A 72,089-nucleotide genomic window follows, 5' to 3' on the forward strand; every position below is an offset into this window, starting at 1 on the left:
TCAAAAGATATGTTACTTTGGAGAAGAGGTTTTGCTTTTCTTTTCACAGGAAGTAAGAGGCTGTGGATTCATTCTGGGGTGAAAAAAATGTGGTTTGATCAAGGAAGACCTGCTGAAAAATCTTCAATGGGAGCAGATGACCTAGATGAACCAACGTTTCAGAGTACAATTGTTGAAATTTCCTCTGAGTTCTACATCCAGAATAGCTTCAAGACTGCTGACTGAAACGATCCAGCATCACATAATGCACAAGTAAGTTCTTAACCATAATCCTAAATTTTCTTTGGGTCCCCATATGATGTAGGAGGGTCATTTGTCTATGTGTTGCTTTCATTGGTTAATAAAGATACTGCCTTGGCCTTTTAATAGGGCAGAAAATTAGGTGGGCAGAGTAGACCAAACAGAATGCTGTGAGAAAGAAGCAGAGTCAGGCAGATGACATGAAGCTCCAGACCGAGGTGGATGTGGGTTAGAATCTTCCCAGTAAGCCAGGACCCCGTGGTGATACACAGATTATTAGATATGGATTAAAACAAGATGTGAGAGTTAGCCAAGAAGAGGCTAAATATAATGGACTAGGCAGTGTTTAAATGAATACAGTTCCTGTGTAATTATTTTGGGTGTAAACTAGTTGGGGAGCTGGGATCCTGGCGGGAACACAACCCGCTGCTCCATATGCAACACCCATATAACTATCAACACCTCCAATTAGCAGGAAGTAGCATAGAAAACTAGGTCTACACCCTCAATGGATTATGGATGTTTGTCTTTGTTTAGTGTATTGGTTACAAGTTGTTACAGATAATGGTCAGGAAAAAAGCTAAACAAAGAAAATTAGGTTTTAGATTTTTTTTTGGCCATGCTGTGGTAGTACATGCCTTTAATCCCAGCACTCAGGAGGCAGAAACAGGCAGATCTCTGTGAGTTCAAGGTCAGCCTGATCTACAGGGCAAGTTCCAGGATGAGTTACATAGCTACTGAAAAATCCTGTCTTGAAAAATCAAAATAAGTAAGGAAAGAAAAAAAGAAAGAAAGAAAGAAAGAAAGAAAGAAAGAAAGAAAGGAGGAAGGAAGAAAGGAAGGAAGGAAGGATGGAAGGAAGGAAGGGAGGGAGGAAGGGAAAGGAAAAAGGGGATATAAATATGATAACATAGAAAGGTAGATTATTGAATCTACTTTTAAAATTCAACTTTTAGTTTTAAATATTTTACATTGGTTTTACTTTTGTGTATTGTATATAAATTTTGTATATTGATACAAATTTGAGATTAATTTTGCTAAGACATACTGTATATAAATTTCTAATCTTATTCAAGGTATCACACCTATACAGCTCATTTAACAATGTAACTTAAATTTTTAGTCCTTGAAAATTATTATTATCAACTGTTTAGTGGTGTGGGACCATGGTCTGTATTCTGTCAATTATATTTTAAATAAATGCTGATTGACCAGTAGCCAGGTAGGAAGTATAGGTGGGACAACCAGATAGGAAGTAGATGTGGGTCAATGAGAACAGGAGAATTCTGCAAAGGAGAAAGCCCATTCCTCTGTAGTTCTAACCCAATCACAGAAGAAGCAAGATGTGACTGCCCACTGAATACGGTACTGAACCACATGGCTAACACAGATAAGAATAATGGGCTAATAATCGACTATGTAAGTTGTGAGTTAATAAGAAGTCTGAGCTAATGGGTCAATCAGTTTATAACTAGTGTAGACCTCTGTGTGATTTCTTTGGAACATAATGATTGTGGAAACCAGGCAGCACAAGGACCGGACAGGACAAAAACCTTAGACAACAGTTTAGGATAATAAAGAAATATAGGTTAGCAGTTAATCACCTAGTATAATCAAACTTGTAGTCACATTAGATATGTTTTCAAGGTCAAGCAAAGATATACTTAAGATAGATAGGCCATCTTAAAATGTTTCAGAGATCTACAGAATATGGCATTTAAGATGTTTGATAACCTAGGTTCTTTTTTTTATGACAATGAGACATGTCTGCTCCTGGCACCAACAGTTTACTTCAGAGAAGATACTGAACATCAAAGAGACCCCACATGGAGTTTGTTCACTGTGGCAAAAGTAAGCTACTAGGCAAGAAAATACCCCTGTCTCAACTGCTGATAAACAAGCCTTATTAGAAAGTACTATAGTTTAATCTGTTGTTTCAGCTCTTAGTTTTCTATGCCACAGAGTAAATTGTGTTTATTTGTTAATCTCTTTAGCATTTATGTATCGTACATATATGTAACATGAGGGGCTGGCTTGTTGGGGTTTCTGTCCTTCCAAGTACCCCACAACTAGCAATTCCCAAAGAAAATAGCACAGAGTCTACATTAGGTTATAAACTGATTGGCCCATTAGGTCAGGCTACTTATTAGTTCTTATGACTTATCTTAACCCATTATCCTTATCTATGTTAGCCACACGGCTCAGTACCTTTCTCAGTGTGACAGTTCACATGTTGCCTCTTCGGTGATCTGCGCAGGAGTGTGGAGGGAGCTTCCTGCATCCCAGAATACTCCCAGTCTCTTTGCTCAACCCCTACTTCCTGTCTGGCTTTCCCGCCTATACTGCCTGCCTGGCCAATCAGTGTTTTATTAAAATATGATTGACAGAATACAGACAATTATCCCACACCACATATGTCAAAAGGATAACTACTGGTATTTTCAAGTAAGTATTTCACATATACATTTTAATATACATTATTAGGGACAATGGATGCATATGGAGGACTGAACATATGACAGAATGCATTTGAAATACATTTGCCATATTAACCTTTAAATTAATAGAAACTCAATGGAAGCTAAAAAAAGAAAGCAACATCAGGCTTTAAATACACTAATGAGTATGATAAATGACTATGAAACAGAAGCATAAAATTTACCTAGTCCTACCACACAAAGGAAATCCCTTGGAAGATACAGAATTAGTCAGTGTCATATAGATTTATTGCTTACAACATTTCTAGTAGCATAATGCAAGTGATCCCATTTAATGAATTCTGCAGATATTTGCTGTGCTCTTTACACAAAACACCCACCTGGGCACTGTGGAGAATACAGCTATGACTTGGTACAGTTCTGTGATTTCTTGGCTCACCTCACATGATTGTCATAATAGAAAAATGGGGGAAGTGTTTTAGGTCCACTAGTTAGAAAATTTATTGTAAGTTCTGCTTGTTTTTTATTATAAATTCTAGTAGATTTGGTTTTTAGTCATTTTATACAGGTCTATATTGCATTATGGTTATTATTATGTATATTGCATTATGGTTAGTCTCATTTCCCACCCTAGACACACTTTCCTCAGACCCTCTCCAATCCTTGACAACCCTGCTCTTCTCAACAAGCCACTATCTCACATCAATGTCTTTAGCTTTGATTAATGACACACTGAATTTAACTAGGATCACCTGTGTGACCACGGGCTTGTGTTCATCCAATTCTCCTGGATTTAACTGTGACCCTGAAACAGAAGACAGTGAGTGCACTCCTTCAGAACTCATCAGTACCCAGTAATCCAACCCTAAGAAGTAGGTCACTGTAAACAACTGCACTGTAAATCTAAGACCTGATTATATAGGCCAGCGTGGTAATTCTGGTGAGGTTATGTATTGTGGGAAGAGATAGGCCCAAGAAAAGCATCTCAGACATTATTCCACATGAAGAAAAGAGACAATGAGAGACTACCTTGAGAAAAACGGCTTTGTGAAAGAAAAACACGCGATAGTCAGTTGAGGTTGATATTAGGTGTAGCTTCTTAAATGACAGAACTCTTTAACTTACAGTGAAGCTGAAACGTTCACAGTCATGTTACTTGAAAGAAACAAGACAAGGAGAATATGGCCAATGTCTATTAAAAGAAATTGGGTAGGTTCCATAATGACAGGAAAGCATATATTTTTTCTTTTTGAATTGTAATTTTATTACTTCTTTGAATTTTAGATTCTATAATTAAAGCACTTCCTCTATCCCTCTCCTTTCTCTAACTCTACCACATACCCCCTTTTATTCTCTTTCAAGTTCAAGGCTACTTTCTTCATTAAATTTTGTTATGTACAAATATGTTTAAGTATAGACATATATTTCCAAATGTAATGTGCTAAGTCTATATAATGTTGTTTATATGTATGCTTTCAGGGCTGATCATTAACTAGATATGAGCCTATAAAGTGTACACATGCATTTTATACTTATGAATTGGGTTAATGGATTCAATTTTGAAAATCATAGCTTTGCACCAGATATATTTTAAAAGAAAGGATTATACATAGTTCAAAAAGGTGAACACTCCAAAGTTAGCTTGTTTGCTTGTAAGTCCTAGCATGATGATATTCAAATCTCATATATATATATTTCAGATATGTCTTTGAGGGGGTTCACAGATATGGTGTGCTTTGTTCATTTGATAAAGGTAAAATTATGATAAAAAAGCTCAGATCATTGCTCAGTTATCATCAGAGAAACTACCTTCCAATAGTAAGATGGTAACAAATACAGAGACCATAGTCAGACAGTATGAAGAGGGGAATATAGTCCTTGAAACAGCCCTAAATGGGACATGTCCATCACATCCCTCCCCGCAGGGCTCAGGAAACCCCATGGAATGGGAGGCAATAAAACAGTAAGAGCCAAAAGGATGGAGGACACCAAAGAAATCAGTCCCTCTATACCAACAGGCTCAGTACAGATATGAACTCACTAAGACAGAATGCACAGGGCCTGCACGAGTCTGCAAATTATAGGATTCCATAACAGAAAGGAGAAATAACCCCATCCTTAACTAAGAAGTTAGTTATCTCCTATTGACAACTACTTGAAAATGAATTTTTAGTTTACTCCAAGAAAGTTTTACTGGGGAAACAGACTACACTTGAGGGTAAGCCTCATGTCCACTAATCGACGGCCAACAGAAAATGAATTCAGTATCATCTTTGGAAGTACCTTGTCTCATAATATGATGTCGTCTTTTTTATTTTTTTGTTTTTAACTTCTTTTTTAATTCAGTTTTTGGTTTTATTTTCTCTCTTTTTTTTTTATACTACACACCCTTTGGGAATTTATCATGGCTTCCAGTTTTGTGTCTTTATGGAACTCCTGGGTGTGTGAGCAACCGAGTCTCTGCATCGATGCCCATTTCGTGTAGCTTTTCTTGGGTTCTTTTCATTCTGTCTGATGTTTTTAGTTCTTAGGTATTAGTTTATGTTTTATCCTATTTTATTTTATTATCTCTTAAAAACGTTTGTTTTCTGATGAGAGACAGAAAGGGGATGGATCTGGATGGCATGCTGCGTGGAGGAAGAGGGAGGAGTAGAAATAGAGGAAACCATAATTAGATTATATTATATGCAAAAAACCCCATTTTAAAAAAAGAAAAACAAATTTGCTAATTGAATTAATAAATAAAGTGGTTGATATTAGACAAAAAGAAAATTAACGAGATGGCCTTGTTGAAATGAGAATTATGCAAGACTCAAGGAAGACTGGATAACACAGTAGGCCTACAAAAACAACTAAAAAGAATGCTCAGCTCTGCTTAGGAATTTGATGAGTTAACCAGAGGTCTGAAGAAGACCTAATTATTTGGAGATAAAACTATTCTCGGTCCTGTCAGACAAATGAAATTGTAAATTCGTGTGAATGATTTGGTAACACCTGGGTGAGGAGTTCAGATAACATTCCATTTTATACAAAGTAAGACCCGAAGAGTACATTTGAATTTATGTAGGCATAGCCTGATGTTTAATTGTAAAGACAATTCAGAATTAAAGAGAAGGGAAGTTCACTCTTACATCTTATTTCTAGCAGTTGCTAAAGTGGCTGCTTATATGTGAACAGAGTTCAGTAATCTTTACTTCAGTACGGATTACTCCTAAATAGTGGCAAGGATGTTCTAAAAGGGAGATGCCTAGTGTCGTTGTTTGACTATTAGAAGCATCATCTTATGGGTTTTTTGAAAAATCTCAGGAAGTAAGTACAGATTTGTTTTCTAGATAGTGATTCTGTTCACCAGTGGTGTAGGCATGAACTCTCACCCATCACATACACTGTAGATTAAAAACCAAGTATATAGTTTAAAAACTGTAGTTGGAAAAACCAAGTATATAGAAAAAAGTCTTAGACTTTGTCACCTGCTGTTAGCTAGTCCCTTCACACTGAAACATTCCATTTTCATCCCACAGGGAGAGTCATTAAGAATGAAGAAGTAATCAAACCTCTTAAGCCTGGGAGAGCTGAAACACCTTGGAATTCCAAGGCACCCTCCCCGAGGTTACATAAGTAGTAAACAGTTGCTGGGAAGAGGACTCTGATTTGCACACAGATGCAAGGAGCTCCAGGGAGGCAGCTTGTGAGTTACCATGTGACTCATCAGTCAGAAAGAGGAGGGCTTTTGGTGATGCAGCTGTTGTTTTTAATTGTTTTTATTTGGGAAATTTTCTGACATGTCAGAGGAGGACAGGGATGGGCCTGTGTCTCTAATCTTGGAGGAAGCATATGTAAAAATGGAAAGATATGATCTTGAGTTTTGAATCCTTTAAATAACTCATGCTGACAGAGGAAAGAAGAGACAGTTGGGCCCATCAGAGAAGACATTTCTAGTGCAATCGAATGACTGAATCTAAGTAACAATGATTGGCAGAGAGAATGGCTTTGTGAGTCACTAAGTGCTGTACACAGTGCTTTATTACTTGTTTCCTGCCCTATCTGGTTTGTTTTGTTTTTGACGATCTTCAAAATGACTTATTTCTGCTATTTCTATTCCTTTATTCCAGAGATGTTTGTTAAAGACCTAAGAGGGAGACAAAGATGATGCAGAGAAATGGGGGAGGGGAGTTGATCCATATATCATGTCATATCTAAAGCACAGATCTCAATAATAAGGACATGATATTCAACAAGACAGAAATGAGGAGGAGGAAGAATGGTTATTGAAGTCTTCTCCATTAATTCGAGTCCTTCAGAGTTAACATTCACTGTGTTGGAAGAATGTCTGTTTATAGATTTTTTGCTGATGATTTGTTTATGAAACTTGATGAAGGGTGGGTAGATTAGAAAAAGAAAATACAAAACAAATGAGAAGAGTACTTATCAAGAGCAGGAATAATTTTCAAGTTCAGCAAAGCATACAAAATTCTGAAGTTGTACAATAGTTAGGTTTGCGTGAACTTCCCTGCTGTTATCATATAATTAAACACAAGACAGCTAGAAGAGAATTCTGAGGTGAACAGGCATATATTCCACTTGGCTGACTTTCCTGCTGAGCAAATGCTTCTCTTGGCTTGAACACAGACCTTCATTCATTTTCATCATGGATCGTTTTCCTGGAAGTTACTGTTGCATAAAGGCTGCTTCTCAGATTCCTGATCAACCCAGGCAGCTACAGTCAGTAGGTGGGAAATAAACTTGACGTGAAAAGTTATTAATCTTCAGATATTTCCTGAAAGTTTCTCACTGTGACATGGACTTTCTGTCCACACACGGTCATCTTGGATCTGAGTCTGATCATCTTTGTGAATTTGGTTTATGCTTCACATAACATTTGCAGTCCATCTCCCTGTAATCTGGTAGCAAGAGCTCATTCAACCATCACAGGTAATACAGGTGTTTCCACCTCCAGTCTTCACAAGCTACAAATATGCCAAAGGATTCCTCTAGACAGGCAGAAAATACAATCTTGGAGAGCTAATAGAAATATTTATACAGTGAGATACTGTGTCATTTTATTATAAGAGTGTAAATTATATTCAAATAATTCATCACTTCTTATGAATGGTGAGGAACAGGAAAATGCTCAAATGTTGAATGAGGTGTATTATTGGAAGCAATTTTTCCTTCCTCTGCACATATTCATATTATTTAAACTTTTCACAATAATGCAGAATTTGATCACACAGTTTCAAAAATGTTTAAACTGCGTAGAAAGTTGCAAACACTTCTTGATAATCAATATACTTTGGATTAATTTGAAACATGCAGTGCTAGATATGGAATGAGCTTCAGAAATCATCCCCAAGCTGAGATCACAGAAAATGAAATTTTGTCCCATCGGAAGGTGGGAAATCATTTATTCCTGTCAAGTAATCACACTATGGGAGTTATGTATGTATCTCTCCCCTTAGTGGGTAACCTAAGATACAAAATGTCTTCCTGGTTGAGCCTCAGTCCCATTCGTGCATTGCTAATTGGCTAATCCGCTAGTCTGTAGGATTTCTTCTTAGATAAATATCTACTACAATTTACCAGGCTACCTGACCTGCCATTACAGCCCTAGGTTGGTGTTATTAGTGAATACGGCAAGAATGACAGCAAAAGCCATGTCTAGGGATCTTGCCATGGGATGAGTCTATTGAAGCACTCATTCTTGTCACAGTAATGTGGCTGGGGAAGAGTAAATTTGGAAACTAAGAATAAGCATTTTCCTTTTGACGGCTGCCGGAAAAAAAAATAATTTTATCTAAAAAATATGTATTTCCACTTTAATTAAAAATATATTTTAAAAATAAATAACATACTAAAAAAATTGGGCTGGAAAATCACATCATAAACACAAAAGGCTGCTATTTAATTAGTAATGATGTCAAACAAATCAAACTGTCCATTAAGGTATGTTAGCCTCAAATGAGCCACTTAGAAAATTAAAGCAAAAATAAAAGCCAGGATGAGAGAGTATGTTACTCAGGAGGGTCATTTATAGCTCTGAATGTTCTTTTACCTCATTTTTCACAAAGTGTTCAACATGAATTGTCTCTTTTAGCATATTGGAGGATGAAATCACCGGCAAATGCCAATAATTTGGGTCTGAGTTTCGAAATTTATGTGTGCAAATGTAAAAATATTTGCATAGAGCCCCAAATGGAGGAACAGGTGGGACGCAAAACTTAGTTATAATGGTGGCCATTTATACCTTCATTTACATTGTGAGATGCAATTTGGATATAAAACAATTCGATTGTTGATTATTCAAGTGATACATTAGAGAATGATTTGCCTTGAAAGACAGCAATTATCCTGAGAATGAGACCCTGGCTGTGTGTCTTTTACATACTAATTTATTCCCACTCATATCTTTTGGTTTAACATGTATTGTGTGTGTGTGTGTGTGTGTGTGTGTGTGTGTTCCACAGCATATGCATGAAGTTCAAAAGACAACTTGCTGTAATCAGTTCTCTTTTACTACCATGTGATTTCTTGGTATTAAACTCATGCTCTTGGGCTTGGTGGCAGGCTTCCTTAGTGGACTATTCACTGTCCCCTACATGTGTTTTCTTAAAGACTTGAAGTGTATTCTGTTTACTGATTATGACTCAACTTTAAGTGGGTATATGCACATGCTATTCTTCTACTGTTTTAGTGACCTATAGACCATGCTACAAGAATGATAACTGTGAAATTAAATTGTAAGCATAGTTGTAACATCAATTTAAAATATAAATACTTTTAAACCCTCAAGTTAGATCATGGTTCTAGGTATGTGTCCTTCAGCAACTCACTGTTTTACATGATAGAACTTAACAAATGTAAAGGGTCCATTGCTCACTGTTGACAGTAAAGACTTAGGTGTCACGCATTTCAAAGTAAGAATTATTACCTAATTCTATTATGTTGATCTACTGGCATTGAGCAAACAATAGAACTGATATGTGATTTGTAGCTGCCTGTGCAAAAGGCTGACTCTTCCAATTGCACAAACAACTAGCATGTGCAACGTACAGGAACACAACCTCGACATTCTGAGAGACAGACACTTCTGGAAACATTGTACAAAAAGACTCTACTGAGACCTAGACTCTGTCTTAAAACCATCAGATCAGACAATGTTTTTGAATTTGTTGCTTCTTAATCTATTTTTTTCTTTATGTATATACCAGGAATTTCATCTAGATTTGTCCTTTGTCTAAGCTCCACACACTATGAATTTGGGTAAATAAAAATTAGGGTTCTTTTTCTTAAAGGAGGCATTTATGTTATGACAAATTCTAAGAGGTTTTTTTCATGCCTAGATCCAGAGTTTTCATACTTCCATAGAAGAACCAATCATAAAAAGAGAGAGACATCGTCATGCTCTTTCTCCACTAACCACTGTGTCCCAGGTCTCTGAAAAGCCTTCAGTAATCAGCCGTCAATCAATTGAGATGGCACTGGGTGCTGGGGGAGTACTGGTGGCTAGAAAGCAATTGGTGGGGAAGAGGGGACAGGGGCAATACAGGGGAGGACAGAGTGGACACTGAGGAAATGCTGAAGAATGGAAGGCCCTGTAGTGGTTCAGACTGTGCAATCAGCAAGCTCTCACTTTCTGTGGATAGGGCATTGTCTTACTTAGGGTTTCTATTGCTGTGAAGGAACAGTAGGACCACAGTGACTCTTATGAAGAACACATTTAATTGGAGATGGCTTACAGTTTCACACGTTTAGTCCATTATTCTCATGGCAGGATGCATTGTTGCACACAGGCAAACACGGTGCTGGAGAGGTAACTGGGAGTTCTATATTTGGATCAGTTGGCAGCAGGGAGAGATAGTGAACTCTCAGACCTGGCTTGAGCTTCTGAAACCTCAAAACCCATCCCCAGTGACATACTTTCAGTAGGCTCCACCAACTGGGGAAACAAGCTTTCAAATAACTGAGCTTATGGGGTCATTTCTCATTCAAACCACTACAGTGATGCTTGGTAGACTGGGACAGCTAACAACAGTGACTGAATAACACACAGAAGAGGGACTAAAAAATACTACAGGTGGCTTTTGCTACTCAGTTTCAGCAAGGCTAAAGTGGAATTGAGTATCCTATCTTTTTCCCTCTTTCTCATATGCATTATTTGCAATCTTATTTTGTTATTTCTACTATTAAACTGTTATATTGCTGTTTCTACAATAAAATTGTATATGCATACACATATACAATTAGTTACACATATATAACAAATATACATATATAATTAATAAAATAGTATTTCCTATAGGCATAATACAAAATAAATTTCAAATATCTATTATAAAACTGTAGTTATATAACTTAAAGGGAAGACATTTCCTATTTTTCCTTGTGTTATTATAATATGTGTGTCCATGTATGTTTATGTGTGTGTACATTATACAATTGTGTGTGTATGTGTGCACATGAGGTATTGCTTTGCTGTACATCTGTATTATTTTTCTCCATATGCTTATCCTGACCCAAAACATGGCTCTCTGTAGTCTCCTATTACATGTAGCTTCCTATTGAATTGGCACAGTTCAAAGCTCCCAAAGGAGGTTAGAAAGAATGAATGACAGTTGTTGGGTTTATGTCTCTAGTTTCCTTCCTGTTGTGTGGCAGAACTCTTTGCAAATCTCACTTCTGTGTCATGATTGTTGTGACCTGCTACTTTCTTTAGAACTACACACTGTAGGGACTTTGAAGTAATTAGCCTTTGGAGATACACCACATTTTATTTCCTTCAGTTAGCTATCTTCACTTTATCCTAACTGAGATATGACACCTCTTTCCTAATGGGAGTCCTATGGGAAATTCCTCATTCACTGCACACACATATGTGTACACACATAAGCAAACATGCGCTCACACATTCAATTTTACTTTCTTAGAAAGCTACTGTTATGTAATTACTTTTAGTCTCATTTTGTATTTTGTATGTGAGAGAGCTCATATTATAGTCAATGGCATTATTCACTTTTTTATCTACTTATTTCACCAAATTTTCATAAATATTTTTATAAGCTAGATTTATACACTAGATTGTAACATCAAAGAGTATGTGTGTTTTATTTCCTATTTTAGTGACACTGGTAATTATTTTGTTTTTCGTTAGTGTTTTTAATTTGCATTCCTACTGTCTAAGAAAGTTTAAGTGACCATAACAAAAACATCATTGAACTGATGGTTTAAAGATTGTATGTTTTTGTTTTGGTCTCTTTTTTTGTTTGTTTTTAAAAATATCTTATTCATTTTGCATACCAACCACAGTTCTCCCTCCCTGCTTTCCTTCCCCTCCTCCTCCCTCCCATCCCCATCTAATCCTCAAAGACCATAAAGTCCCCATGGGGAGTCATCAAAGCCTTGCATATAAAGTTGAAGCAGGACCAAGCCCTTCCTCTGTATCAAGGCTAAGCAAAGTATCCCACATAGGGAATAGGTTCCAAACTGCCAGCTCATGAACCAGGGATAAATCCTGGTCCCACTGTTGGGGCCCCACAAAAAGACCAAGCCACACAACTGTCACCCATATTCAGAGGGTCTACTTCAGTCCCAAGCTGATGGGGGATTCCCCTCTGTATGCTGTTAATACCATTGGTTAATAAAGAAACTGTCTGAACAGAGTAGAATAGAGGTGGCAAGGAAAACTAAACTGAATGCTGGGAGAAAGGAGGCAGAGAGAGGGTGAAGAGATGGAGCTGCTGCCAGAGACAGACATTTTGGAACCTTGTCAGTAGTCACGAGACTCGTAGTAAAATATAAAATGATGGAGATGGGTTAAATTAAGATGTAAGAGTTAGCCAATAAGAAGTTAGAGCTAATAGGTCAAACAGTGATTTAATTAATATTGCTTCTGTGTGATTATATCGGGAGTTTGGGCAGCTGGGAAATAAACAAGTGACCTCCTTACTACACCAAGCAGGTTCCCCAGTTGTCAGTCCAGAGTCCATGAGCTCCCATTAGCTCAGGTCAGATGTCTCTGTGGGTTTCCCCATCACAATCTTGACCCCTCTTGCTCATATAATTCCTCCTACCTCTCTTCAATTGAACTCCAGGAGTTCGACCCAGTGCTTGACTGTGAATCTCTGCATGTGCTTCCATCAGTTACTAGATGAAGGTTCTTTGATAACAATAGGGCAGTCACCAGTCTGATTATAGGAGAAGGCCAATCCTGGCACCTTCTCCACTATTGCTAGGAGGCTTAGCTGGGATTATCTTTGTGGATTCCTGGGTGTTTCCTTAGCCCCAGGTTTCTCTCTAATCCCATAATGGCTCCCTCTATCAAGATATCTCTTTTGTTTCTTTCCTTCTCCATCCCTCCCCCAACTCGTTCACAGTTGTCCCTCATGTTCTTATCCCCGTTCCTCCACTCTTTCACACTTATTCTCCTAGGTTATCTTGATGATATTATCTATTTCTTATTATTAGGATGATCCATACATATCCCACCACTAATATAGAAAAATTTTTAAATTGATACCTACTGAGAAATGGAAAATCCGCTTTGTCCAGCGGAATGTCAATGGGTATAAAAACTACATTTCAGGACAGCACTATGCCCAGGAGTAGATGGTCAACAAAAATGGATTAAGCATTTTTGGATTTTCTTATTTTATGTCCTTTTCTAATATTTATTTTTATACTCATTTTTTTATGAGAGAAAGAAAACAAACATGGATTTAGGTGGGTTGGAAGGCAGACACCATCTGTGAAGTGTCGAGGGAGGGAAAATAATAAAATCAAAATATATAAACTATTTTGGAAGTCAGGATGTCAGTTTCTCAGAAAATTGGAATCAATCTACCTCAAGATCCAGTGATACCATTCTTGGGCATGTACTCAAAGAAAGCTCAAACATATCACAAGGACGTTTGCTCAACTATATTCATAGCAGCGTTATTTGTAATAGCCAGGACCTGGAAAACACCTAGATGTCCCTCAACTGAAAAAATAGATAAAGAAAATATGGTACATTTACACAATGGAGTATTACTCAGCAGTAAAAAACAATGGCATCATGAAATTTGCAGTCAAATGGGTGGAACTAGAAAAAAGACATTCTAGGTGAGATAAAATAGACCCAGAAAGACAAACCATGTATGCACTCACTCATATGCAGATATTAGACATAAAGCAAAGAATAACTCACAATACCTAAAAAGCAAATATGTCTTTTAGTTTTGGAGTCTTAAAGGTCAATATCCAATCAATACATTCCCTCATGTGCATCTAGATTGCTAGCTCTTGCCATAACCTCACACAGTAGAAAAGGCAGAAAAATTCAAAGAAACTGCTGTAAAACAATACTCATCAAATTCATAAAAAGCTCAATCCTTGTGCCCTAAATGCCTTGCCAAAGCTCCAAGTATTACCACTATCACATTGAGATTTAGAACTTCAGCATGTGTGCCTCACAGAAACATAGTCAGTCCGTAGCTATTGAGAGGCTGAGTAGTTTATCACATACATTCACCAATATTTCAACAAACATTTTAACCTCTGCAAGTTCAAAATATAAGAAATATTTTTGCATGACTGAATGTGACCTATTGGGCATGATTCATATGTTTATTGAGCTATTTGTATTAATTTTCACCAGATGCTCTTATCCACAGTATTCATTTGGCGGATCTTGATGTTCATTTTCTAATCAAAGAATAGTTTATCAGTGGCTTTTGAGTCAGCCCCCATTGTCAGCCACATTCAGAGAGTCCGGTTTGATCACATGCTTATTCAGTCCCGGTCCAGCTGAATTTGGTAAACTCCCATTAGAACAGGCACACTGTCTCAGTGGGTGGACCAACCCCTTGCAGTCCAGACTTTCTTGCTCGTCTTCTCCCTCCTTCTGCTCTTCAACTGGACCTTGAGAGCTCAGTCCGTTGCTCTGATGAGAGTCTCTGTCTCTACCTCCATCTGTAGCTGGACGAAGATTCTATGGTGATATTCAACATAATCATCAGTGTGATAGTGGGGCAAGGCCAGTTCAGGCACCCTCTGTTCTGCTGCCCAAGGACCTATCTGGGGACATCCCCATGGACACCTGGGATCCCCTCTAGAGCCAAGTCTCTTGTCAACCCTAAAATGACTCCCTTAATGTAGATATCTTCTTCCCTGCTCCTATATCTGCCCTTCCTCCATCTCCACCCTCCCACTCCCCGAAGCGCTCTCCACTCTCCAGTCTTTCCTTTCTCCCTTCTCTTTCTCCCTCTCCCCTTCCCCCACCCCACACCTACCCCCATACCCATGCTCCCAACTTTTGACCAGGAATCTTGTTTGTTTCCAATTTCCAGTAGGATCTGAGAAGCCACTGATAAAGGCACTGGTACTTGTTTCTACTGGATGTACCGGCTTTTGGGACCCTAGTCTATTTGGATGCAAAGCTTCCTAGGCCTGGATGTAGTGGGGAGGGCCTTGAACTTCCCACAAGGCAGGGTTCCCTGCCCTCTCTTAAGGAGGGAGGGGGAGGGAAGAGGGAGGAAGATGAGTGGGGTAGTGAGAGGGGAATGGGAGAAGGGGAGGAAGTGTAAATTTTTGAATGGGAAAAAAAAAACCAGGTTAGCTGAGAAAAAAAAGAAACTTCCAAAAGAAACAAAAAAGAATAGTTTATACAGACAGCGTTATTAATCTTGAAAGCTTGCTGACATTTTCTAAAGACATATAAACCAAGGGTACTTTTCCTTCAAGTTTCTTGGTTATGCTTGTAAACTGGATGTTATTGAAATTCTATGTCTGTGGTCACAATAGCTGGGTCTTTTGATTCTGGAACCACCTCGATGATTAAAAAATGCTAATCAGAGCTCTACTTAAACTATTTCTCTCATCTCATTCTCGAGACAACTGTGCTAAACAAACTTTCTTTAATTACATTTTCAATTGTTCTTTGAAAATTGTGTGTGTTATATGCACATATATACATATGTGTGCATATATTTATTTTGGTCCTACCCATCATCTACCTCGATATTTTCCCAACTACCTTTTCCCTTGATCTATTTTTAATATTAGTAGAGAGAGTGTATAATATGTGTGCAGTATATATGTTTTATATATAATATGTAATAGCCAGGTAGATAGATAGAAGGATAAAGTAGGATTCCCCTTTGTATGCTGTGAATGCCATTGGTTAATAAATTGGCTTGACTTGATAGGGTAGAGAAGAGCTAGGTGGGGAACACTAAAGTGAATGCTGGGAGAATGGAGGCAGTGTCAAGAAAAAGCCATGGAGCCATTGCCGGAGACAGACATGCTGAAACTTTGCTGGTAGGCCACAACCTCATGGTGATGCACAGATTAATGGAGATGGGTTAAATTAATATGTAAAACCTAGCAAACAAGAAGCTAGAGCTAATGAGCCAAGAAGTGATTTAATTAATACAGTTTCTGTGTTATTTCAGGTCTGAGCTGCCGGGAAACAAACAGACGGCTCTTTTCACAACAGAAGGATAGATACATAGATATTTTTTCTGAAAATTTCATAGAGTGTATTATAATGATGTTCACCGCCAATTCTCTTCTTATTCCTCCCAGATCAAGCCTTATCTTTCTATTTACCCCACCTTCATGTCCCTTTTATTCTGTTTTATTTTTATTTAATAATTCATCAGCTCCAATTAGGGCTGTCTACACAGTCCTGGTACAGAGCCATTCAAGGAAGCATGGGCAACCTACCAGAAATCATGTCCTTAAAATAAACTCACTCTCCGTTGGAAGCCATCTGCTATCCACAGCTTCTTTTTTAGGCGTTGGGTCTCATGAACCTCTTCCCACTCACTGTTAGAACACTGAGGAGCCTGCTCTCGTGCATATCTTGTACATTCAACTACAGTTGCTGGAGCTCATGAATACAGTGTTCCTCTCAAGTCTAGAAGACACTGTTTGCCTCAGGTCCTCACCAACCTCTGGCTCATACAATCTTTCTGACCCTTTTGTGAGATGACCCTTCAGTCTTGGGGAGGTGATCCTATAACAATGTCCCAATTTTGGCTATGAACTACGTAATCCCTTATTTTCTGACCTTTGATAGTTTCTATGTTACTTCATTTACTGCACAGTACAACTTCTCTGGTGAGGTTAAGAGGTACCCTAATCTCAATTCAGGTTGGTCTACCCTCTCTCTTGAACTTCTCAAATGAGATTTCAGACATGATATATTTCTTTCAATTAGATGAGACCATGTTGTAGAAAGTAGTTACATCTTCATGGCACAACAAAAACAGGTCTTGAAATTATTGGTGTTGTGAAGCATTGGTGAGTCACTTTGTTAGCAGCAGTGAGTGCATCCTACTTAAAGTTCTCAGAAAGTGCCACTCTCTGACATAATTGCCATCTCCATTATTTATTAAATGAATTAGCATTCAATGTATAACAAGGGCCTGGAAGCATACTTACAAATCTGAATAAAACTCTGACTCTAAATTTGATAATATTTCAACTATATCACTGTTTTTCCAACTTACTGTGATAGAGAACAAGGTTTTGATTTTCTCTCATTTAAACATGGGTAATTGATCTAATTACCCATGATGAGCACATTGCTCATGCTGTATAAGACTCATCATTCAGCCTCAACAACATGAATTGGCTTGAAAAGAATGTGAATGTCATCACATGAATGTGAAATTTCTAGAAAAAAATATTTGCAATTTTTATGACTTCATTCTGGGAAAAAAAATTGTAAAGTGGTTTCTGTGTGCAAACCACATTCTGGGTTGCATTGCTCTACAAAATACTGCCAAAGATGACCTTAGCATCTGCATTAGTGAAAGATCCCATGTAACGATTGAATTAAAAGTGAGGCAGTCAGAATTCTGCCCTTGTGGTGAAGCAGACTGAAACACAGACAAAATGACCATTTAAAAATTTACTTGGAAAAAGTGTTTTCTTGAGAAATGTGATTGCTGATAAATATGGAAGATGATATTTGCTATCCATTAAGCAGAGGAAATCTATTTTTAGTTTGTTTTAGCCAGAAGTTTGACGTTTGTTGTCTTCTTTTTATTCCATGTTGCAGATGTTTAATCTTTACCTTGGAAAATTACTTTTTCTTTAATGACCTATTTTGTTCAGTCCATTTGTAAATAAAGCAACCATACTTAAACAATTCACATTCCTGTGATTTCTATTTCACAGCCAATTGCCTTATTGGTGGATTTGACTGTGTTTCCAAACTTTCTTGAGAGGAAAAATACACACTGCCTGCCGAATGGAAAGTATTTTAAATCTTTAATAGTTTGGCAATATTGTCACTAGACTACATTTCCCAAAGTGCACCAATATGAGAATATACTTCTTTAAAGAAGTTTTTATATATATATATATATTAAATACCAGCATCAGCATGAGTGGTAGATGAAAGAACCCTGAATGTTTTCAGTAATGCTTTCAACTAATTAGAAAATATATATATAATATAGATCTCAAATTTATTCCATTTCAATGAATTATGACCTAAATAATACTTACATTACCAAAATAATCAGCTGCATGAATAAAGGATCACATGCAATTATTGAATTAAAAATATGAAAATCAGAATTGTGCCTTCCTCCTGAAGCAAAGCTAAAGCAAATACAAAGCAGCCATTCAAAGATTAAGTAAGTAAAAATATTCCTTGAAGAATGTAATTGGCAAGTTATATACTGGAAAATCAACTTTTGTTTCCCAGTAAGCAGATGAAAACTAATTTTGCAGACTTTAAGACATATTTTCATAACCTTGAATGTGGTTTAAGCATTAATTTTCTTAAATTTGGGAAATGGATTATCAGGTAAATGCACTTCACATACAATCCTACTACTCTGTGTTTAATCTTTGGAAGGAGAGAATCTCCTGCACAAAGCTGTTCTCTAAATTCTGTGTATATATCTCATGTGTGCAAACGCAGGCACACACACACACACACACACACACACACACAGAGAGAGAGAGATGCAATAACAATGATAATTTAAAACTATTCATCAATTAATTTATTTTACAAAGAAAGACATGCCCATTTTCTTTTTTTTGGTGACATTATTTTAATCTAATGAAAACTGTAAAGAGCAAGGATCTCCAAAAGCAACTTCTCTGTGAAGCCAATGCTCAATTTTGATTAATACGATTTTTTTAACCTTTTGTTGATAAACAAAAGTTACCTCCAAAAATTCTGAAGGATTAGGATATCTCTATCTCCTTTACTTTGAGGCAACAGTAATCAAATATCTTAAATCTTCAGAAACCATTTGTACTGACAATGATGCTGTAAAGGGAGGAATAGAAATGTTTCGAATGTCATGTATTTAGTTATAGGATAGAAAAAACTTCTTAAGCAATAAAAGCAGCAAATTACTGAATGCTATGTTTACAATGGATGCTATGGACTCTGTTCAGTGTGGGATGTAATTCTTGCTGGAAGTTGTCTTTGTTGAATGATTGGACGCCTTGTCTCAGAGTGATTCTGCACAGCGAAGCAGAAGGCCGATAGCTGTTTTCTACTGAGTTTTACTATTCGTCTCTCACTGTTAGTTCCTGAGGGCTGCCATAACAAACTACCACAATCTGAGTGGCTTAAAACAACAGTCATTTGGATAATTTGTCTTTTATAGCTTCAGAAGCAATACATCTGAAACTAAGTAGATGGCAGGGCCGTGCTCCCTCTGAAGCCAGAAGGAAGAATCTCTCTTTCTTCTTTCTAGCCTCTGGAGTTCCTGGTCGGCAGCTGCCTCAGTCTAATGTCTGTCCTAATGTGTTCTCTCTCTATGTTTTCAGTGATCATCCATCACAAATGCAATCATACATGAACACTACTCATGTATGGTCACCAGTCAGGCTTGGGCAACAATATGGGTTCCAGATGTACATGAACAACATTCACATGGGCACCAGTCATTCATAGATACCAGCCATTTGTATCAGTTTCACATGGTGGCCCCTCATAAATGGATACCAGCTGTGTATATAGGTACAAATAACAATTGGTCAGGGGTCCACCTGGATCCAATACGTGTTTATTGTAAGTAATTATATTTACTGACAACTGTTCCCAATAGGGTTCCAATGTGGAATGTTTTGCATTAATACTTCAACATTATTTTTGGAAGAAATGTTACAATTCAATTTATATAAACACCTATCTGATGTTTCTCTAAGTGCCAATAAATATTCTGATTGAAGTGATAAATACTTTTATTAAACAAGTGTCTTTTAAAGCTAGCGAATTTCCTGAGTGTTAGTGAATATCCCCTGCACACATTCTCCTCTCTCAAATACACACAGCACATGTTCATCAAAGCCTTATCAACCAGTGTGCTCTGCTTCATTTCCACTGTAGACTGTTAACAACTTTGATAAAACATCGATTATTTTTTTCCTTAGGTCAAATTTAGGACCAAATTGGGGGCAGAAATAGAAATTTCCCTGACTTTGGTTATTATAACATCTATTATTCTAATTAAAACATTAGAGAAGGCATTATAATGATCACATTTTGTAGATGAGAAAAAGATAACTTACTTTAACTTTATCCTATAATCTTTCAGAGTTTAGGGAACACAGAGAACACAAGGGAAGTACATGTGACAGGATAAGCAATTTCTTTTCAACGAATCTGAATGCATTCCTACCTAAGCTAGGAATTTCTTCAGTCAGCCGATGTAACCCAAAGCATAATTCCCATTTTCATATGTTAGTGCTGCAATATGTTGATGACTTTTTCTTATATAATAATAAATTGTCTTAATTTAACTGATACTATTATAATTGAATAAGGTTAATTGAGGTTCCAGAACATATTAAGAGTTAAAAGATTTAAGCAACAAAAATCTTTTACTAAAGCAATGGACATTTACCAGTATCAGTGATAAGATAATGATTGCTGTGTAATTACGGCTGTGTACTTGCAATTACTTCAACAAGCCTTATTGACCATCTAATAAGAAGCCATCAATATGTCAGAGGTTGGTTGTCCCTGTAAAGCCTTCATAGTAAGAGTGCCAATGCAACAGTTTGTAGGAATGCAGAGGCTACAGTAACAGATCACATAGACCATGACTTCAAGTACCAAGCTCTGCTTGGCTTTCTTGATAATCACATGCACACATCCGTGCTACCATTAACTCTGGTTTGTTCATTCTGATTCCTGCATATATCTTTTGTTTATTTCTCCAAAATAAGAGTAGTCTCTTCATACCACACAAACACACACACACAGACACAGACACACACAGACACAGACACACACACACACACACTCACTCACTCAGTCACACACACACACACACACACACACACACACACAAATTCACAATATTTATGGTTGTTTCCTGGGATCATCCTAACACATTTTCTATATGCTATGTTTTTAATGAGTCTGTAAATTTTCTTATGATGGAAATGTAATCCTCATGCAACATTGTTGGAGATGTAAGGAACAAGGAAGCCCCAGTCTTATGAAAGAAATAATATTATCAAGGAAGTGAACATATCACCATAGGAATAAACATGAATTTTATCTGTCTTTCATATTCCCTGATGTTACTATTCTCTCTCTTTCTCTGTATCTCTTTGTCTATTTCTGTGTCTATCTCTCTCTTCTTCTGTCCCTCCCTTACTCATTCACTCCCTATCTATTTCTCCCTACGTAGCTATTTCCCCAAATCCCAGGTCACCCCTTTCCTACCCTTCAGCTTTACACAATGGAATTACACAGTAGAAAAACACTCAATAAATGCTGAGCCTTTGGTCTTGAATTCCACAGCCTCTTGCAACATGAGCCAAGATTTATTATAAAATACTCTGCCTGTGATATTTGGTTATAGGAACCTAAAATGGACTAGGTATTTCTTTAACCAATATTTTAGGAGAAAACAGAATAGTCAAATCATATTCTTTGAGAAAGATATTTGCAAAGCTTTAAGGAGAGTGTAGGGAGACCATAGGTATAAAAATGTTCTGTGCTTGAACCAGAACTTAGAGAAGATCAGAAGCACTCTTTTGTTTTGAAGGAAAAGATGACAATTAACTAGACATGGGAAGTGAGAAAGCTCTTTATAGAAGCCTGTATAACAAATTATGTAGCCATAGGTTAAAAAAATGCTTATGCAGAAATAAATAGGATAAAAAAGACTGTGACCTCCTTCTGCTGTGGGATAACCATATTGCGTGCTGTGAATGTTTTATTCCCATTGGTTAATAAAATAGCTGATTTGGCCTATGGTTAGACAGGATAGAGTCAGGCAGGAAATCCAAGCTGGGATACAGAGAAAAGAATGTCAGTCAGGGAAGACACCAGCCAGCTGCTGGAGGAACAAGATGTATTAGAGTCCAGGTAAAGCTGTGAGACACATTGCAAAACATAGCTTTATTAAAATGGGTTAATTTAACTTGCAAGAACTACTTATTAATAAGCTTGAGGAATAGACCAAACAGTTTGTAAGTAATATCAAACCTTTGAGTGATTATTTTAAAAACGGCTGAGGGACCAGGCAGAACAAGAAAAGTCTCTGTTTATATCTCTCTCTCCTTTTCCCAGTCCAGTTGGCCACACTCAACCAGTATCAGGAAAGCACATAGTCCTTTAGAGTCAGCCACCGTGGGCACGGAACAAGGCATGGAAACAGGAGACTTGGATATTCAAGGAAAAGAGGAGATCAACAGAGTACACTTTCCAGGCCGGTAGAAGAGTTCCAGCAAGGCTGTGGAGGTCAAGGACACAGATTTAATGTGGACAAACTTGATCTTCATTCAGATTCCCTCTGGAGTTGTACCTTAACAACACCGACAGAACAGATGAGAATCGTTGCAGATGAGATCTCTTCTGATGCTCACCTGTCTTCTACAATATCCTTAGACAATGTTGAACCAAGACTTTTGTGCTCCACATATGTGACAATGTTTGCCACACAGGTTCCAGGATTGCCAGGAAGACTTTTGTCAAGAGCCCTGAAAGTTAGTATTATTCTTGATAAACTTTCCAACACATCTTTCTGTCCAATTTTTCCTCCAGTTACTTCTGTTTTTCCCAGGGAATCAAAGAACAAGCTGGTTAGCTACCAGACATATCCCAAGAGAAAGCACCATTTTCTTGTAACAAAGTATCTTGTAGCACAAATACATTATTCCTTGCCTTCTTTTGTCTCAGTCACTACAAAGTACTACAGTTTTCCAAGGCCTTAATCTTACCAGCCCAGGGCCTTGCTGACTTGCTTCTTTGTCCAGGCACCACCAACCTTAAGCTAAGTCAGCAGTTCTCAACCTTCCTAACGCTGTGACCATTTAATATAGTTCCTAATGTTGTGGTGACCCCAACCATAAAATCACTTTGTTGCTATTTTATAACATTAATTTTACTATTGTTATGAATCATAATATAAATATCTGTGTTTTATAATGATCTTGGGTGACCTCTGTGAAAGGGTCATTTTATTCCAAAGGGGTCAGGACCCACAGGTGAAGAACCACAGAGTTAAGCAGTTGACCTCTCTAGTGGTTTCTAGAACTCTTGTCATCAGCAAAAAAGATTATTTTTCCTTAGGATGCTAATAAAAGTTTGCAAAGAAATAATTTCATTTTCTCATATCTCTCTTGGATTCTGGGGTCCATCCATGTACTTTATGATCTTAGTTTGTATTTATAGAGCATTCTTTGCTTTTCTGCTCTGCTATGTCATTGAAAGCATCTTCAATAAGATATCCCTCATTTATATTACCTGCCATTTTCCATTAATGTATATCAGCTCAACCCCATTTACCTCACTGAAGACTTAAGAACATTTTTGTACTCTATGTGACTACATTACAAGCTATTCTTTGCACGATCAAAATGTCATGTGTTATTATTCTAATCACTGACTTCCAGATTTAGTAGGAGACTCTTCCTCAAAAAATAATGTGGGGAGAAGTAGAGGAAGTCAACTAACCCACCTCTTTCATATCCATATAAATCCAAAATGAATCAAATATGTGCATGTGCACACACATACACAGCTGAAAGCATAAACATGTGTAATCTTAACTACTTTATGGACCTTAGATTAAAACCATAAAGGGCTATAAAGCTGATGACATCAAAACAGAATAAGATTTTTTATTCTGATCTCTAAACTTAAATGTATACCTATCTAATTTATCATGTGTCTAAGTATTATATAATTACATAAAGAACATGTATTCTAATTGCATATATGATTATATAAGGCATTGTAGTATATGCATGACTGAATTATATATTTTGCGCAATCCAATTTTGGTATGGGTTGAAATGTAGCTACTACTTTTCAGTCATTGGACTGAACGCAAATGGCCATTGACTTGCATCTGCTTTTATAGGTCCAAGCCTTATTTCAAAGGAAGAAAAATATCTCTTTGGGGATTTCATTTTGTTTCTTATGACATTGAAAGTCTTTATGAATGTATTAGAAGTATCACATATAGATCACTGTCAAAATCTTATCAACAAGAAAACTAATTTCTCAAAAACATATTTTTTTCTGAAATGTTATCAGAATTGAGGATTATGTTAAAATAGCAGACATGAAAAACATTCCAACTTTGTAAGCTCTAGAAAATAAATGCAACATGTTTTACTCTGGAATTGGAGTAAAATAGATTCAACAGCTGGGTCCAAATTTCACTTAATCTGTGAATGCTCAGTGTAAACATAGTGAGAATTTTATCTTTCTTGTGTTGTGATTCAAATAAAGGGTATTGTGCTCTTCTTTCAGGTTTGTCACCAGTATGTCACTGACATTGACAAAAATCTTCCTTCATCAAGATGGGGTTAGAAAAAGCCACACATAGTCATGGCATGTTTTAACTTCAGTATAAGGAGGGCAGAACTGAAAATTTATCATGGACATTTCCTACTTCGCGTGTGTCTTTGTGTCTCTCTGTGTATATGTGTCTGTATTTCTACATGTGTGTCCATGTGCATGTGTGTATATATATATATATATATATATATATATATATATATATATATATATATGTGCAGAAGCACACTTGCCACAGTGCTCAGTATACATGTGTGGAAGCCACAGGCCAATCTTGGGTATCATTTCCCACCTTCTACCTTGGTTTAGGCAGTGTCTCTTCAGCAAAGTGTATGTATGTTGTGCTACCTGCCATGGACATTCAGGAATATTACTTTCTCTACCACCTACACATCTTTCTATGGGGCATTGGTTCTCCTCATTTGATTCCAGTTTTCCTCACATTAAAAAAAAACACAGACAAATTTATCACTCATGCTCATGAATGTAAACTAGAAAAATGACGTTTTTATTGCAAATTTCCCACACTGATACAGGAATGTAACAGAAGTAAGGAATGATATAGCAAGAAAAAAAACTAACCTGAATTTTTTATTATTATTTCAGAAAGGTAGCTAACACAAATCTATAAAAATGGAATTGTGTTAGCTAATTTTAAAATATTCAGTAGTAAATTTTCAAAGTGCCTCCAGTTTTGTAGATTAGAGTTTACACCTCGCCATTACAGTAAAGAACTGTTGATCTTGTGAGTTTCAGTATTGTTTGTTAGCCAGACATGCAGATGTATAGTCAGCAGAAATTTGTCAATTGCTTCATGTTTTTCATCACTAATAAGCATCAACAGCAAAGTTAAGGGCTAGATCAAGGTGTTCACATGTTCTATTAATTATGAAATGAATCATATTTCAGTGTGCCAACCTGACACAGATATGAAACACTCTCACTCTAATTAAATTACCATGGTAAGGGCAAAACTAAGTGGAAGACTACACTTGTACTGAGAGGACTCAATTTCAAGACAGGAAAAAAGTCAACTAGCAAGTACTCAAGAGTTGAGCAGACACAACTCTGATAGTTCAGAAGAATTAGAAACAGCATCCAGCTATGGAGTATTAAGAAAAGCTTTACGCTTATGCTGGAGAGGATGTGGAGTAAGCGGAAGACTCCTTCATTGCTGGGGGAATACAATCACTTTGGAAATCAGTGTGGCAATTTTCCAGAAAATTGGGAATCAGTTTACCTCAAGACCTGGCAATACCACTCCTCTGCACATGCCCAAAGAATACTGAATCATACCACAAGGCCATTTGTTCAACTGGGTTCATAGCAGAATTATTCATAATTGCCAGAACCTGAAAACAACCTAGATGCCCCTCAAACAAAGAATGAATTTAAAAAATGTGGTACATTTACACAACGGAGTGCTGCTCAATGGTAAAAATAAAGACATCTTGAAATTTGCAGGCAAGTGAATTGAATTAGAAAAAAAAAGATCCTGAGTGAGATTACCCAGACCCAGAAAGACAAACACAATATGTACTCACTCATAAGTAGATATTAGACATAAAGCAAAGGATAACCAGCCTACAGTCTACAATTCTAGAGAAGACAGGAAACAAGGAGAACCCTAAATGGGAATGCATGGATCCCCCCAGAAAGGGGAAATAGACAAGATTTCCTTGGTAAAATGGCAGTAGGAGGAGAGTAAGGGTACCCTGGAACTGGGGAGCAGAGAAGGGGAGCAGGGAGAAGAACAAGAGGGATCCAGAAGATTGAGTTGGGTGAAGGACAGGAAGGGAGGCCCTTGAAAGAGAAAGCCATTATAGAGTTAACAAGAAATTAGGCACTAGGAAAGTTCACAGGAATCCACAAGGATGAACCCAGATAAGAATCTAAGCAATAGTGGAAAGGGTACCTTAACTGACCTTCCCTTGTAATCAGATAAATGACGACCTTGATTGTTACCATAGAACCATCTTCCAGTAACTGATGGAAGCAGATGCAGAGATCCACAGCTAAGAACTGAGCTGAACTCCTGGAGTCCAGTCAGAAAGGGAGGAGCGATATTATTAGCAAAGAGAGCAAACCCATGATGTGGAAACCTCGAGAAACAGCCGACCCCAGCAAGTGGAGCTTACTGACTCTGGACTGACAGCTGAGGAACCGACATAAGACTGAACTAGACCCTCTGGATGTGGGTGACAGTTATGTGACTTGGGCAGTTTGTGGGTCCACAGCAGTGGAACCAGTATTTACCCTAGTGCATGAACTGGCATTTTGGAGCCCATTCCCTATAAAGGGATATTTTGTTCAGCCTAGACACAAGCGGAAGGACCTTGGTCCTGCCTCAAGTGATGTGACAGGCTTATAGACGGCCTCACTCTCTCTGTGGGGTGGGGAGAAGGTGCAGGGAGCAGGAGGACGGAGGGAAAGGAAAGTGGGGTTGATGCAAAAACTATGATTGTTTTTTAAAAAGTAAAACCTCTCTGAGAAAGGTTGCAATGAAGGGAAATGAATTACATAATTCTTATCATCTTGGATTGGGTAGAAAAGCTGCATTTTAAGTAGCAAAAGGCATGGTCAAGGTGTCTAGACAGTCACAAGTGGGGGGCAGTCATGTTTAAAAACTATAGTGAGGTCAAGTAGTGAGTAAACATGGCTTGCTTTCCAGAAATGACCAAAAGAATGGGATTCTACTTGTTGAACAAATTTTGATGAGTGAAATTTTTCTTATTGGAGGTCTTATCTTTGACCACAGGGGTGTTTCTAAGAAGCGATCTACTCATGTAAATTTTATACTTGGAGATGTCATATTTTCTTGAACTCATCGGGGATTTACTATGTTTCAAAACATCAAATTCTAACAGAATATGTATTTATAGATGAAATGCAAAGCTTGTCTGCACTATACAAAGAGTATTTAACATTTATGAACATTTCTGCTGTGATATTTCTATCTTCAAAAATATTTTCCTCAGAGTATTGAAAATAACACAAAGTCATTACCAGTAAATTTTAATCAAAGTATTTTTTTTAATTTCTATCCCCATATTTAATGAGCTTATTTACTATTAAAAAAGAACAAACAGCTACCAATAAACGGTTTTCTTTACTTGGTGTCATTTTTCTGTAACAATACTCTAGGGAGGGATTGAAATTATATGGATTATACAATAAGTTGAAAATTATTAATAAAGTCTTAATCATGTTGTCTTATTTTTGTGCTGTGGAATAATGTTCTTGCACATTGTAAAGATTTGTCACTCATATAGATTTAATAAAATGCTGATTGGCCAGTAACAAGGCAGGAAGTATAAGTGGGATGACTAGACTAAGAGAATTCTGTGAAGATAAAAGAGTCACCAGCCAGACACAGAGGAAGCCAGAAGTTAATACCTTACTGAGAATAGGTACCAAGCCACATGACTAAACATAGATAAGAATTATGGGCTAATTTAAGTTGTGAGAGCTAGCTAATATAAGCCTGAGCTAAGAGGCCAGGCAGTTTATAATTAATATAAGCTTCTGTGTGTTTATTTGGGACTGAACAGATTCAGGACCATGCAGGAGAGAAACTTCCATCTACATTTTAAGTATACATAATTTACTGAAAAGATATTTTTTTTTCTTTTTTTTTCAAAGTTTTTTAAATTATGAAAGTTTCCATTTCCGCCCCTCCTCACAACACCCTCCCATTTCCCCCCCTCCCTCTCCTCCTCCCTCTCCATCCCTAAGAGCAGTCAGGGCTTCCAGCCCTGTGGGAAGTTCAAGCTCCTCCCCCCTCCCTCCAGGTCCAGGAAGGTGAGTATCCAAACAGACTGGATCCCAAAAATCCAGTATATGCAGAGGAAACAAGTCCCAGTGTCATTGTCAATGGCTTTTCAGAAAGGCTCCAGGCCAGCCACATTCAGAGAATCCGGCCACATTCAGAAAATCTGGTTGGATCACATGCTCGTTCAGTCCCAGTCCAACTGGCCTTGGTGAACTCTCATTAGATCAGTCCCCTTGTATCAGTGGGTGATCGCACCCCTCGCGGTCCTGATTTTTTTTTTCATGTTCTTCCTCCTTCTGCTCCTCATTTGGACCATGGGGGGCTCAGTCCGGTGCTCCAATGTGGGTCTCCGTCTTTATCGCCATCCATCGTCGGATGAAGGATCTATGGTGATAAGCAAAATCTTCATCAGTATGGTTATAGGCCAAGGCCGGTTCAGGCACCCTCTACTCTGTCCAGAGAACAATCTGGGGATCTCTCCTTGGACCTGGGATCCCATTTATAATCAAGTCTCTTGTAAACCCTAAAATGACTCCCTTAGTTGAGATATATTCTTCCCTGATCCCATATCCATCCTTCCTCCCTCCCCTCATCTCAGTCCCCCGAGTTTTCCCCATTCCTCCTCTACTCCCTTCTCTCTAACCCTCTCCCCTTCCAACAACTCTCCCACCCATCCCCCCATGCACCCGAGGTTACCTGGGACTCTTGTCTATTTCCCATCTCCAGGAGGATAAGGACATGATTTTCTTCAGGTTCACCTTCTTATTTAGCTTCTCTAGGATCTCGAATAATAGGCTCAAAGACCTTTAATTAGGGCTAGAATCCACTTATGAGTGAGTACATACCATATTCCTCTTTTTGGGTCTGGCTTACCTCACTCAGTAAAGCATTTTCTATTTCCATCCATTTGCATGCAAAATTCAAGATGTCATTGTTTTTTACCGCTGAGTAAAACTAGTGTATATATGTTCCACACCTTCTTTAACCATTCTTCTATTGAGGGGCACCTAGGTTGTTTCCAGGTTCTGGCTATTACAAATAGTGCTGCTATGAACATATTTGAACAAATGCTTTTGTGGTATGATAGGGCATCTCTTGGGTATATTCCCAAGAGTAGAATTGCTGGGTCTTGAGGGAGGTTGACTCCCAGTTTCCTGAGAAACCGCCGCACTGATTTCCACAGTGGCTGCACAAGTTTGCATTCCCACCAACAATGGATGAGAGTTCCCCTCTCTCCACATCCTCTCCAGCATAGGCTATCCTTGGTGTTTTTGACTTTAGCTAATCTGACCGGTGTAAAATGGTATCTCATAGTTGTTTTGATTTGCATTTCCCTGATCACTAAGGAGGTTGAGCATGACCTTAAATGTCTTTTGACCATTCGAAGTTCTTCTGTTGAGAATTCTCTGTTCAGATCAGCACCCCATTTTTTAATTGGGTTAATTAGAGTTTTATTGTCTAGTTTCTTGAGTTCTTTGTATATTTTGGAGATCAGGCCTTTATCTGATGAGGGGTTGGTGAAGATCTTCTCCCAGTCAGAAGGTAGCCTTTTTGTCTTACTGACAGTGTCCTTTGCTTTACAGAAGCTTCTCAGTTTCAGGAGGTCTCAATTATTCATTGTATCTCTTATTGTCTGTGCTACTGTGGTTCTACTTAGGAAGTGGTCTCCTGTGCCTATGTCTTGTAGACTACTTTCCACTTTCTCTTCTATCTGGTTCAAAGTGGTCAGATTAATGTTGAGGTCTTTAATCCATTTGGACTTGATTTTTGTGCATAGTGATAGATATGGATCTACTTTCATTCTTCTACAGGTTGACATCCAGTTATGTCAGCACCATTTGTTAAAGATGCTTTCCTTCTTCCATTGCATACCTTTAGCCCCCGTGTCAAAAATCATAGGTTTGTGGGTTAATATCTGGGTCTTCTATTCGATTCCATAGGTCGACTTCTCTGTTCTTATGCCAGTACCAAGCTGTTTTCAATACTGTAGCCCTGTAATAGAGTTTGAAGTCAGGGATGGTTATACCTCCAGGAGTTCCTTTATTATATAAGATTGTTTTGGCTTTCCTGGGTTTTTTGTTTTTCCATATATAATTAATTATTATTCTCTCAAGGTCTGTGAAGAAGTTTGATGGGATTTTGATGGGGATTGCATTGAATCTATAGATTGCTCTTGGTAGAATTGCCATTTTTACTACGTTGATCCTCCCAATCCAAGAGCAAGGGAGATCTTTCCATTTTCTGGTGTCCTCCTCAATTTCTTTCTTCAAAGACTTAAAGTTCTTGTCAAATAGGTCTTTCACTTCCTTGGTCAGAGTTATCCCAAGATATTTTATGCTATTTGTGGCTATTGTGAAAGGTGAAGTTTCTCTGATTTCCCTCCCTGCTTCTTTATCCTTTGTGTATAGTAGGGCAACCGATTTTTTGGAGTTGATCTTGTATCCTGCCACATTACTAAAGGTGTTTATCAGCTGTAGGAGTTCTTTGGTAGAGTTTTTGGGGTCGCTCATGTATACTATCATATAGTCTGCAAATAACGAGAGTTTAACTTCTTCCTTTCCAATTCGAATCCCCTTGATCCCCTTATGTTGTCTTATTGCTATTGCTAGAACTTCTAGCACTATATTGAAGAGGTATGGGGAGAATGGACAGCCTTGTCTTGTTCCTGATTTGAATGGAATGGCTTTGAGTTTCTCTCCCTTCATTTTGATGTTAGCTGTCGGCTTGCTGTATATTGCTTGTATTATATTTAGGTATGATCCTTGTATCCCCAATCTCTCCAACACCTTTATCATAAAGGGATGGTGGATTTTGTCAAATGCTTTTTCAGCATCTAATGAGATGATCATATGGTTTTTTCTTTCAGTTTATTTATATGATGGATTACATTGATGGATTTGTGTATGTTGAACCAGCCCTGCATCTCTGGAATGAAGCCTACTTGATCATAATGGATAATTTTTATAATGTGTTCTTGGAATCAGTTTGCCAGGATTTTGTTGAGAATTTTTGCATTGATGTTCATGAGTGAGATTGGCCTGCAATTCTCTTTCTTGGTTGTGTCTTTATGTGGTTTTGGTATCAGGGTAACTGTAGCTTCATAAAAAGAGTTTGGCAATGACTCTTCTGTTTCTATACTGTGAAATACCTTAAGGAGTATAGGTATTAGCTCTTCTTGAAAGTTCTGGTAGAATTCTGCATTGAAACCATCTGGCCCTGGGCTTTTTTTGGTCAGGAGGTTTTTGATAACCGCTTCTAATTCTTCGCGACTAACAGGTCTATTTAGATTGTTCACCTGATCTTGATTTAACTTTGGTAAATGGTATTTTTCTAAAAAACCAATCCGTTTCTCGTACATTTTCCATCTTTGTGGCATATAACCTTTCGTAGTAAGATCTAATGATTCTCTGAATTTCCTCTATGTCTGTTGTTATGTCTCCCTTTTCATTTCTGATCTTATTAATTTGGGTGTTCTCTCTCTGCCGTTTGATTAGTTTGGCTAGGGGTTTGTCAATCTTGTTGATTTTCTCCAAGAACCAGCTTTTTGTTTCGTTGATTTCTTTGGATTGTTTTCTGTGTTTCTATTTTGTTGATTTCAGCCCTCAGTTTGATTATTTCCAATCTTCTACTCCTCCTGGGAGAGTCTGCTTCTTTTTTTTCCAGAGCTTTCAGGTGTACTGTTAAGTCTCCAATATGTGCTTTCTCCGTTTTCTTTAATTGGGCACTTCGTGCTATGAACTTTCCTCTTAGCACTGCTTTCATTGTGTCCCATAGATTTGAGTATATTGTGTCTTTATTTTCATTAAATTCAAGGAAGACTTTAACTTCTTTCTCTATTTCTTCCTTGACCCAGGGATGATTCAGTAGTTGACTGTTCAACTTCCACACATTTCTAGGCTTTCTGGTGTTAGAATTGTTATTGAATTCTAACTTTATTCCGTGGTGATCCGACAAGACACAGGTGGTTACTAATATTTTTTTGTATCTATGGAAGTTTGCTTTGTTATCGAGTATGTGGTCAATTTTCGAGAAGGTTTCATGAGCTCTAGAGAAGAAGGTATATTCTTTCCTTTTTGGGTGGAATGTTCTATAGATATCTGTTAAATCCATTTGATTCATTACCTCTAGTAATTCTCTTACTTCTCTGTTGAGTTTCTGTTTGATTGACCTGTCCATTGGTGAGAGAGGTGTCTTTAAGTCTCCTACTATTAGTGTGTGTGGTTTGATGACTCCCTTGAGTTTTAAAAGTTTTTCTTTTACATAAGTGGGTGCTTTTATATTAGGGGCATAGATATTCAGGTTTGAGACTTCCTCCTGATTAATTGTTCCTGTTATGAGTATAAAATGTCCATCTCCATCTCTTCTGATTGATTTTAGTTTGAAGTCAGTTTTGTTAGATATTAGAATGACCATGCCCGCTTGTTTCTTAGGTCCGTTTGCTTGGAAAACCTTTTCCCAACACTTTACTCTGAGTAGATGTCTATCTTTGTGGTTGAGGTGTGTTTCTTGTAAACAGCAGAATGTTGGATCCTGTTTTTGTATCCAATCTCTTAGTCTGTGCCTTTTTATAGGTGAATTGAGTCCATTAATATTAAGTGATATTAATGACCAGTGGTTGTTGATTCCGGTTATTATTTTTTTTTTGTGTGTGTGTGTGTAGTAGAGTTTGTGTGTTTCTCTTCTTTGAGTTGTGGTTGTGAAGGGTCGCTAAATGTCTGGGTTATTGTAGGCAGTGATGGCAATGTTGGATTCCTTGGGTTGTGATTTTCCTTCTATTACTTTCTGTAGGGCTAGATTTGTGGCTATGAATTGTTTAAATTTATTTTTATCCTGGAATATTTTATTTTCTCCATTGATAGTAAATGATAGCTTGGTTGGGTATAGTAGTCTGGGTTTGCATCCATGGTCTCTTAGTTTCTGCAGTACCTCTATCCAGGATCTTCTGGCTTTCATGGTTTCCATAGAGAAGTCCGGTGTAAGCCTGATAGGTTTACCTTTATAAGTTACTTGACCTTTTTCCTTTGCAGCTCTTAATATTCTTTCTTTAATCTGTATGTTTTGTGTTTTGATTATTATATGGCTAGGGGATGTTTTTTTTTGATCCAGTCTATTCGGTGTTCTGTATGCTTCTTGAACCTTCATAGGAACATCGTTCTTTAGATTGGGAAAGTTTTCTTCTATAATTTTGTTGAATATATTTTCTGGGCCTTTAATCTGCACTTCTTCTCCTTCTTCAATCCCTATTATTCTTAGATTTGGTTTTTTTATTGTGTCCCAGATTTCCTGAATGTTTTGTGAAGAGAATTTGTTGGATTTGCCATTTTCTTTGACCAGAGCATTTATTTTCTATATGGTATCTTCAGAATCTGAGATTTGTTCTTCTTTCTCTTGTATTGTATTGGTTATGCTTGATTCTGTAGTCTCCGTTCGTTTACCTAGGTTTTCCATATCCAGCTGGTTCTCGGTTTGTGTTTTCTTCATTTCCTCCATTTCAGTTTTCAATTCTTGAATTGTTTCCTTTACCTGTTTGAATGTTTTTTCTTGGTTTCTCAGGGTATCATTCACGGATTTACTTATTTCTTTAAACTTTTTATTATATTTCTCATCCATTTCTATACTCATTTCTTCAAACTTTTTGTTATATTTCTCATCCAATTCTTTAAGGGAGTTATTCATATCCTGTTTAAGGGACTCTATTGCTTTCATATTGGCACTTTTTTCGACTTCTTCTGGGTTAAGGTGTTCAAGTCCTTCTATTGTAGGGTCCTTGGGATCTGGTGTTTTCATGTTGTTTTTCAGATTGTTGGAAGAGGTCTTGCCTTGGCGTCTGCCCATCTCTTACTTCAAATGCTCTCTATTGGAACTTCTGGTACGGGTCAGGTTCTCTTCTTGGGCAGGGACTTCACTGACAGAATGCCCACCTTTCCTTAGGCAGGCTATTGAAACACAGACACTCCCTTTTTCCGGGATGCGCTTACAATGCAGGCCCAGCGTGCAAGGCAGCTGAGCTGGGGAAATTTTATGGCCCCAGGGGGAAGGGAGAAATATAGAAATTCGTACCTGGATGGGAGCTGGGATGGCAGGTGGGAGGGGGGAGCCAGCACTGCAGGGTGACCTGGGAGTCTATGGGGTCGGGGAAAGCCCGAGCTCCTCCTCACCGGGACCCTGCCATGGGCCCGAAGCAAACTCACCCCTCCGATGGCCCTCTGCTAGCTGAAAAGATTATTTTTAAAATGTATAAGACACTGGGATTTATCCCTACTGCATGTACTGGCTTTTTGTGATCCTATTCTCTTTGGATATATACCTTGCTCAGCCTAGATATAATAGGGAGGGCCTTGGAGTTTCCACAAAGCAATGTGCCTTATCCTCTTTGAGGATTGGATGGGGCTGGGTGGGAAGGGAGGATATGTGGAGGGAATGGGAAGAGGGAGGGGAGTGGAAATTTGGATTGGTATTATTTTAAAAATCTAAAAATTTTTAAAAAAATTTTAAGACAAAGTATAATTATCCCAGGACAGTGTCTTTCAATTGCATAAGCCAAGGCCATGCTGAACTTGAAATACTGAGCAGAACAAGAAGATTCAAGGCAAACCATCACTTACAGGGTATTCATCTTTACAGGAATATGTAGACAAATATGTAGGAATATGCACGAGATTTGACTAATGTTAGTGAGAGTTTTCAAATCTTTCAGACAAATATTGTCCAAGTCATTAGAGCCTAACTTCTCTAAGAAACTGAAAATTTCTGAAATCTTATTGTTATTTATTTCACCTATATACAGGAAGATATGTGTTTTACACCACATTCTAATTTTATCCCTGATGAAGTTTTATAGTTAGTTATTGTTGCTTATTTATTTTTAATTTGATACTGGGTTTTCCTATATAGCTCTGGCTCTCCTTGAACTATATAAACCAGGTTGACCTTGAACTCACAGAGATCCACCTGTATCTGTTTTCTGAGTGCTGATATTAAAGGTGTGTGCCACCAATGCTAGTCAACACATTTTGTTTTGTTTTGTTTTGTTTTAAATGTGACAACCCTATCCCTTAAGCCAGTGCATGAAGGGCATTAGTTTTGTTGAAGTTCCATCTTTCATTCATTTTAGGCCAAGAAATCAGCAAAAAGGAGTAATAACAAACAGAAAAGCAGTGCGTATAAAGGGGCCTGTGTGATTTAATAGTTTACGTTTAAAATAATCTTTATGGTATATCAAATACAGGTAAAAATTAGGATAAATTCTACCTTAGAAATTCATTCAGAAGAGTGATTGGATTAAATGCAGAAAATAAGATAACATGGAGAGATGTTTTCAGAGGCAGTGAAATTATATTGTATACGTCTCTATTTCTGTGTTAAGAAGGTCTGAAAACTTAACTATTTGTATTTGTTTTCCCTTATACTTCATAAGGATAAAAGAAAAAGGAAGTCAGGTTCAGTAGTATACACACCTTCAAGTCCAACAAGATGGAAGCTGAGGCACTGGAAAACAAGTTCAAGAACAAGTGAGACTCAGTCTCACCTGCCAATAACGAAAGCAAAAACAAGGAAAGAGAGAGTTTAACACTGAGACATTGGATAACACAATAAAGTTCATCAAGATGTCTTTTCTTCACAACACAAGCACAATATACAAGGAGAGAGAGAAAAATAATTAGGAAGAAACTGGAACTGTTTCACTGGGGCAAACTATTAACTAAGAAAGCGAGAATTTAAATTACTTTCAAATGATTTTGCAGTGGGTCACTGTTAACATTCAATTTTAAGCATAGCAAAGAGATGCCACATGCACAGAAATTGCAATATAATGAATAAGGAGCCCACACTCACAAAGATACTCTCATCAAACATGTTAGTAATTAAATTGTTAGTTGATATATCCCTTAAGCAACATGATACAAATAATAACAACAATAATGATGATGATGGTAATAATAATAATAATAATAATTAACCAGGACAATGGTTCACCAGATAGAAGCATTTACTGTGCAAGCTAGACAGTCTGAATTTGTTTCCTGTAACTCATAATGGAAGCAGAAAGCAAAATATTGTCATCTGACTTACACACAAACACACATACACATACACACACACACACATACATTGAATTAACAAGAGATTTGATGTTTAAAAAAGGTAAATATCTTTTTTCCTTGGATAATATTCTACTATATCCATATGTAATCTTGTCCATTTAAATTATTGAACACAGGAGTCTATGACTCTCCAGCAAGCCTCCCTATCACAGTATGTCTAATATTCTGAAGTTTGAATGAATTCAGAGATCTCTCACTGGTGACTTTGAGACCTTAGCTAGATTCTTAGTCTCTGTTGACCTACTTTTCATCTTCATATTGTAATTATGATGCTGTTTACTAGATGATTGAGCTCAACACAATATTATTGTGCTCTCATATATAGAGCACAAAATTCCTCATTTTAGGAATTACTCAAAGTGGGGAGAAAAAAACTGTAAGATAGTTTTAAAACCATGGATGCCATTAAATCCGAATGATCAGGAAGCAAACATGTTTCTGTGATATTAAGAGATAAGTTCTCCGATCATTTTTTTTTCTCTCACTACTATTATTAACTGGGTATGAAATGCTCCCAATGGGTTACTTTTTTCTTACTCCTATATAGGAAAGCAATGAAAGCTTCAAGAGGTACATAAATGGGGACAGAACTGTAATATATTATAGTCCAACCCCACCTCACACTCATTCTCTGTTTCTTGAATATAGATGCAGTGTGACCAGCCACCATATCTTCCCTAAATACTGGCATGTCTTTCTGACCATAATGGACTATAATCCCTCTGGAATAAGAGGATAAGCTAAACCCTATCTTGCTTAAGTGGCTTTCACAGAGTGTTATATTACACTACAGGTAAAAATAAAATAAAAACTAAGTCATATGCAGTGTTATCTCTTTTTCTAACCTGGAAGTCTTTCTGTTTTTTTATAGTTTCAGAAAACTGTCCAAGGATGTTAGGCCTGGCTATACTCTCAGAAGGAGCAGAAAACGGGAGCTCACATCTTTAGAGAAGGCACTCGCCTCTAGGACCATGATTCTGTTCACAGTTCATGCCACCATTCAGCATCTTCTGAGAGGGCAGAGAGTTGTGGTAGAGGCTGTGCTATTTTGACTTCCGTAAAATATATGACTATATGATTCATGATTTCTGTTTCATTCGAAATTCAGAATATGTGCCATGTTGCATAAATACAATGTTCTTAGATATCACTCACTTGAAGGAAACAGAACAAAGAACTTGATCCATCTCCATGAAGGCAAAGAATCATGAGCAAATGGAAGCTTTCACTTTTGTCTCAGCTTTTGGACCATCAGGAACTTCTTTTTCTTGTTTAATATAAACAAGCCTTTTCAAGGTAAAGACTTAGAAAAGCTTAGTAAACTTTGATTTATCAACTACCTCTTGAATTGTATTGACCCAGCTTGTATAATTGCACAAAGGAAAATAAAAATGCATTAATCAAGGGCAGGTTGTGTCTGAGAACTCTTCTCTTTGTCTTCCACTTTGAACTATGCAGAAGTGTTTGCTTCAATCGCACCTCTCCATTCTTGAAAATCACCAACTGATTTCCAAAAAATGAGCTAAGAAGCTTTAAAATTAGCGTGTAAAGGCTTACTATTGAATGCATGTAGATGGGTGTATTGTTTACTTAAAGAACATGGATATAAAACATATTTTGATCCATTTTATGCTTCTTTAATATATAAAAACAAAATATTTAAGTATTAAAATTTGAGAGACAAGCAACAAATTGATGATATGAACTCTTAATAACTAAATGGAGCTTTTATTCTATAGTTCTTCATATTTTAAGGTGTTATCATATCAACTAATAACCTAAAATTATGTGTTTAAAGTACACACTGGTATTGAATACACAATTAAGACAGCTTTCAATGGTATAGATATTGAGCTTGCAATAGCTCATAAATACAAACCTTCCAAATTTTTCTCATCATCTCTTCTTTAACACATACTCTATAAAACTCAGTAGGTTTCTATTTAGTAAATTCAGGTAGTAATATATAGCAAAGTCACAACCCTTTTTGTTGCATGACATCATTCATTGATAGACTCTACAGATCTGTTGACTCATCACTTTAAGCTACTGTCTCACTGTAAGGACAATCATTAATAAAATAAGAGACTTAGTGAAAAGGGGACACCCTGATCTTATCATGCTTCTGATTTTGAAAAAATATATTTTTCTAATGCATAACATAAACCATCAAAGTTTGTGTATAATTTCATTTCTGTACCACCCTAGTTCCAGTACCAGTCTCTCTTCTGATCATGTTTAGTTAGGCTACATGGGGATCAGAAGTGTGAGGAAAGATCAAATACATTACCTTTTTCTTGTGTGTCTTGTCCATGCTTTTCTGTATCCACAAAGATCACCATGGGGCAGCTCTGGTCACTGTGACAATGTTACTTCTCTGGCACCAGCACCATTAGGCTGTATTAGATTTCTTTAAGATTCTCAGAGAGCAACACAGGGCACTAAATTGGCACAGCTTTCTGTGTCTCGGTCCTTATGACATATTATTTTTACTCCTGATTCATTCATACTCAGAACTTGTCTCTTGGTCTGAGTTTACTGAAAAAAAAAACAAAAGATAGACTTTAGTAAAAATTATGGAACTATTAATTGTCAAATGCCATCCATATTATGTATAAAACTGCTTTGATTGATGTTTTTATGTTTTCATTTACAATTTCCTTAGATCGCTTTTGTTCTCATTAGATACCTATAGCTCATTGAGTATGCAATTAAAATTCTTAGGGTTCCTTCCTTCTCCCTTGTAGGCTTCTGATAACCAATATAATATAAATGTATTTCTTTTTATTGACTAAAGTCTGAAAATTATTAACTTTTTAAATGGGTTGATAGTTATCCTTATACAATAAAAATCAGAGAAAATAAAATTTTAGGATGTATTTAAGTAAGGAAAATGTTGAACAACACTTTCTAGCACTGCTATGGCAACAGCTAGAAAATATCACATTCATTGATATACGAACACAAAGCAAAGCATGGTGAGATTGGTACTGATGCATCATGTTAATAATAGGTCACACTGTCTTTTAAAGGTTTTTAAACTTTTGAACGTCAATGAAAATACTGAAGCAAAACTTTAAAGCCCTAACCAACTCCACACCCCATGCATAATTAATATTTATAGAATTATGGCATATATTATAGTCATGAACATCCTGTGGGTGATTCAGAAGAAATTGACCTAACCAATATGGACCCTAGCAGCAGACTATGCACAGAGGAGAAAGAAGTCATGATGCTCAAAGTTGGAAGATGATTTAGATCTTGGGTTTCAGATAATGAAGTAGAAGACATATAATTAATATTTTAATGTTCATGGAATTTCAAGAATAAATTTCTCACAATGATAATCAATCTAGTCACTTCCATATTTATAATTTGTGGAGTATCAGTTGTTAAAAGAAAGTAAAATACCTTACAGAGTTCACAAAACCGTGTTATAATTGTTTCAGAAATTCAAATAAAATAGATTTACCCAAATAGTTTTACTTAAAAATATGTATCATTACTTTTGAAATGATGTAGTCCACATTATCATTCTGTTTCAAATATCTAAAATATTCAAATATCTAAAATATAAAATAATAAATTGATTTTTTCTGAGGAGATTATTTTATATAATAAATTACTATTTCATATGTCCACCTGAGTAAATGCCAAGGTTAGAGTCTGTTAATTCATTTGGATACTTTATTTTAAAGCATTATTTTTATGTACCCTCTATGGTCTGCTTAATAACTACTCTGGTTATTTTGTTGTACCATGGTATTAAACTTATTTGGTCTAAGTTAGTTTAATATCATAATATCATTGCTTATACTCATATAAATTCATATAGAATTCGAAGAAATAGAGCAGTTAATTCTTTTATAATATTCTTTGTGGTCTCATTTCTATTCTTTGAATTACAAGTCCTTCCCTTCTATTGAATTTCCTTCTTTACTTCTCTGGTCTTTTCTCATGGCATTTCACAATCCCACTTGTACACCCAGTCTTCAAAGACATCACTCTGGTATATGCACAGTGCATTCAACATTTATTACCAAGATGCATGTTTTGTGAGATGCCAAGGATACCAAGATGGTGCTGTGTTCCAGAGCAAGCTATGGTGTAATAGAAGAGATTTGCATCACTTGAAGTTAGGATAAATTCAATATGTAATGGATATACTAAAAATAGGACTTGGTAAAGCATGTTCTCTGTTATTTACTGGAACTCTCACTGAAGGCTTTTGTCTTTGTTATAGTAACAATCTTATCAACTTGTAAAGTACAGTGGAAAAGGAGACTTCACTAAGCTTCATAGAATCAAAGGCTTGTAGCATTGACATTTCAATAGTTAGTTCTAATAATTTATTTTTATATATAATTTCTTTTTATTATTTTATTATTGTATTTTATGTATGTGGATGTTTGACATAAATGCCTGTCTTTGCACAATGTACCTGCAGAGTATCTATAGAATCTAGAAATGGCATTGAATCTCTTGAGACTAGAGTTAACCTCTGGCAGAACACTCAGTGCTCTTAATCACTGAGCATCCTCTCCTGCCCTATACTGAATTGTTGTAACAAATATAAACACATAATTTAGTCATTGTAAGTATGCTATAATTCAATGTTTTCTATACTCACATTATGTACAAACCATTTCTAGAATATTTCTATCTTGGCAACTGAGTACTTTTTAATGATGGAAGTAAAAACAGCTACAGGTTATTCTTGGAAATATACAAGATATGTATATATATGCATCTAATATAATATTAATATAATAGATATTTTATACACACATGAAATATATGTGCATATTATATTACATATATACATATATTATGTATAAATTCCAGTATTATATATATGCATATTTAATCCACTGTAAGTCTTTCTTAGTGCTTTCTTTAATTTACATATCAGAGAATTCTGATAGATATTTTTAACAGATTGATTAAATGGATATATGGTCAGGGTTGAAAAATCAAGTGGATAAATCAATATAACAATCTAAAGTATGTTCACAGTAGACATCCCAAATAAAAGTGTTAAAAAAGAAAGGATCAATAAGACATACAAACATTCTAAGACAGACACATCTCATAGACTGTGAAGCTGAAACTTGCTAAATCAAAGGAAGTTCTGAGGTCTTATTAAGATACCTCCTCTATAACAAATATCTCCAAAAATGACACCATTAAATTCAAGACGAGTAGTTAATGAGGCAAATGTAAAGTGGATATTCAAATGCAACTCTGCTTCCTTCTAGAACCATCTCATCCCAATACCTCTTCCTTTAAACATTATTTAGTATTATTTTAAAAAACTCAATGTTGTCTTTAATGTTTTAAAACACATTACTATTAGGAACATTTAAAAAAGACTGCTATAACTACTACCATTTCTTCCACTAGGGTTATTATACAATATAAAAGAAATAGAAAACATGGGTAATTAATTCTTTCTCGGTTTTTCAATATTATTAAATTTAAAGTTAAAAAAGAAATGTTTTAAGGAAATTTCTTGCCTTAAAATGCCTCACAGAACTCCATATAAGAGTCACACAAAGGGACTACTCAGATTCTGTCAAATTATTTAATTGTATTTATGTGCCTTAATGTATAAGAAATGTGATGAGAAACTAGAGATGCAGTATAGAATCTGTATTTTAAAGAAATCTCCAGCTCCAAGTAAATGAAAAGAACAGGGAATCAATTACATATGAGCACGCAATTAGAATAAACAAAAATGTTTGAAGCTTATATAATCAGGATGGTAGAATGAGTCTTGTAGAGAATGACTTTTTTAATAATATGAACACAATAGAATATGAAAAAAAGAATGTGAAGAGATTGTAGGAGAAAAATCTTTTACTGGGACTCTAAATATTTTGTGAAGTACTGAGGTACAATTCCATACAAAATTATCACTGGTGGTTAATTGGAAACTGACTTTAATTTGCCAGGATAAGCCTGGAACTTACATCAATAGATATTTGACCAATTTTACATCACTTTATTAGGTGACACAACACTTTTGTATCTCTGAACTTAGGTGGAAATACATAATCATATATTATCAAACTCATGGGGGGAATTTATGAAAAATTGAATAGAAATCCTAATTTTTGTATTTCTTATATAAAACTCCAAAATTTACAGTTAAGTTTAACTGCAGTGTCTTAACGCACACAAAATAAAAGACACAAGACAATTGATCTGATTTACATACAAATAATACACACATGTTCATCTATGTGTTCCTTATTCATGTACGCACAGGTTGTGTATTCATTAATTTGCATACATAAAACATGCCTTTTATTAATGATGGGTTACAATTTAATAAACAAATATATATTTATCAAAATTACTATGATAATAAATGTATTTAATTGGCAATAAATGTATTTAACCTCTTAACTGAATAGTGCTTTGTGTGTTCAGAGCAGTCATACAAAGAAATAATTTTGGAAATTATCTAAAATGAAACTTATAATAATAAAAATATTAAGGAATTTATGGAATTTATGGAAGTCAATAGACTATCTGCTATTTACCATAGTTATTATATGACTGTAAACTGAATCTCGTTACAGTTATTCAAAATCACAAAATAATAGCGATTATTGGCCCATGTATATAGTGAAAATCAATTTTCTAAGATTCGTTTTACAGAATTCATATCAATTATACACCACTATTACATTTCCTTACTAATAAAAACAGGAAAATGGTCCCCATTTTACATGATCCTCATGAGGATTGGATTAGAACAGACACCTAAAGTGACAAGAAGAACTTAAAAGAACTGAAGAAATGTCCATGTAGAGAGTTAAAACAAGTATTTTAGGATTACATAGGAGCATATTATTAAGCATATAAAATAAAGAGCTATTCCTAAATGCCAACTAACTTTATTATGAGATCCAAGTGTACTGAAACCACATAAGGAATCACAACACGTTCATGGTCTAATAAAAGGCAGTTAGAAAATAAACTTCAGTATAAACTCTATGAAGATATATTAACTTAGTTACGACATCAAAGGATTAGAGTCAAACACCATCAGTATCACTTGGACAAAAATACACACAAGACACATCGATTAAACATAAAAGTTGGTGCAATAGAAATAGTGCAGTAGAAATTATTGGATCATTTTATCCTGGTTAGGATGGGTGTATGGGGGAGAAATAAGTGTCTAGTCAACAGGAAGCACAGAGTAAAGCTTTGCTTTAGGGGAAAATGTGAGTAGAGTTCTTATTTACACTGAATATTAAAGTATTTGCATCTGCTTTGCCTAGTTTAAACTTTATTATTTAATTTAAAACAAATGAACCCCATTGAGCTAGTAAAATAGAAGCACAATACTAACATTGATAGAGTTTACAGATTGTGGGGCAAGGCAGGGAAATCCTGTTATGAGGTACCTACAGGCTAAGAAATATGAATGTTTGGGCCACATGCTGTCATTTACAAGGGATTCCAGGAGACAAGATACAATGATCAGTGTAGCACTGCCTCCAGTAGGGCATCTGTTTGCTTGCTTTTATCTTACTGCCTGATGGCATTATGAATCTAGCCTGGTATACACTGGTACAAACAAGAAAAGACCCTGTCTCAAGTTTGGTGGAAATTAAAAATTGATTCATGAGGTTGTCTTCTGGCAGCTTCATGCATGCTTGCAAAACACCTGTTCACACTCACTCATAGTTAAACACTCAGACACACATGCACAGGCACAGTCTCTCTCTCTCTCTCTCTCTCTCTCTCTCTCTCTCTCTCTTTCATACATACATATTCAGACACACACACTCACATGCACATACATGTGAGCAAGTGTGTGTACAAAGAGGAAAACGAGAGGGAGAAGGAAAGAGAGAGAGGGGGAAAGAGAGGGAGGGAGGTAGAGAGAGGGGCACTTCCTCTTTTCTTGTATTGGTATTCATTCTAATCAATGTTTCTTTAAATTGTTCCTGGGGAGTAGTCCCTGGGACACTACTTTTCTTAATTCCTGCTTATCATCGGTATCTCTGCATGAGAATATATGGTCCAGAGGTCAGAAATTCCTGTCCATTTGCTTGTTACTCTATCCTAACGCCTAAAGTGTTTGCCAGAAGTTAAAATATTCAATATTCAATGACTTCGCATTACAGAATCATTAGAAAATTTGGAAATATAGTGATCAGCAATAAAGTAGTTCCATATGATGAAATACTTGTTATGTAAATTCCCATACCTTCAATATTTGGAGCATGCTTATATTTTTAATGTGGAGCACTTTGTGTGGCAGCATTTAAACAGGAGTTCACAGCAAAATACCAGAAGTTGGTGTGAAACTGCCTTCAATTTGTACAACTCTTCTTGTCCTGTGTTAATTCTACAAATAACTCACAAGTTTTTACCAAATAGTTACAAAAGTGTAAGACCCAGTGTTTATATGGGCATCATAAATACATTGTTCATTATATGATTGATAGTGGAAATTTTAATTCCTTTGATTTAACAGGTAAAGAATGTTGCAAATGGGAGAAAATTGTGTTGCATTTAAATATTCTGGAAAAATCTGATATATTTTAGGCAGTTAAATACCAATAGAACTCAGACAGTAAACTAACTCTGGCAAAACTTCTCTGTGGTTCTAGCAATTTTTGTTTAACATTTAATGCACTGCCTGGTTAAGGTACAGTGGTGCTTAGTATCCATCCCACTTACATTCTTTGTATATTCAATTGAAGTGCTAGAATATGTTATGAAGATTAAAACCCAAATGTAATCTATTTTGGGAACTATTCATAACCAGGAGCTCACATCTGCATAAATTAGAGCTCCAAAAACCATGTCATACATATTTTATAGATAAGCTATCTTTCCTCAATACAATTAAACCCACTAACTCAATGAATAAATTATATTTGATTTTGTCATTTTGACCTATGGGTAAATATATATGTGTAGCTAAGTCATAATTTAGCTATGCATGTTTCTTGTTCATTTCCGACTTTATAATCTTCTCTCATTTGGCAAAATGAAGATTATGTGATGTGTGCTCAATGACTTGTTGGCCGACTGTCTCATTTGAACACACTGACAAGGGAATATTTAAAATTCTAAAACTGTCATTACTCATCGGGCCTAACAAGTTTCTATTTTCATTTACTGTAAGAGACAGAAACTTGATGTCCTATTGTGGATTCACTAACCAAATGTCAGTTCTCAACAATTTGGGGAGGATGAGTCTAACATTCTGGCCACAAAAGTTATCACAGAACACAGGCCTGGTCAGTCGGAGATTCAAGAGGTCTAAAGCAACCTCTTGACAGAAGCTGAGCCTATAAGTCACCTATTGGAAACCAGCTCTTTTGTTCCCACTCATATTAATAGTCAACTAAGTATATAGTTGATGGGTTCATAGGGTTCATAATTTTCAAAAGTCCATGGAAAATGAGGGCAATAAGAAAGAAAGAGGCAATTGCCAAGACGATTGGTTAACTTCTACAGACAACAGTAAAACTCTATTACTGAAGACAGCAGTTACTAAGGTCATCAAACATAAAGAAATTGTGATACTGCCCCACTAGAAGCTTCACCCTTACTAACTAGCTAGCATTCGTGATACCACAAAACACTTCATTCTGTTGAATGTCACTGTATATAAAAACTACATTCCAGGAAAAGCACTATAACCAGAAGTAACTGGTCAATAAAAATGGATTGCACATTTTTGGGTGCTTTTTTTTGCTTCATTTTTTTATTTTATGTCATATTTTTTAATTTGTTTTGACAACCATTTTTTAAGGAAGAAAGAAAACAAACATGTATTTAGGTGGGTGAGGAGGCAGGCAGGATCTGTGAGGAGTTGAAGGAGGGGAAAGACCATGATCAAAATATTTAAAGATTTTCTTTTATTAATTTTAGTTTTTTTCAATACAGTCTTAGTTTACATACAATCCAGTTTCTGCTCCCTCCTATTCTACTGCTCCCCCCGTCTTCTCCTGACTCCACCCCCATTCACTCCTCAGAGAGGGTGAGATCTCCCATGGGGAGCCAACAAAATCTGTCACATCACTTGAGGCAGAACCTAGACCCATCCCTTTGTAGCTCACTAGGCTCAGCAAGGTATCTCTCCATAGGAAATAGACTAATGTACTAGGAATAAATACTGGTTCCACTGCTAGTGCCCTCACAAATTGCCTTAAGCCACACATAACCTACTAATTATGTAGGTTCCCCAGCTGTCAGTCCAGAGTCAGTGAACTCCCACTGGCTCAGGGCAGCTGTTTCTCTGGGATTACCCCATCACGGTCTTGGTCACTTTGCCCTTATATCACTCCTCCCTCACTAAAACTGGACTTCACTAAAACTGGACTTGGCTGTAAATCTTTGTATCAGCTTCCATCAGTTACTGGATGAAGGTTCTATGATGACAATTAAGATAATCATCAATCTGATCACAAAGGAAGAGCATTTTAGGTAACCTCTCCACTATTGTTTATATTCTTATCTGGAATCACCCTTGTGGATTTCTGGTAATTTCCCTAGTGGCTGGTTTCTCACTAACCTGACAATGACCCCCTCTTCAAGATATCTCTTTCCTTGCTCTCCTTCTCTGTCCTTTACCCAACTCATTCTTCCTGATCCTTCATGTTCTCCTCCCTGCTTCCCTTCCCCCCCGAACTTCCTTGCCACCACCCCCCCATTCTCCCACACTGTCATGTTACTAAAGAGATCTTGTCTACTTCCCCTTGCTGGGGGGATCCAGGTAGATCTCTCTTAGGGTTCTTCTTCTTTCCTGTCTTTTCTGAGGTTGTGGACTGTGGATTGGTTATCCTTTGTTTTATGTCTAATATTCACTTATGAGTGAGTACATAAATGAAGAAAAAAGCAAGAGTCAGAGGTGGAGAAATGCTGACATCTCTGGTCTTACAGTCTTCAGTAGCTCCATTTCCTTGATTGTTACTCCTCTAACATGGAGGCCCTGCTTCCTCCTTTGCAGCTGTGGGCTACCTGTTGTTTTAGCAATAATTCTACTCTTTTGGCTCCCCTTTCAGCTTTTCTCTCAACTCAGCAAGGTCCTTATTTAAACTTTACAGTTAGGTTTCTGGTTCTACTAGTGGGTACATTGACGTCCCTTCCCATTGTGCCGAGTGGGTTCTTTGCTTTCATGTAGATAAAACATTTGTATATGGGATTCAAATAACATACACACATGATATACCTATGTCCATTTGTGTGTCTCCTAAAAATCACCAATGTGCTTCTTTTGTGTATGCTTCTGAATATTTCGTGTGCAATCAGTGATATAATGAGCGAACATTGTTCCTTTCATCTTTCACTTAGTGCACTTGAGAAGTTCATTTTTACAATAGACACAAAATCTCTCCCTTTAATGAGTGGATATTTTTATATATTATATATCTACAATAAAATTTGTATTTCTTTTAATCTATAATAACTATTTGGATTATGCAGTTATTTTGATCTTTGATTCCTTATTTTAATGAATCTAGCTGAAGCTTTACCAATTGTATACATTTTTTTTTAGGAGTTAACTGTTAAATTTGTCCATTTGACTAAGTATAAAGCCCATGATATTTTCCCAGCCAAGGTCATGATAGGATTTCTCCACTGCATTTTTCTTTTTAGTATTGCAGATGAAAAAAGGTACAAGATACATTTGCACACTATTAATGTCCTCCTACAATTATTTTTTCATAGAGTTAATATTAAGATTATTTATCTTGAATATGGCTTTGTTTCAGCCACTTCCAGACAAGCCTCTAAATATTGTTGGCTGTTATTCCAAATAATTTTGTGCTTAGAGCAAAGAATCAATAGTTTCCAGTTTTAATATATTTTGAATATTTTTCCTAAAATTTTAAAATTTCTGTTATTTTGTTCAAACTCTGGATACTCTATTTTATTGTTTACCACTTATATTATGTTATTAAAACTTAATTTCCTCCTGAATTTAGGAGAAGTACAGAAATGTAAATCTACTTTGGATCCCTCACTACTATAATATTATTAATTTTTATTTTCCTGCTGTTAACTTTTTTCTACATTATAAGTATTTCAAACAGTTCTAGTATTGGTTCATTTTCAACTAATTATGTATTATTTATAAAGATGAGATAAATTTGTATAACAAAAATTCTTTTATAAATGTGTTCAGTAGTAAATGATAATTTAACAACCAAAATAAAAATATTTTAAAAGTTAGAAGTTATCTGGCTTCATACCCAAAAACAAGCTTTATGACATGTTAGTTGAGGAACAATATGACAACTTTTATGTGTTAATGATAAGAGGAGATAACTGAAATATGTATGATATAAAAATCAAAGTTTAAAATCTTTTTTTGAATTGTCAAAAAATGTATGTCAAAGGATCAAAAGGAGGAAAATGAAACATTTGCTTATGTACATTCAAATTAATTAAATAAAAACTAAAAATTATATAAGAATGTTTCCTTTTTCAGTAGCAGAAATGTGCTATCATAAAAAAATTGGCACATTGTGTTGCAATGGTTTGATTGTTTAGTACAAACCCTTCTTTCTGAATTTCTTGGTTCTGTTTAAGAAAAATAAATACGAATAGGTATTCAAATGTTTTGATATGCTTGTGTTCTTCCACTTTTCTATACTTTCAATGTCACCATACTGAAAGAAAAAGTGAGGTCCTTATTTATGTTGTCTTCAAATATACTTTCTTTTTTTATTCTGTGAAATGTCACTGGAAAGTAAAACTATAAAAACGCTTAACTTTACGTTATTTAAAACTACTTCAGAAACGTCACTACAACTGAATATATCATCAGTTTCTTAGTGTAACCATCCCTTCAGTACGGGGATAAAAGCAACAGGTTCATCATTAGTTGTGGAACTGGATTGACTGAGCTCATCTGAATTTTCGATCTAATTCTAAGCAATTGTGGAAAGCTATTAACCCTCCTATTTGACTTGACACATTTGAGAAAAGATCACGGAAATGTGCAAAGAAAAGTGGCGTTGACCCTGACAAGAAATGGTTTAGTCGTTTCGATAACTTGCTGCTCTTGCTGAGCACCCAGGTTCAATTCCCAGTATCCACATCTGACTGCTGACAACTGACTGCAGCTCCAGGTCCAGAAGGTCAGACTCCCTTTTTCGGCTTCCGCAGGTTTCGTATATATAGTGCACAGAATAAATGCAGAGAAAAAGACGCCATAGACATAAAATATATATAAATAAAACTTTTAAAATGCAGAATTAGTTTAGAACCTATACCAAATTAACACATTATATATACATTCAAAGGGTGCACAACTGTTTTAAAAGGTTGCTTGTTTGTTTCCCAGCCACCGACAGCTCAGACCCCAAATGATCACTCAGAAACCATATTATTTGAAATACTGCTTGGTCAATAGCTTAAGCATATTTCTGTCTAACTCATATCCCAAACTAACCCATTTTCATTTTAATCTGTGCATAGCCACAAGGCTGTGCCTTATTGGGTAAAATTCTGGCGTTTGTCTCCCGTAGGGCTACATGGCTTCTCTTTGACTCTGCCTTCTTTTTCCCAGCATTCAGTTTAGTTTTCCCTGCCTTACTTTACTATGCCCTATCAAGCCAAGCCAGTTTCTTTATTCATTAACAAATAAAAGCAACACATAGACAGAAGGACCTCCCACATCACACAACTCTGAAGACAAGCACATTAAAAAAACAACAGTTCTATTAAAATATAATTGTAGTAAGAATGATAAGATAATAAAACTATAGCACTAAATTCATTAAAGAACACTGTCTGTATCTTTTAAGATTTATAATTATAGCTGACTGTATAGTGGGATATCTTCATTAAATCCTTATCCTCAGGTCTCAGAGATATCAATGGAAGAGGAGACAGAAAGAGTACAATGGGATGCAATCCAAAGGGATGGAGGACTCCAGGAGCAGGCCCTCTAAATAACATGTGCAGTGCTCATACAAAATCACAGAGACCAAAGCCGCATGTGGCTGGCCACATGGGTCAGTTTGAGGTCCTCTGCCTATGTATTACAGCTTCAAGTTCAGAGTTTTGAGGAGATTGCTCTTATGCAAACGAGTAGGTCTAATTCTTGTGCTTTCTCTTGGCCTCTTGTCCTTCTGTCAGTTTGTGCTGTCCAGCTCTGCTGTGACAGATTTTGTTTTATCTTCTTATATCTGATTTTGTTGGATTTAAATATTGTGTCTTAGAAATCTGTTCTTTTCTAATGAGAGAGAAAAGGGAAGTGGATTTGGATGGGATGGCAATGGGGGCCACTGGGAGGAGTAGATAGAGGGGAAATTGCAATCAGGATACCTGATATGACAAAAGAATCTATTTTTAGCAAAAGGAAAAAAACTAAAAGAGAGATTAACTGCCACTTAAAAAGAGTTCATAATTATTACTGATCATAAGTATCAGACATCAAAGATTGTTAGAAAAACCAAAGAAATCGTGAAATATACAGTTCAAAAACAATAGGTTTCAGGTAATCAATACATGTAGACGACATGTCATCAGCTCTCCCTGAGGAACAATCTATCACACTGCCGTGCTGCTTTTCTTGTTTGGTTATTGAGTAGAAATTCACAAAACAGATTTAGCCGTTTTACATATGCAGTTCCCTGAGGTTTTGTCCATTTATGATTTTGCTCTGTTTTCCTTCCAGCATTAATTTGTCTCAAGCCTAAAACATTTTGATTACCCAAAACAAAAATCTAGTGCCTCTTAAGCAGTCACTGCTTCTCACTCCCTGATCCCTTGAGATCGTACCAATTACCAGTGTGTTTCTTTTCATATAGGTCATCTTAAAATGGGACATCTTTCACTTCGTATGCTTTTGATATTCCTTTGTGTGTATATATGTGTGTACAAGTGTCTGTGTGAGACTGAAAGAGAGAGTGACTAAGTGAGAGAAAGGCAGAGAGACAGAGACAGGGAGCTTTATTTCCTTTATTTGGTAAATAATATTTATTTCATTATGTATATATGTATATATTCTTTTCATCTAAAACAACCTCTTAGACTGTGTGATTGTTTGGATTATCAATTTCTTTTGAATTAATCTGGGTAAAAGTTTTCAATTTTATGCAATGTTTTGAGAGCTAGCTATTTTTTTTGTACTTTGTCTTTAAAATCTCTGCTCTAATCTTTCCTTTTTTGACTCTGGCAGTAATTTTTTCATAGTTTTTCTGGTTCTTTACTGTGTTATGACAAACTATTGATTTCACATATATCATTTTTTAATGGAGACATTCATAAATACAAATTCCCTTTAGGATCTGCTTTTTCAATATTCAATAAGTTTCGGTGTGTGACATTTTCCTGTCATTCATCTTTAAATATTTCCAACTCTTTACTGACTTATTCTTTGACCATTCATTAATTGACAACTTTGTATGATTTCTACTTGTTTATGAACTGGTCTGTTTTCTTTTGTTATCATTGGCAATTCAATTAGTTTGCTCGTAGACAAAATCCAGGGATACTTTAGTGTTTTAATGCTGAGACACAGTATACACACAGGAGAATACTTTAGATACTCAAAAGATGCATATCCTTCAGTTTAGAAGCAGAGCACTCTTTTATAGGAACATATGGGTTCTAATGTTTATCTCGAGTTCGGTAAACTTGTACAGCCAATTTGGAAATCAATATGGCGATTTCTCAGACGATTGGGAAACAATCAAACTCAAGACCCAGTTCATTCATACCATAAGGATACTTGTTCTACAATGTTCATAGCAGCTTGATTTAGAATAGCCAGAAATGGGGAATAATCTAGAGTCTTCTCAATCAAAGAATGGATAAAAAAAAGTGGCACTTTGTTTTTTACACAAAAGGATATTACTCGGTTGTTAAAAACCATGATATCATGAATTTACGCAATCTTGTATATCTGCTTTGGAAATAAGTGTGGCGGTTCTCGGAAAATTGGGAAGCAATCTACTTGAAGACCCAGCAATACCACTCTTGGACATATACCCTAGGGGTGCATACTCACACCATATGGACACTTGCTCAACTATGTTCATAGCAGGATTATTCATATTATCTAGAACCTGGGAACAATATAGATGCCCCTCAACCAAAAAGTGGATAAGGAAAGTTTGATAAATTTACACATCAGACTACTTCTCAGCAATGATAAACAATGAAATCTTGAAATTTGCAGGCAAGTAGATAGAACTAGAAAAGGCCATCCTGAGTGATATAACCCAGATCACAAAAGACAAATTTAACATACATTCACTCATAAGTAGATAATAGACATAATTACAACGAACAACCAGTCTGCAGGTCACAACCCCAGAGAACGTAGGTAACAAAAAGGACCCTAAGAGAGACATACATAGATTCACCTAGAAAAGGGAAAAAATACAAGATCTTCTGCGTAAATTGGGAGTTGAAAGCATGGAAGGCAGGAGTAAGGGGGAAGAAGGTGGAAGGGGAGAAGAGAGGAAGGGAGGAGGGAAGGAGAGTGGGGAAAAGGGGAAAATGTACAGTACATTTCTATCCAAACAAATAAAATGTGAAGAAATAAAAAAAAAAAAACAGAAAATGTGGTACACTTTTTTTTTCACAATAGAGTATTACTTAGCTGTTAAAAACAATGACATCATGAAATTTGCAGACAAATGGATAGAACTAGAAAATATCATCCTGAGTGTGATAAACCAGAGCCATCAAAACAAATATGGCTTATATTCACTTAAGTGGATATTATCTGAAAGGAAATTATACCTATGCTACAACTCAGAGACCCCAAAGGCTAGGTAATAAGGATGGCTCAAAGGGGGACACTTGGTACTCCCTGTCAAGAAGAAATATAAAAAATATCCTGTATGGACTGTGTGTGGATGGGATGGGATCATGAGGGATCATGTGATGGGGTGAAAAGGAATTAAAGACACTAATTAAAGGGATGCAGCATGGTAGAGTCAGGTATAAACCTGGTGCAAGGGAAACTCACAGGACTGTACAAGGATGACTCTAGTTAAGAACCCTAGTAATAACAGATATGTAGCCTAAAGTAACAGTCTCATGTGACGTGACCAGGCAAGAGTTCCAGTGGAAGAACTGGGAGATCAGCCCAGCCTCATAACCTTCATCCTGCAGTCTGTCCTGCCTTTGGGATGTGTTGGGACTAGTGTCTCGCCCAACTGACATCAGAAAGGTTTCAGACAGCAACTGATTGAAACAAATGCAGAGACTCACAGTCAAACATTAGGCTGAGGTTGAGGATCCTGCTGAAGGGAGGGAAGAAGGACTTCAGGAGACAGAGAGGTCAAGGACACCACAAAAAAGTCACAGAATAAACAAAACTGTGCTCAAAGAAGCTCACAGAGCCTGAACCAACAACCAGTGAGCCTGCAAGAGACTGATCTAGGCTCTCTGCATATATGTGACAGCTGTGTATCTTGCTCTTCCTGTGGGACTCCTAACAGTGGGAGCAGGGGCTGTCTCTGACTCTTTTGCTGACTTTAGGGACACCATTCTTCAAACTGGGTCACTTTGTCAAGACTTAATACAAAGGGAGGTATTTAGTCTTATTGCAACTTTGTATGCCATGTATTGTTGATATCCATGGTATATCTACCCTTTGAAGAATAGAAACAGAACAAGAGTTCTAGGCATATTTTGCTGTGCTGAAAGCAAGTATCATCACATGGCAGAGGCTAGATAAGATGGGTTGATTTAACATGTAAAAGCTAGTAAGTAACAAGCCTGTGCTATCAGTTGAGCATTTATAATTAGTAATAAGTCTCTGTGTGCTTATTCGGAAGTGAGTGGCAGAAACGAGCTGACCAGTAGTTCCGATCAAACCCTCTGCCTACACGAAGTGGATCTGAGAGAAGTAATGGCAGAGAAGGGGTGTCGGGGAGGAACTGGGGAGAGAGAAGGGATATTAAATAAATAAATTTTTAAAAGTCTGATTATTATTTATTAATTTGTTGATATATCTATGTATCTGTATTATAAATGATAAATAAAACAAGCAAAAATAATTCTGTTATCCACTGATCTTTTGTTAAGTTGTTCTATCCATCATAAAAAGCTGTGCTAATAAAATATTTCACTATTACTGTAAACTTATCTCTCCTTCGACTTTACAGTGTTTATTTTATTAGTATATATTTTGAAGCACTGCCTTAAGTATGGATTTTTATACATGATTCCCTAGAGGAGCAAGCAGCAATGGACTGCCAACATGGGCTCCAGGAAATTTGTGCATATCCTTCTAATGCAAGAGAAGTATATGCTCATAATTCCTGGGACATCCCTCCAGACCCAAATCACAGATTCCTCTTTTTTGTTTACTTTTTCCACATTTTCCTCTACCTCCACTCTTCCCAGCCCTCCCCTAACATGCACCTCACCTCTCTCTCCCCGATTCACTCCTCCTCCGGCATTTCCCATCAGAAAAGAGCAGACCTCCCAGAATTATCAACTGACTGATCACAGCCTAACAAGATGCAGTAAGACTAGGCACAGACCCTTATATCAAGGCGGGACAAGGCAAAAGTAAGAGGAAATGGGTCTGAAGAACAAGGGAGCAATAATATATAGACTGCAAAAATATATGTGCTAGGTCAGATCATGTAACACATAATTCTGTGAAAACAAAGATTCGGCAGTACAGTTTGCTCTCAAAGGCTCACAATATGAACAAGAAAACATGTATATAGACAGTTCTACTGAGTTAATTTTGAAAAGAAATAAATAAGAACATAGTCATGATAACTGTACATAGAGATTTAAAGAATTCAGGATTCAAATATTGGAAGAAGACCTAATGCAGTCCATAGTACATAATTCTAGATCACGTGATACTGCCAGATCACTTAAAATAGTGCAATAAATAACAAATATGTCCTAAAACTCTCTACATGTATGTGCATAAAACTTTTATTAATTGTCTTCTTTGACAGTTTTATCTGTGAGTAGAAACATAGGTCTAAATAATGTGTTCTAGTATAATGTAGTCTAGTTATCTACCACTCAGGTTGATCATCCCACACAAACCAAAGAGTCACTTCCCTACATTCACATTTTATTTTATTTTTTCCTGTCTTGTGATCTGCTGGGTGTGCTCATAGGTGTATTTGATTTCTCTCTGTATGTTGTGAATACAATTGGTTAATTAATAATAAAAACTTTCTTGGCCTATTGATAGGGCAGAACTTAGCTAGGAAGGAAAAACTAAATTGAAAGCTGGAGAGAGAGAAGGCAGTGTGAGAGAGAGAAGCCATATATACCATAGCAGAGACAGACACCAGACAGAACTTTACCCGGTAAGCCACAGCCTTGTGATGATACACAGATTACTAGATATGGGTTAAAAATTAATCTGTAAGAGTTAGCCAATAAGAAGTTAGAGATAATAGACCTAGAAGTGATTTAATTAATACAGCATCTGTGTCGTTATTTCAGGTCTGAGCTGCCGAGTGGTAGGGAAACAAACAGGCAACCTTACAACTACAATTGGCACTCGATGTGAAGCATGAACCCAGAACCCTGAGATTAAGGGTCTCATGCTCTCCCGACTGAGCTAGCTGGGCAGTAGAGAAACAAACAATCAGCATTACTACTACACATAGGCTTTAAATTGTGCTTTGAGCTTGTTGAACTTACCTGTGGGTGTACGAAAAAAGGCAACGAAGGCTTCTCTTTCATAACCCACAAGTATTCAATAGTTCATTGGATGGTGAAACAGTCTGATAAATCCCTCCCGAGTCAATACTTGACTAATGATCAGTCTAGTTTTGTGTAGAGTGCAGTTTCTTAAGACTATGATCCCAATGACTGTTGATGCCCAGAAAAAAAAAGCATTTCTCAAACTTTCTTCTCATTTTCTGACTCTTATTAATTTCTTTCTGCCTTATCTTCTAAGACATTTCCAGATCCCTACAGTGGGTGGTATAAATGTCTTGTTTAGGGCTAAGCTTTCAAACATCACTTACTTATTCTCAGTGTATTGAGTCACCATAATTTCTGTATTCATTGAAGTTTATTGCAAAGAGACACTTCTCTGGGAAGGCTGGAAGTAGCATTTCCCTGTGAGTATAAATATAAATAAATATTTATGAGGAAGTTTGGTTAGACTTTATCACTTTAGTTAGACAACTGATATAAACTTACCCTTGAGCCTATGACATCCTCAATCACATTTTTAAAATCTGGATCTATAGTAGTAAGGCATAAATCTATTCTGTGAAGAAGAACTCAAATTCTTCTGCATCTTCAAATCTGCTACCAAAATTTTCTAGTAAATTTTTTACTTAGCTTTTTCCTTTTTACCTGCAGGATTTCTGAAATACTTCATACTTTTGTCTCTTCATTGTCTCATTAGCCCTTCCAGCTGTTCTTACATAGTTTGTCTCTTTGAATATATTTCATGCCACTAATTAAAACACTTACCATAGTAAACATCATGTACGTATTTATGCAAGGATATTGTCTGTTAATTTTTTCTGGGCATGGAGGAATTTTCTTTATATTTTTGAATTTCCTATATTTGTCACAAACTGAACTTTTTAAATACATTTGAATTTGGTTTTAGTTGATACATTAAACATATATATTATGTTAAGGAGACATATGTACCTTCATGGGCCTCAGGGTGCTATTTAATATAGCTAAGAAATGGAAACAATTGAAGTATTTATTGTTAATGAATATATAAAACACACTAAAATGAATATATATATAGATAGATAGATAGATAGATAGATAGATAGATAGATAGATAGATAAAATCACGGTGAGATATTTGTTTTCACTGACACTCTGTGATTGATAATAAAGTTTACCCTGAATTAGAGGGTGAAATCAGCAATTGGCTGACCAGAATTAGTCATAGAAATTTTAGAGAACCTAGATAAGGGGTACATATAGATAAAGGTAGGAACTTCTAATTTCATTGTATTTTAGGCCTGGGAAGCATGGAGAGTTAGGGTCAGCTGATTGTTCCTCTGTTGCTCTTTGGATCCTTCAGAATTTTACCCTGGTAACTAACCCCTGAGTTTTTATTAATATAAGAAAAATATAAATAAACGCATCATATCATAATTGTACCTATTAATTTTATCCTAAGTGATGTTTTGATACATGGATCCATTGTTCTTTATTTAGTTGTAATAAGCATGTGTTGAAAACTCCTTTTTTCAGTTTTTGCATGTGCAGCATTGTTGTAATTACTAGTCCCTCTACTGGGAAAGAGAATACTCAAACTTTTAAATCAAAGCTTAGTAAACTTGATATCCATTGATCAGGCTCTGCCTCCCCCAGCATTTTCTGACATTCTCACCAAACTCTGGTCACCATCATTCTATCTTCAATTTCTAACTTATAGAGTCTATATAATCAACTTTATTTAAGCTGTACACTAGGATGATCACTTAGTACTTTTCTTTTTGTTTGATTTATCTCATTGGAGCATCATGATCTTTAGCCCCAGTCAAGTTGCTACAAATGACAAGATTCTATTTGTAACAATGACTGAATACTATTCCCCCATATACATGTACCACATTTTCTTATTTATTCACTAACTATAAACACTTTGGCTGTTTCCATTTTTTTATTTTTGTTTTTTTGAGACATTGTTTCTCTACAGTTTTTGGAGCCTGAGCTGGAACTAGCTCTTTTAGATCAGTCTGGCCTAGAACTCACAGAGATTCGCCTGCCTCTGCCACTTGAGTGCTGGGATTAAAGGTGTGCACCACCACTTCCTGGGCTTATTTCCATTTCTTAGCTATTGGGAATAGCACCCTGAGGCACATGGGAGTACAGATGTCTTCTCAAAAGAATGAGCATGCTTCTTTTGAATGTATACATAGTACTGGGATGGTCAGATCATTTGGTAGCTCTGTTTTTAACTTTTCAGAAACTTCCACATTGTTTCTCATAATGACTATACTTCCTCACATTTGTACCAACAATTTGAAAGGGTTTTTTCCCTGTGTGTTCTAGTCTTCTTGTGATAGACATTTTTGGGGTGAATTGGTATTTCATGATGATTTTGATTCAATTTGTATTTATTGAATAATTAATGTGGAGCAAATTTTCACGTGCCTATTGTATACTGGGATGCTGTCTTCATAATACCTTCAAGGTTTATTTTTCTCTGTGATTTTTTGTTGTTGTTTGTTGTGACTTGTGCTAATTTGTTAAGTGAATTTTAAAAATGCATTGATGACATCAGTGTTCTTTGTCATGCATAGCTTGAGGATTCTGTTTCTTTCATGTCTTGAGTGTGTTAGTACTTTGACATAGATTTCCTTTATCAACTAACTTCAAAAGGGAGCAAAGGTAAAGTAGAAAGAAAAAGAAATCAAAGAAATACCTTTTCTAGTTTTGTATTTCTCAGAGCCTACTCGAGATATGTACACTTCATGCTAATCTCTCACCCTCAGCTATTCTGAGTGTGAGAGATGAATCAGCCCAAAGCAAAACCTTTGAGTTTCTGTATGTATTTTTCTAAATGACTTTTCTGCAAGAGAACCTTAATATGTAAACCAGATTAGACTGTAACCCACGATCCTTCTATCTCTACTTCTAAGTACTCTATGTTCTTAACACCAATTCTGTACATTATTAGGCATGCTTGTCTTGTGGAAATATCGTTTACAATATTAAACAAAGCCAGCATTTACCTAGGAGATTCCTTTTACTATCAGCTCAAAATTGGGTAACTTTTTACTCTACCCAACACCCACTACTTAGAAGGCAGGGCGTTCCATGTGAGGTATGCGTGTTACTTTCAGAATTCCTTGATACATGGAGGTTCTTTCAGTGATATAATTTCATAAATACATCTTCCCATTTTAGCCCCTAGAAGTAACTTCTCCTCTTGATTTCTTGTTCATTTATGTATCCACTGAAGGTGTTTGGGGTGTTTTTTATTTCCTTTAAGGTTTTTGGAAAGAATGTTACACTATGTCATTGTTTCTGTAACAAGAGAATTGCAGCTTAGAGGAACAAGCAACTAAAATTTTTTACTCAGCCCTTAGAGAGGCCAAAAAAAGAGGAACACAGTTTTTGGCTAAGAAGTTCTGCTTTTCCTGATCTGTAACCTGTGTCAGTTTTCCACACAAGGAGAACAGGCTCCTATTTTAATTACCACTTTTACAGGGAGGAATAAGGAAAATGAAGGGTCTCATGTAGCTTTCAAGTCATTCTTAACCTTATTTCTGAATACCATTTTTTAGTTCTTTTACTTAATAGTGCAATGATTCTACAGAGATACACACTTTTGCTATAAACACTTTGCCATATATGCTGTTGCAGACCTCATTTGACATTTTTGAGCATAGACTTGGGTAAGACAAATACACATTTATCTTTGTGCAAATATTCTGTAGTTTCTCTTGAATTGCAAAGGGGAAGCTGAGTGGTTACAAGTAGGACTGTATGAATTGTAATGGATAAAATATTTATTATCTATTGGTAAAAAAATGTACTTGCCTTAGCTATGTGGTTAAAGTGTCTGAAGACCTTAGTTTCTATCTCAGCAGAGTTTGAAAAAAATAAAACACAACATGATTTGACACTGATGTTAACAGAAATCTGTCACATTAATGATGGCTTGTTGGATACTAAAGATGATATTTCCACATAATAAATGTGGTTACAGTGGGTTATTTTAACTTGGTTGTCTCAAATTATGTGTTTAAAACTCTCTATAACACTTAGATTTTTACCTTAGATTGACAATAAAAATAAAAAAACCCTTTCATCTGTCTTGCTTTTCAGAATGTGTATGAATTTGAGTTCTAAAAAGGACAATTTTAATTTTTAAAAGATTATTCTTTGAATTGATTAATTTGGTCATTAATTGCATAAAATGTACATTTAATTGGAAAACTGAGAGAATGAAATGGATAATTCCTATAGTAGTATTTTACTGCATTGCTCTTTTGAGACCCACAAGTCATTTATAAAGTGCACAGTAATGCATGTGTTGTCACCTTGTGTAATTGAAAGTTTTGCTCAAAGATCTAAATTACTAGGCATATTTGAACAATGGCCTGTGAGTCTCTACAAAATGAATAGACTGTGTCTTGATTAGTTATAAATTAATTTATGTCATTTCTATAATTAAACATTGGTAAATTTCAGATTATCCCTAAAAGAATTTTTCAAAATTTTGATTGGATATCAGAAGGTAATTTAAATACAAACACACACACACAGGAAAGGAAAAGAGAGGGTGTGCCAGTGCCAGCTAAGCCTGATTGTGATCATCAACAATTCTCGCACTAGACTATGGAGGCAGGAGGATCAGATGTTCAAGGCCAGCCTCTGCTTCACATGAAGTCTGCTGAAATGATCCAGGACTTAAAAGTCAAGATAGAATGAGGACAGTAACCTGATAGGATAGAAATCTATCAGGATAAAAAAGGAGGTAACTTTAGGAGGAATATGGTAGACATTCCAACCTTTGGGTTTTGTTATCTCTGCCTTTGTACTTAGGAAAACTTGGAATTTTGGCTGTCTTGGATATTTTATATTTTCATATGAATTTAAAGATTGTTTCTCTAGTTCTATAAACATTGCACTAGAATTTTGATTGACATTGCTTTAACCTTTACATTGATTTCTGTAAGATGACTGTCTATACCGTTAATCCTATAAACTCATGAACATGGAAGTCTTTCTGTCGTCTACTTTGGTTCTCAAACTTTTTCTTCAGTATTCTAAAATATTCATTACAGAGGTCCTTTGTTATGTTTCTTAGGTATACACTGAGGCATTAAAAGTTTTATTATGAATATTTTTTACTTTTCTCTCATATTTCATGATATATGATACACAAATTGACATGTAGGAAGATAACTTATATGTGTATGTTAATTTTGTAATTTCCACTTCAATGAAAGTGCCTATCAGCAAAACAAACTTTCATGTGAAGTCATAAGGGTATTTTACGTACAGAATCACACCAACAGAAAATACTGATACTTTGATATCTTCTTCCTGTTTAGACTCCTTTTTCTTTCTTCCTTTGATTTATTATTTTATATAAGACCTCAAGAATTTTATCAAATAGAAGGGAGTACAGGGAATGCCTTGTCTTTCTTTCTTGATATTAATGCAATATTTTTAGCTTTTCAACATTTTAGCATTGATCAATGTGCAATTTTCTTAAAAAAACAAAAGCAGCTCTATAACACTTCTGGGAATCACAAAGATCCCATATTCTAGTACAGAGATATTTATACATCCCAGGTCATTGTTTTCGTATTTACAATATCCAGGAAATGTAAAAGTCATCAAGTGAGGAAAGGATAAGGAAATTGGGGCACATACACACAATTTAATTGACAGGAAAATTGATAGAACTGAAAAAAAATTATACTAAGGGAGGTAACCTATACCAGATAAGCAAACAGGATGTGTTTTCTCACAAATGGGGGCTCTTACTTGATATTTTTAAATTATTTTGTTTAAGATAGGATGCCTGTGAGGCCAGAAAGCTAGAAAAGATCCATTAGAAAATGAAGGTAAAGCAAGAACTTAAGAGAGAGGATAGCAGAACAAGTGTTATGAGACTAGAATGGGTATGCTGGGGATGGGGAGGGTTGAGAAAAAGACCTATGGTATTATGCAAGTATATTTAAAAACAAAATTAAAATGTTTATTTTACTCCCAAATAATATTTAATGATTAAAGTGTATGCATATTAAATCAAAACACTTTTCTGCTTTCACAAGAATATAAATGCACTGCTGCAATCTAAAATATTACAAAACTGATTCACGTATTTAGGAGAAATTACACAATAAGGATAAAGTTTTAATGCAATGGGTAAAGAATTCTTCAGATTTTGTTAGACTGAACAAAAGCTATTAATTAATATTTTTTATCCATTAATTTGAGAAATTACCTTATTCAGTATATAAACTCTCAATTGAGACTTTGAGGTTACAGTTTTAATTATATTACCAGTAAATAACTTTTATTATTTTCAAATGTTTAGATTTATTTAATTCAATTTTGTCTAGGTTTTAAGGGTTTCCCATCTCAATATACATTATAGCATTTCCCACTTTCTCCTCCAGCTCTTCCTGTGTTCAACCTGCTCTCTCTCAAACTCATTACCTCTTCTTCTTTAATTTTGTATGTGTCCACATACATACATATACACATGACCTACTGGGTTCATTTAGTGTTGCATGTAAGAACATGTGTTTAAGGCTGAATACTTAAGAATGGATAGCCCCCCAGGGAGATTGTCCTTGGAGGAAATTCATTCTTCCCACTCCCGGAAGTCACTGATTGCCTATAATTCTTCTAAAGTTTGGACTTTCTAAAGTAAGATTTCCTTCATCTACATTATTTTTGCTGAATTAAATTAGCTAAAACTTCTCTAAAATGAATTGAATTATAGAATTGATAAGCAGATATGTCTATATTATTGTTCCCATTTAGTGTTTTTGAAAGTAGTTCTCCTTTTTGATACTTAGGGAACCCTGACTGCTCTTTGGACTGGAGAGGGAGGGGGAGGGGGGTGAAGGGAGGGGGAGGAAAATGGGAGGAGGAGAGGAGGTGAAATTTTTTAATAATTATAATAATACCTGAAAAAAGAAAGAAATGGAAATTGCTTCAATGTGATAAAATTGGTTATGTAAGTGTTTAATATTAAGTTTCAAAAATAAAAAATGTTTTAAGGAAGGCACTCTGAAAGGAAGAATGATACTTTTTCAAATGACCTAATTTATTTAAAAAAGGTCCCATTACCTATTATGGAAGAATTTTCTACAAGATGATGGTCAAGGAGCCTACTACATAGCTGTAGAGAAACAAACTATGATAATTACCTGCCTGGCAATATATTTCTAAGAGTATATGAGTGGTATGAATATTATATTGTTTGTCAACAGCATGTTGATTAAATTTTAGGTCCACTCAAAAGAAACCCATGCCTGGTGCTATAAGTATGGTCAAGGTCCCATACTTGGGAGGGCTTGGACACTAGGTATAACTTACTGTTTTGTTAAAAGGATGTGCTGGCAAACTGTCTTCTGCATATTTATATCTGCATGCATAAACTGATGATACTGACAGCCACCAGCAGATCAATTTTATTTGTAGATGGCAGAAGTTAAAAGAAAAAATCAGAACAGATAAAAGTGTGGAAAATAAGATGTTTTGGAATGCTCAGTCATGCACAACTAATTTAGACCTAATATTCCCCTTCAGAGTTCAGAAAACATTACGAAAGAGGAGACACAGGTTAGCAAAGGGACTGCGTTGTCTGCATATGTTGCCCTCTGTCCTCATTAACTCACTTCGTTTGTGAAGATACTCACAATATTGAGACAACAACCCATAGGGATAAAGAGATGACTCAGTGGTTAAGACAGCTTAATGCTCTTACAGAGGACTCAAGTTTGATTTGCAGAAGTCACATCAAGTGGCTCACAGTCTCCTATAACCCCACTCTAGGCCATTCTACACTCTACTCTTTTGGCCTCTATGAGACCTTCCTGTATATGTGTGAACTCACATAGAGACACAGGTACTTCATCAATCACTGAGGAATTATTGTAAGTTACTGTGTGCAAGGATAAGTGTTGGCATTTCTTCAAGAAGGTAGTCGCTAGTATGGTGTCCATGTTCTGATGAACTCAAACAAATACATGCATAGTCATGTAAGTAAGCCATCATAATTAGAGGGTCAAAATATAAGACATGAACATATGAGGGAGCAAGTTGGGGAAAGGAAGAATTCTAAGATGAGACATATAAGTTTGAGAGAGGAACAGTAAGTTGAAAAATGACTACAATTCAGTACATACATGTATAAGATTGTCAAATAATAACTGAAAGAAACAGCAGAAAATGAATGTTTATTTTTCTTTCTTTTCACAAATGTTAGATGATTAAAAATGTGTTTGTGTTTAGTAAGTATATATTTTTACATAAAATTATTATTTTTGAATCCCAAACTTTATGGCTATTAATCATTTAAATTATTTGTTAAATAAGCCACTATATTTCATTTTGTCCTTTACTATTTTTATTAAATTTTATTATTTATAATTAAGATATAAATAATAAGAGAATTGCATAGAGAGGTAAAATGCCATATAGAAGCAAATTAACATTGCATAAAGGATATTAATGCTGAATTAATTTTGTTACTTTTCCTGGCTTGGATTTATTAGAAACAAAGAATAAAATAAATTGTGAATATTTGGGACGGACTTGGTGATATAGATCTGTGATCCCATCTCCTTTGGAGACCTCAGCAGGGAAGATCACATGTCTGAGTTTGCTTTGTGTTTCTGTGATAAATAACAAGTTTTAGGGAAGGGTTGATTTGGCATATCTTTATCAATCATAGCCCATCATTGAAATTCAAGGCAGGCACCTGGAGGCAGGAAATAAACCAAGGAATGTGGAGGACTTTTTACTAGACTGCTCTTATGACATGCAATGCTTGTCTGTCTGTTTGTTTTTGTTGTTGTTGTGGCTTTAGTTTTCCTTTGCTTGTGTGTGTGTGTGTGTGTGTGTGTGTATCCCACAGTGGGGTAGGCCCTTCCACATCAATCATTAATCAAGAAAATGTGTCTGACAACATGCTCAGAGGACAATCTGATGGACACTCTACCAACTGAAATTTCCTCTTCTCAGCTCAGTTTATTTCATTGGCAGAAAACCTACCAATCACAGATCACACATTTAAATCTTCCTACGGAAGTTAGTGAGACCTTGTCTCAAAATAAAAAGGAAACAAAGCCTGTGGATATAGCACAGGAGGAGAGTGATTGTCTAGCATGTTTGAGGTCAGAGATTCAGTACTCAATAGGAAAAGAAGGACAATGGAAGAGGAAATAAAGAAAAAATTTTGAATTCTCCCCAATTGTAGACATACTACTTACATTTTAGTGATAGATTTATTGCTTTCCAAACATAAAAAGTACCCAAATTGCAAAAATTAGAATATATCTATATATTTATGAATAAGTGCACAGAGAACTAAGGAAGTTCCAAACAAACTCAAGTAAAAATCATGTAATAAAAGAATATAATTTCTTATTCTTTTTTCTTTAGTGTATAAATGGGTTTATGTCACCAGTACTTGTTTCTGTCTTCTCAAGATTGTATAGTACACTATCTAGACTCCGCAAGATCTCTGTAAGTGTCTATGATCAGGAACTGTAAGTGACCCTGAACTTTAGAATTGCATTGCTTACCATAGTTATATTCCATAGGTGGAATTTAGAAAAGGGTCAATAGATTTCTTCCATAAATATTTATTAAACACAATAAATATTTTATTATTTATAAACCAAAGACTGTTTTCTGTTGTCATTCAAACCTCCTTCTGTAACACAAACTTAGTCAGAGCATATAAAAGTATGGCGACATAACAATAGACTTATTTATAGATACTCATATTTCAATTTTACCTACCTTTCATGGACCACTGAATGTATTCCTTTTGAATATTCTCAATGATTACACAATTTAAATGACCGTAGCCAATAGGTGATTAAAAGTGGGAATAGGTTGGGTTTATTTCAAATTTCAATAGTTCATTCACCACTTCTTCATCTTTCTTCTAGCTATACTATAAATTTTTCACTTCATTCAGAGAATTCTTTCTTTGTGATAAGAACACTGAAATTCCTTTCTCCCAATGATTTAAAATACATAATTTCCTGTTGGGGGCTGTGGACTCCCAGACCCTGAGTTTCTTGTAAACCACTTGTTATGATTGCAGCTGCTCTGAGCAAAACAACTTGTTTTCCTGTGTTGCATCTGCTCTGAGCATGAGACCCTCAGGAGTTCCTGATGGCAGGGCAGTGGTTTCTGGTGAGTTTAGCTGGGACGTGGCTATCAGTTAAGGATCCTTATATAAGCTGCCCTGGAACATAATAATGGGGGCATTCTGGAGGAATTCAAGGATTATCTGTCTCTCTCTCTCTGTGTGTGTGTGTGTGTGTGTGTGTGTGTGTGTGTGTGAATCTCCAGTCCCTTTCCTGGCTCTCGCACTGTCCTGTAGTGCACGCTGTACGCTACAGGCCTAATACTGTAGGGCACATAGTACAGGTACTACAGGGACCATAGTAGATATAGTAGCAAGGATGTCCAATTACCAGCCAATTAGTTCTTACAACTGTGTTAGGGTTTCTGCTAAAACATAACCAAGAGCACATCACGGCAGAGTCTATTGAACTTCCAATTCCCACCTCATGATCCATCAGTGAAGGAATCATGACAGAAACTCAAAGCAGTAACTTGGAGGCAGAAACTGAAGCAAAATCCATGGAATAGAACTATTACGGGACTGCTTCCTCTCAGTTTGGTTTCTTACACACTTTAGAGCCACCCATCCAGGGCTGACACCATCCACTGTGATCTGTGTCCTTGTATGTCAATCATTAACTAAGAAAATGCCCTCCCAGACTTACCTACAGGTCAGCCTGAGAAAATGCTTACTCTATTACAGTTTCCTCTACTATTATGATTCTAGTTTGTACAAGTTGACAAAAAAACCCAAATCAATCAATCAATAAGCTACCCAGCACTAAAATATTGCAAGTTATTTCTTTTACTGGGTTCTGATGTGGGAGAATTATCTGTATTCTGTTAATCATGTATTTTAATAAAACGCTGATTGGCCAGGCAGGAAGTGTAGGCGGGAAAACCAGACAGGAAGTAGAAGTGGAGCAAAGAGAATGGGAGTATTCTGGGAAAACAGGAAGCTCCCTCTGCCAGTTCTGCTCAGACCACCGGAGAGGAAAGATGTAAGCTGCCCAGCTGAGAAAGGTACTGAGCCATGTGGCTAATGTAAATAAGGATATTGGGGTAACATAAGTTATAAGAACTAATAAGTAGCCAGAGCTAATGGCCAATCAGTTTATAACCTTATGGAGTCTTGTGTGTGATTTTCCTTGTTGCTGGTTGTGGGGTACCAGGCGGGGCAGAAACCCCAACAAGCCGGCCCGCCATGTTACAGGGTTCACTCCTGTACCTATCAAACTCCCTCTTCATTACCCTTTTTCACACCCTCCCCAGCTTCTGATTATGTTAACTGAACTACATTCCTTTAATAGCAACATATTAGCATCTGTATTTAAGGAAGAATACATAGTGTTTACCTTTTTCTGCTCAGTTTATCTTACTTAACATATGACCTATAATTTTACCCCTACTGCTTCAGGTGAATTTTCCACGTACCTTTATCAAATCATTACACCTTGTATTCAAATGTCAAAATATAATTTTCTACTCCTTAACTCTGTTCAACCATTGGATAGAAAACTATCGTTACTGGTTTGATGATAATACATTCCATGAGGGACAAAGTATGCATATCAACAGAATATTGGGAAAGGACTCAACATTCTTTGGCTACAATAAAATTATGGTTATCAGCAAAATTACAAACCAATTCTTCATTTTTTATATTTGTTCTAAAAATATTGCAGTTACAAATTGCTTCACAATATAATGACTGTCAATGAAATGTTTTGACTTCTTTTTTGTTCTTATATTATGATAAAACAAAATTCTATGATGAGGGGAAATTGACTGATATTAGGCTGAGCAATGCTACATTCCAAAACAAATGTGATTATAATACACTGAAATCTATAAATTATCAGTCTTACACAAACTGAATTTTCCACATTCTGTCTTCATTTATTCAGATCTTTCCACTAGTGGATTATCTTCCATGCAGTGGAATATGATGTAGGAACAGAGAACTTTGTTTTGTTTTTAATTTGCTGCTTTTCTGTTGCCGTGATAAAACAGAATGAACAAGGAAACATACAGAAGAAAGAGTTTATATTGCTTTACAGTTTCAGAGGGAAAGGGCCTATCATTGCAGGGAATTGTCACGTTAGGCAGTCGGCATAGTTACCAGAACAGAACAGCTGAGTGCTCATTACCCATAACTAAGGCATGAAACAGAGAAAGAAATGACTCTGTTTAATTATCAAAGCCTGTCCCCTGTGACAAACTTCTTCCACCAAAAAAAATCTCCAACAATCTCCAAACAGAATGAGCAAGTATGGTATTTAAGACTATGAACAATATTTTTTATTCAAAATAGCCACAACTTTTATCTTCATTACTGCCCCTTCCTCCAGCTTCCCCTCACCCTCCTCCTTCTGTTCCTCTTCCTTCTATTCCTCCTATATTCCTCTTCTGCACCAGCTCTGGAACCAAGGGTTTCAGAAAAGCTAAGAAATTGCTCTACCACTGAGCAGCACCCTTGGAAAAAAAGCTAAAATTTGTGATGAAACTAGCTTAGGAAGAAAAGAAAACAAAGAAAGGAAAGGAAAGGAGTAGAATAAAAATAAAATAAATCCTCCACAATACTAGTTAATTAAAGAATCAAATGGATAAACACTGTGGGAAAATTGAATAATGACATTAGCAGGATGGCAAGATTGTTAATTTCTTGACATTTGTATGTGTGGGACTTGTATGTGTGTGTTTATGTGCATTCACATGTATATGAACACAACTCTGTGGGCCATATTTGCATGTGTGTCCATGTATGCCAGTGGCTGAATGGATGCCAGTGGCTGAAGTTGAGGTTACATGTTTGCCTGGATTCTGGACATCGGAACTCAGTTCTCATGCTTGGACAGCGACTGCTTTATTCACTGAAACATATACCTATCCCTTGCAAATTATTTAATAATGATTATTTAGTAGTGGTCAGATCTTCACAGGGGAAGAAAAAGAGACTTGAAATAAAGTATTGCACACTCTTCTAAGATTGTCTCTCTAATGATGATAGCATTTCCAATGGCTTACATTGCATCTCTTCACTTCTCACAACACAGAAAGACTACAGCAGAAAAAATCACTAAAGTCCCACCATTGTGAATGAATACTTTCAAATACCACAGGGCATCAAGGAGTATGCAGATCATTAATTGAATCCACTGAGATGTGATTCCAGGTAGGCACATTTTAGATGTCCCATTTTGCTCACATCTTTCAACAGTATATGGATTCACTGCCCATAGACCACTATGTAGCAATGTTTTTAATGAGCACTTTAATTTCTTTTGTTGTGTGCTGCCATTCTTTGTTAAGCTGTATATTCCCACAATAAGTATGCTGTCCACTCTGCTTTGTTACAGACATAAAATCAAGACACTTAGAATATTTTTTCTATAAACCATGGTTTGCTTGTTTTAAAGTTTAAATTTTGGGAGACAATCTCATGTGCCTTATTTACAATAGTAACAAACAGAGGAGCAACTGTAATGAAAAATATATTTCCGTATTACATTTAAATCCTGTTCTTCTTGCCAGGTACAGTTCTAAATCTATGTTCTCATTTGTTTTCTGTGCTTGATACTGTGTTCATTGCATAGAAAATTCCTAATATAGTTGCCAATACAGCATACCAGTCATTGTCCTCAAATTTACTGCAGATGAATCTTAATGCTAACCCAAATATTGTATTGTTTTTTATTGTTTGTTTGTGTTTTTCATTGATTCTTCCTGCAGTGGCAAAAGCTAGGATGCTGCTTAACTCTCCCTGGGTTACCATTTAAAGTTGTAGTTTTATCTATTTTGTTACTCCCTGGTTTGAATACACATTGATTTTAAGTAAGTTCACAGCTTCCTACAATTCTTCTGCTTTACTATATGTGATGCTTAGTACAGCAATATTGATTTTCTAACCAAACATTTTAACTTCACTATGTGAATATATTGAACAATAGGCTTAGGAACATATGTTTCTCTTATTTCCTTCAGATAGTAGGCAGTGGAAAAAATCAGTACAAACTCCAGACTACCGCTAGTAATTTATTTATATGAACCACCTGATTCTGAATTGAAGCAAGCTGTAGCACTGCATATCCTGAATTGTTTCAGGAAGAGCTTAAGGCTGAACACCAGGAAGTGATATGGGATTCGGAGTCTTGTCAGGTTATAGAATAGTCTCTCTTCAGTCTCTCTGCAAGGCAAACTCTATTCCTTGGTTCCTTGAAAGGCTGAGTATATGCAAGATAAAACACAAGCGTTGACTGTGACCTTCTTCCTGCATTAACGCTTCCTGGGAGATTGCATGCAAGAATTTTGGTACTGAAAACCTTACTTGAGAGTTAGAGTTGACAAGAGTTCCTTCTAGCAGATTTTCCTTCAATGGAAATAATGATGAGTAGATTGCAGTTGGAGTACTTTTTGAATTTTTATTGTTTCGACTGGCAGTTTTTTATTTCACACTTAAAGCAATTGTCTTTGGCTTATGCTGTGCACAAGTTGTTATAGGGTCTGCTGACTCGAAAAACTATATAAAGAGACAGAAACAGATTACCACCAGTTTGGGATCACCCTGAGTTTATATCTCAGACACAAGAGGCAGCTCATTGGATAAGAGTCCTTTTTGTGATAGTATAAGGACCTGAATTTGGATCCCAGTTCCCATGTATAAAAGCCAAGAGAGGCCCCATGAGCAACTATCACCCTCGACATTATGAGTAAAGTGGGGATAAACAGAAGGTTCACTGCTAACGTCTCTATTACATGGTAGGAGGGATCACAAGTTTTATAAGATGACTTTTTTTGGACAAGTCATCCAAACTTGGATTCCATTGCAAACAAGGAACCATTATAAAGTACATTTACGAAGGATAATCTCCCTGAGAATCTGAGAACTAGTCCCTCACAGACAACACGGGAAATTGTACTTTGAAAATGTGATGCTTTGGTAGTCTCCTTGTGTGGAAGCTATAAACTAAATTTAAAAATACTTTGATGTAATATAAGTTAATGGATTTTAAATGTTAAATAAATCATTGTAAGGCTGGAGAAGGCTTGGAAGTTAAGAGCACTCACTGCTCTTACAAAAGAGCAGAGCTCAGTTCCCAGTAGCCTTGTGGAAGCTGACTATAGGTTTAGTTGCCAGGAATTAAATGCCCTCTTCTTGCCTCTAAGGGTACATGACATGCATGTGGTACACAAGCATATATGTAGGGCAAGATACTCATAAATATAAAATAAAAATACCTGTAAAAAGATAACACAAATAATGTAGATATGTTCCAAACACTTATAAGCCTATATCTGGTTTCTGTAAACATTAAAGTCATATACATAATATTTAATATTGCTATGAAAGATCAGTTATGAGGGCATATAAACAGGCTGAGTCCTATTCTCACCAATTCACATTTTTCAGGCCTGATATCCAGTTTTTGGTATGTAATTGGATTTTAAGAAATAATTACTTCAAAATGAGGTCTTAAGGGAAATCCTAATCCAATCTGAGAGTTTTCCATATAAGAAAAGACAATTACAAATGTCTTAAGGGATATTCTCATCCAATCTGATAGTTTTCTTTATAAAAAGAGGCCATTAAAACCGGTTGAGATGAAGGAAGGACGGACACGGGATCAGGGAAGGAGATATCTTAATTGAGAGAGTTGTTTTGGCAAGAGGCTTGGCTCTGGAGTGGTTTCCAGGAGTTCACAGGAATGACCCCAGCTAAGACCGTGGGCAGGGAAGGAGAGGGTGCCAGAACTGGCCTTGTCCTGTAGTTAGACTGATGACTATCTTGAATATCACCATAGAACCTTCGTCCGGAGACAGATGGAGATAAAGATAGAGACTCACATTGGAGCACTGGACTGAGCTCCCAAGGTCCAGTTGAAGAACAGAAGGAGGGAGAATATGAACAAGGAAGTCAGGACCATGACAGGTTGGTACACCCACTAAGACAGTGTGCCTGACTTCTTGGGAGCTCACCAAGGCCAGCT

The sequence above is a fragment of the Myodes glareolus genome, chromosome 9 (genome assembly GCF_982192425.1).
Source record: "Myodes glareolus chromosome 9, mMyoGla1.1, whole genome shotgun sequence".
Classification (NCBI taxonomy): domain Eukaryota; kingdom Metazoa; phylum Chordata; class Mammalia; order Rodentia; family Cricetidae; genus Myodes; species Myodes glareolus.